This window comes from Aotus nancymaae, unplaced genomic scaffold (genome assembly GCF_030222135.1).
Source record: "Aotus nancymaae isolate 86718 unplaced genomic scaffold, 86718_ANA_hifiasm-v0.15.2.pri h1tg000348l, whole genome shotgun sequence".
Classification (NCBI taxonomy): Eukaryota; Metazoa; Chordata; class Mammalia; order Primates; family Aotidae; genus Aotus; species Aotus nancymaae.
In genome coordinates this window covers 135,537-196,484 of record NW_026988763.1, presented here as the reverse complement: position 1 = coordinate 196,484, position 60,948 = coordinate 135,537, and the positions used below count along the sequence as shown (strand labels likewise).

At 49.9% G+C, this 60,948-nt stretch overlaps 1 pseudogene; it reads right to left on the bottom strand.

Moving 5' to 3' along the window:
* Positions 1 to 741: 741 nt before the first annotated feature.
* LOC135273193 (germinal-center associated nuclear protein-like) lies at positions 742 to 54,869 on the bottom strand (annotated as a pseudogene).
* Positions 54,870 to 60,948: the final 6,079 nt, after the last annotated feature.

Below are 60,948 nucleotides of genomic sequence, written 5' to 3'. Positions count from 1 at the left end.
GGTCATATTCAACGTCACCAAGTCTATTAATACTTCTTTCTGTATGTGGCTCAGATTTAACCCCTCTTCACACCAATTGCTAGCGAGCTCAGGCTTATTCCCTTTGAATTTCACCTGGATGGCTGCAGCACCCACCTCTCAAGATTGCTGCCCCAAATGCCATTTTTCTCTGCCTAACATTCAACAACTGGTTCTCACAGCTCTTAGAACAAGGCAACAACAATCTCCAATCTCACCCTGTTGGCCTGTTCCCCCTCACTTGGCCACACAACCAAACTGGTACCTCCAAGCTTTCATCATGTCCTCTTCTTAAGTACACTGTCCCCAGCCACACCCCTGCACGCCTCTCTAGGAATCCTGCTTTCTCTTCTACCCAACCAGACCCTGTTCCATCCTGTTTTCTCCCTGCTACCAGTTCAGGCCCATGCCTTGTGTACATTCTCTGAGAGTTATGTACAGATACACCTGCTCACTCTCCTGGACGTAATCTGGGTGAGCCTGGCAGGCAGGGGCCCTGTGCCTTAATTCATCTCTGCATCACTGATGTCTGACACATCAAGGACTGCAAGTTTGCTGAGAGAATGAATCGCCCGTTACACATGGAAATGTAAGCTCCAAACTGCCTCAGAGCATATGCTGGTGGGTGACAGTCTGCCGAGGTCATGAAAATAGAATACTGAAGATGTCCCACAAGGTCAACAACTTTTCATTATGAAAAACTGGGAGACTTTGACATTTAAATGGTTTATTTGCATGATTAACATTATTTTGAGTAAAAACAAACTCTTCTGGAGAGACCCCCCTTCCCCACAGGTCAGGCTGCTCAAATGTCCACCATATCTAGCAATGCAGAGAGATGGAGCTCAGAGGCGACTTCCTCTTCCCTTGAACTCTGGATCAGCCTTTCCAGGTGCGTTAGCCGTTCGGTCAGACATGTTCCTGTCACCTCTGACAGCTGCAGTTGCTCCCTTGTCGTGTCATTCTATTTGAATAAAAAAGAAACTAAAGAGTTCTGGGATGTCAATAAACCACGACCTATTCTCTGTGAAGTGGGTAGATCTGGATCATGTTAGAAACCTCATCTGAGTAGTCATTTATTTTTCAGAGGGAAAAATTACCAATTGCACATCCTTCCAGCCTCATTTAGCTTGTACAATCAGCTGGTATCTGCACATAGACCGTCTGCCTTTGTATTCTATCATGAACGATTTCCAGTGTCAGTCATCTTTCACCCAGGCTGGAATGCAGTGGTGTAATCATAGCTCACTGCAGCCTCAAACTCCTGGGTTCAAGTGATCGTCGCAGCTCAGCCTCCTGAGTAGCTGGGACAACAGGCATGCCCTGGCTAATTACTTATTGTAGAGATGAGATCTCTTTTATGTTGCCCAGGCTGGACTCAAACTCCTGGGCTCAAGTGATCCTCCCTTCTCAGCCTCCCAAAGTGCTGGGATTACAGGCATGAGCCACCGCACCCAGCCAGTCATTTTTAGAAAATATCATTGTCAAGGGCTGTGAAGTATTCTATCGCATGAATGTATTATAATTGTTTAATCAGACTCCCATCTTCAGATATTTAGTCTTTTTCTACTTTTGTACAGTATAACTAATACTATAGTAAACATTTTTATACATTAGTTTTAGTGAATATCTGCTAATTTCTTTAGGTCAGAATTGGTAATTCAAAGGGTATGAATATTTTAAAAATATCTGCCAAACTGATAAATGGAAACAGTATGTCATTTTAATTTGCTTTTCCCCCCTACTGAAGAGCTTCCTAAAGCCAGTCCAGGAGCACAGTTTTTACCTGTCCGGTGGCACATATCTGTGATTAAAACTCTGTTTTTGCATCTTTAACTACTGAAGGAAGAATGGTAAGTAAGTAAAAAGACCTTAGGGTTTGGAGCCAGTTGGATCTGGCTCTGAGTAAGCAACCCTAACCACTCACTACTGGAATACCCTTGAGTGAGGCATTGACTTCCGGGAGCTTACCTTCCTCATTCATTAATTTTCCTCAAGAAAAACTAATCCCAGATTGGCTGGGCACCGTGGCTCATGCCTGTAATCCCAGCACTTTGGGAGGCCAAGGTGGGCGGATCACCTGAGGTTGGGAGTTCGAGACCAGCCTGACCAACACGGAGAAACCCTGCGTCTACTGAAAATACAAAATAAGCCAGGCGTGGTGGCACATGCCTGTAATCCCAGCTACTCAGGAGGCTAAGGCAGGAGAATCACTTAAACCCGGGAGACGGAGGTTGCACGAGCAGAGATCGCACCATTGCGTTCCAGCCTGGGCAATAAGAGCAAAACTCCATCTCAAAAAAATATATAAAAAGAAATGAAAATAGAAAAATTAATCTCAGAAGAGAGCTCTGGGTAATCCCAAAGCTCAGACAAAATTTGCTCTGACAGAAGCTGCTGTCATCACCTTAATGCCCTTAACTACACATCAGCAGCTACAGGTCTTATTCAGTTCTTAAGAATATTTCAATTCTATTATTTATTTCATAGGCAGAAACTCAAAATCACTTGGGTCTCTATAACAATGATATGATAAAAGTTAAAAAAAAGGTCTAATTTTAGCTAATAATTTGTTGGTCATCACAACATCATAGGATAAATTTTCCCCAGCCATTCTCTCAATCTTTAATTCTTATGTAAATGACAAACATACTTTCTTCTCACCTGTGGGCTAGTAGTTATAGGTATTTTCATCACAGATTCAATATTGTGAAAAATGGACACTAGAGTCTGAGGAAGATAGAGGGGAAGGGAAGTTAAATCCGTGAATGCTCCTGAGTCTTCAGACAACCATTGCTGAAGTTGATCTTCAAACCTGAAACAATTTATGATCATAAAAATATTTGAGCATCAGGAAGTTAACAATTGTTCATTAATCTTCTATATATACTTGAGAACTTTTTGAGCCTCTTCTTTTTAATTTTATTAATTAATTTATTTTTTCCGACGGAGTCTCACTCTGTTGCCCAGGCTGGAGTGCAGTGGGGTGATCTCGGGTCCATGCAACCTCTGCCTCCCAGGTTCAAGTGATTCTCCTGCCTTAGCCTCCTGAGTAACTGGGATTACAGGCACATGCTGCCACGCCCAGCTAATTTTTTGTACTTTTAGTAGAGATAGGATTTTACCATATTGCACAAGCTGGTCTTGAACTCCTGACCTCAGGTGATCTGTCCACCTCAGCCTTCCAAAGTGCTGGGATTACAGGCGTGAGCCACTGTGCCCAGCCAATTTTATTATTATTATTTTTGAAAAGGTCTTGCTCTGTTGTCCAGGCTGGAATGCAGTGTCACGATCTTGGCTTACTGCAACCTTGACCTCCCAAGCTCAAATGATCCTCCCACCTCAGCCCCCCAAGTAGTTGGGACTACAGGTGCACACCACCACACCCAGCTAATTTTTGTGGAGACCGGGTTTTGCTGTGTTGCCAGGCTGGTCTCCAACTCCTGTGGTCAAGTGATCTGCCCACCTAGACCTCCCAAAGTGCTAGAATCATAAGCATGAGCCACCTGCCCACCTCAGCCTCCCAAAGTGCTGGGATTATAGGCATAAGCCACCACACCCAGCCTTAAGCCTTTGCTTTTTACTAAGAATGTAAGAGATGACATCAACTGAGAAGTAGAAATGTACTTATTGAAAATTTCATAACTTCCTATGATAAAGCTTAATTTAAAAAAAGAACTAGGCTGGGCGCGATGGCTCACGCCTGTAATCTCAGCACATTGGGAAGCCAAGGCAGGCAGATCACCTGAGGTCAGAAGTTTGAAACCAACCTGACCAACACGGTGAAGCCCCATCTATACTAAAAATATAAAAATTAGCCAAGTGTGATGGCAGGTCCCTGTAATCCCAGCTACTCAGGAGGCTGAGGCAGGAGAATTGCTTGAACCTGGGAGCCGGAGGTTGCAGTGAGCCAAGACTGTACCATTGCACTCCAGCCAGGGCATGAGAGCAAAACTCCATCTCAAAAAAACAAACAAAAAACTTCCCTTTAATTTACAAATCCAATTTATATTTAATGAAAAAGGTGGCATTAATCCGAAAACAACTGCTTCTGTGTGTTACTTAACATTACTTGTAATTGTCTTGTTTGGCTTATCTTCTTTTTATTTACTTTGGTTTTATGCATCTATAATTATTCTGACATTTTCCAAATGTGTGGATTGCTGCTTATAACTTACAATTAACTCAAAATAATATCCCACTGCCACCTAACATACTCCAGAGCTGTCTACTTTCATATACCGGTCTTTTCAAGAAAAACAATCTTGGCCAGGTACAGTGGCTCATGCCTGTAATCCCAGCACTTTAGGAAGCTGAGGCGTGTGGATCAGGAGTTCAAGACCAGCCTGGCCAACACGGTGAAACCCCATCTCTACTAAAAATACAAAAATTAGCCACGCATGGTAGCAGGAACGTGTAGTCCCAGCTACTTGGGAGGCTAAGGCAGGAGAATCACTTGAACCTGGGAGGCGGAGGTTGTAGTAAGCCAAGATTATGCCATTGCACTCTAGCCTGGGCAACAGAGCAAGACTCTTAATTAAAAAAAAAAAAAAAAGAAAGAAAGGAGAAAAGATCTCATCTAAAACCACTTATAGACACTGATTCTAGAAATTGGACACATTCATTCATTCTTCCAACACATATTTATCAAGCCTCCTCCAAACGCTAGGCATCATCCTAGGTACAAGGAATATTGCACTGAAACAAAACAGGCCCTGCCCTAAGCAATTTATCCTTTAGTGAGGGGAGACAGACAAGGAACACATAACAAGAGAAACGGTCTGAGGAAGAGAAAGACAAAGCCGGGCCATGGAAACAGGAAGGTCGGGGATGGGCAAGGAGGGCCTAACAGAAGCAGACATTTGAGCAGAGATCTGAAGTGCGTATGACATCAGCCATGGGGATGCTGGGGAGAATGGAGGGGCTGGATAATCACAGACAAAAGGAACAGCAAACTCAAAGGCCCAACTGTGAGCTGCTCGCCATGTTCAAGGATGGAGCAGAGGTCAGAGAGGAAATGTGGGACAGATCACTCCGGGCCTGGCCACCCTTGTAAAATCTGCCTTTCATTCCAGTAAAAGAAGGAAACCACCGAGAGGCTGTGAGCAAGCAAGTGACCCAACCTCCCATCTTAACTCACCTGAAAGGCACCCACCAGGTCTACCAAGACTAAACGACAGCCTACTATAATAATCCAGAAGGAAGATGACAGCGGCTTGAGCCAAGTGGTAGCCATGGAAGCCGTAACAACTGGTCCAATTGTGAATACATTTTTAATAGAGCCAACAGGATATGTGAGTGGGATGATGTGAGAGGATGATTCCAAGCCACCTGATCTAGGCAGCTGGAAGGATGGAGCCGCCATCAACAGAGACGACCAGCAAAGGAAGGGGTTGGTTAGTAGAAAGTCAGGAACTGGATTTGGGATATGTTAACTTTGCAGTGGCTACCAGACATCCAGCAGATGCCTAATGAAGATTTCAAAGAAGCAGTAGGATGTTCCAAGTCTGGAGTTCACAGGTTTGAGATACAAATTTGGAGTTGTCAGACTATTGATGTTATTTAAAAATCCATGGACCTGGATGAAATCTCTGAGGAATAGGTACAGATGATGCAGAGGAGAAGCTGAGAGAATGAATCCAGGGGGCAGCTGCGGGATAAGGAGGAACCAGCAGGGTAGGAGGGGACATGCAGACATCCTAGGAGCAAGGAGGGGAGGAGCAAGTATGGGATGCTGCCAGGGACTGGAGTTCACGGTCATGTTCAGCCCTGAGCTGGCTGCAGGAGGCTGGGAAAGAAGGCTGAGGAAGTGAGTGTCACAAGCGTTTCTGAGTTTTACTATTATGAGGGCAGAAACATGGAGTGGTGGCTAAAGAGGGAAATGGGCCCAAGATAGGGAGAAATGCGGCATGTTTCATGCCTGTGTGTTGCTGATGGTACCATTAGGATGGGGAGGGGTGGTAACACAAGAGGGATCCCATGGAATGAATGTCCTTGGGAGAGCAGGAGATGAGATCCCAGCCCAGGGAAGGACTGACTTTGACTAAGAGCTGGATGGTTCCCTTCTAGCAACAAGAGGGGTTAGGAAGGGGGTACAGGGAGGGTGCTGGATGTGGCTGGGAGGGAAGGGAAGGCAGAGGATAAGCTGTGGAAGGTCCCTCATTCCTGGTTCTACTTCTCAGTAAAATGGTAAACATGGCCATCGGATGAAAGCAAAGGTATGCATGGGAGGGAGGGATGTGGGCAATGCAGAGAAGGGGCAGCCCAGCTGCTGCCTAGTCACAGCATGGGACGAGCCACCCAAGGGCAGGGTGCCTGTGGCCAGCCATACTGTTCAGCACTCACCATCTTCTGAGTAGACTCAGCCACATGAATTTCCCACAAAAACTTAACACTGACTTTCAATAATAAATAATAAATGAAATTCACTTCAATATAAAACAGTTAAAAACATACTACCTATTGTACTGCTTCTGTCTTCAAAGAGCTTTTAAACAGTCACACCACTACAACTGCTGCTAATAACCCACCGGCCCTTCTCCATCCTGGTTGTCTTGTATCATCAATCAAGCAATAGCCAGTCTCCCCTCCCAGCATCAAGTGGACTAAACAAGACACATGAATTCGAAGGAAGTGGACTTCACCTCTTGTTCTCCTCTTTCTCCAGCAGCAGACTGCTCGACAAACACTGCGTCAGGCGCTCCTCAGCAGAAGCTCCTCGCATCAGATCCTCTGTGCTGGGAATCCTCCCCTCTCGACCACACTCTGTGCTCCTCTTCCAGTTACCGTCCGTGTGAAGCAATGGTATGGGAAAATTGTTTGCAGAAGCATGAAAAGTCTTTATTCCCAAACTGTAAGTACATGATTTGAAACGCTTATGGTCAAGAGAAAATATCTCTACAGCATCACGTAAAGCATATAGATAAACTGCACATGTGCGTTAACATGTAAGAACAGGTGCCTTAGACACGTGCCCTCCTGGGACAGCTCATGCTGGCCTGGCCTGCTTCCAAGCTTCCCCCAAGTCAGGGAGTAGGGCAAAGAGGGAAGGCAGCCCCTGCACCGTGGTGACCCTCATGCACAGAGGCATCGAGACTGCCTGTTCCTCTTGGAAGCTTCTGCTCTCACGAGGCAGCTTTTGGAGCTTCTCTGCTTCATGTTTTCCTTCCCACCCCAGGGTTCCAGATTCTGTTTTTCCCTAATATTGGCAAGGTCCTTATTTTTTATATTTAGCTTTGGAAGTAATGTTTACAAATGATGAGAGAAGGCATCTAACATTGTTCTCTAAACATATGCCAGTGTTTGTCCTTTCCGCACTAATTTCACTTTTGTCACATATGGTTCTGTTTCTTGACTCCTTATTCTGATCCATTCATCTATTCTGGCTTCCCCACGTGGTTTTAAGTACTGGAGCTTTTTCTATCTTTTGATACCAGGCTGAGCAAACCTTGTTAGGCTTATTTAAAACTTTCTTAGTAATTGTTGAGTATTTTCTTACCCTGAGGAATTTTAGAACTTATCAACACCAGAACTGACACCTTCACAGCATCGTATCCTCCTGTAAACAACCTAATCTGAACCTCAATGGCTCAGGTTTCCTTTGCACATGCAGGCCCTGAGAAACTCGTATGTTGTGAATGAGGCTTTTTTTTTCTTTTTTTTACATGTTGTGGGTCTGTCTATCTGATCAACTTGCTGAATTCAGAATGGTTCTATGGGCTTGACTGCCGATTATCTTGGACTGACAACCGTAGTGTCTGGAAATGACAGTTTCTCCTTCCTTTCGGTGTTTGTGCTTGTAGCCCACATCCCTGTGCTGGTCAGAATTTCCAAGACAATAGTGAATAGCAGCCAGGACAACAGGCTGGTTCTGACTCCAGTGTTCCTAATGGTCTACCAAGAAGCATGATCCCACCCACCCCCCACCTTTTGGTAGTTTTATGTTAGGTAGCCTTATCAGGTTAGGACCTTTTTTTTTTTTTTACTCAAGCTAAAGAAATGACCCAAAATAAAGCAATTTTATTGGGAATGGGTATAAGTTTTAAGAAATGTATTTCAACACCTGCTACAATGGCCACTTATTTTTGTATTCTGGCAACAGATTACATTAATAGATTTTCACTGTTACTGTTTTTCCTGAGAGAAAGCATACTTGTGAACTTTTTAGGTACTGTGCTTTAGAACCAGATTTGGAAGTGAGATGAAATGTCAGCTGTATTCTCCTGGTTAGGTTGATTTCAGGGTCAGGTTTGCCTGATAAATGAAGTGAAATGCGTCTAACTTTGCTCTAGAAGAGTTTCTACTGCATGGGAATGACCTGTTCCTTGAGGGTTTGTCACAATCTGCTCACAATGGACTGGATTTGGCATGTAGGATGTTAATTTCTGTGTACTTTGGAAGAAAAATACAGTTTAGCAAGCAACAGAAACATACTGAACATGAATCTCACCGTCCGTCTCCCAGCTGTAGCTCCTTCTGTGTCTGCAATCTGGCTTGTTCCCATGACAAAGGAACATCATATTTTTTCAAATGGTTTTTAAAAAAATATACACATATCTGACCATCTTCACTCAGCGCCTCTGAGAAAACAATACAAAAACAGATAAAGAGATAAGTCTGGGCAACACAGCAAGCCCCTGTCTCAAAAAACAAAAAGGAAACCAGGTAAAAATAATATATAAAGAGCAGCAGGTGGCCATTTGGCATGTGCTTAAATTCACTGATTTAAGGGCAAGTCCTTCAATTAATTATTATGTGACTTCCATACTTTAATTAAATAGGCTCCCAGTGTCCATGCGTCACCCAAAGTCCAGACAGGCTGATATCCAGACTGGCAGGGCCGGTAAGAACTACTCAAAAGCCACAGAATCCTCTCTAAGAGCCAGCCTAGGAAGCCTGTTTCAGGGAGGTGAGTTCAGGCTCTACTGGAACCTTCTTAGCTTGTTTTCAATGTTTCTAAGTCACTGACTTGAAGGAGGAAGGCCTAAGGAAAAGAAGGGTAGGGACTCGAGAGAAAAGAAATATCAAGTAAACATCGTCCTTTGCAGAGACTGTACCAGAAAGTCTTGTGAGGCGCTGATCGCACTGCACCGAGGTCTAACTACCTGATGTAACAGGAAGCCGGGGGGGTGTCCAGTCTCTCAGCTTGTGGTTGATACACAAGGCGATGAGATCATCCCATGGGATGTCCATGACGGAAGGGCCTGCCCCATGGACTGCGGAGGGGCTCGTGCTCTTCCACCTATGGTAGGTTCTGCAGAGCAGGTTCTCCACCTGGGACTGGAGGACAGGCTGCGTCTGGCACGAGCTGGGGATCTGAGAGGCGTACTGCACAACCATGGAGCACACGGGGAGCCAGGGGGCTGGGGAGAAAGTGCCTCATTAGTTACAGGTTTGGCCAAAGTACAGGTGAAAATGTGTATGAAAATATTTTTAACTCTATTTTCTTAGGAGAAGGCAACTGTAAAGTTGAGAAGTCTGCTTTCTAAACACAGCGGAACCACAGTTGTTGAGGGCAAGAGCAGCTTGCTCCCAGGGTTTAGGTGAGGGATGCAGACAGTCCCCCTAAACAGTGTTGATAGCAAAGGCACACCATACCCAGAAACTCTGCTTGTGCCTAGGAATCTGTATTGTAACAGGCACCCAGGTAAGTCTGGTATACGTTGTCTTGGCTTATTTTGGTGAACCCCAACCTAGTCAGAACACTAAGGGCTTGTGGTGAGTGGTTCGCTTCCCTTTGGGTTCCTTCAGTGAGCATGGGTTAGAGGTACTACAGACCACACCCCACAGTTTAGAAGGGCACCTGAGGCCCAAATGGGAGGAGTGTCTATGCTAATGCCATGACTTCCACCACATAAGCAGCTCATTCCCTGCTGACAGTGTCTGCATGGGAAGGAGCAGCCCCATGCCACACTGGGCTTGAGCCAGCCAGATGGCCTATAGGATCTGTGTCAAAGCAGCTCAGAGACCTCAGCCAGGAACAGGGGCACAGCCAGAGCCACAGAACAAGACTTCTTTGACAAAGAAGTAACATTAAATCGGCACTGAGTGCCATGGCTGTGGCTTGGGGATAGGGCTACATGGTCCCCATGCTCTTTGCCCCTGACTCGTCTGTTTTGAAAACAGGGACCATGTGAGGCAGGCAGGACAGGATCAGGGTTGGTGTTCCTCCCAGTACCACCTGCCACTTTCCTCCTGAGGAGAGTGAACTCCCATGGACTGCTGTGTCGGTCAGGAAAGGCCAACAGCCCCCACTTCACAAAACCCAGCTTGTTCTGACCTGTGAACCCAAAGGAAGGTGCAGGCAAGCACACCGTGGGGACACCCCATGTGCCCAGTGAAGGTGGATGCGCACCCTCACACTGGTGCCCAACACCTGCCGGGTGGTCACTACGGTGAGAAGGAAGCCTGAGGCTCGGCTGCAGCCACTCACCGCTCCTCCCAGCACAAGCACTTACCCTCCAGGGGCGGAAGGTCCATCTGCGGAAGCTGGAACCCGAGCACAGCCTGCTTCAGCCAGGCCAGGTGCTCTGGGGCATTCCAGTGCAGGTGAGGAAGCAGCCGACTGCCCCCCGCCTCGGCAAACTCAGTGACAGGCCAGGACAGGTCACACAGCTGTTCAGAGGACACCACGGAAGCCAGGAACTGCAGCACACTGTTAAACAGCTCAATGATGGCACCAGGCTCCTGCGAAGGAAGGCCACCCAGACGCCTCTCTCTTCTGTCATGGAAAAAGCGGCCACTAAACTCACGGCCAACCCCATCTTCGACGTACTGAATGAGAGTCTGGCAGCAAAGGTCAAGGGAATGGGGGCAGTGGGAAACCAGCCACTGCACCGCTTGCAAAACCTGAGAGCAAAGACATTCAGAAAAGACTTGGTTGAACAATTCACACTGTTTTTCAAAAACAGCTTTCTGAAACAGCTTGATCCCCTAAGGCTGCCCACAGCAGGTAACACCAGAGTACCGGGCTCCCAACTGTGGTAAGAAGGGGAACAGAAGTGTCCTCTGCAGTTGAGTTTAGCCTTCTAGGGCTCTGGAGACATGTCCAGCAGAGGAACTAATGAGGGGCCCCCAGATCCCATTTGGCCTGAGGAGGAATGTGACCTGCATGCTCACCCCCCTGGAAGGGTCCAGGCCCTCAGGAAACCAGCCCTGAACAACCCCTTCACCATGCACGGAAATGGAAGCCACGTCTTCTGACTTTTGGAAGGACTAACAGCTTCACTATGTGCCAAGATGCCGTCACACCATATATTTATCTTACTTCCTGTAGTTATTTTAATTCTTGGCACTTCTTTCTCTAAATTGTTAGCAAAGCCTCCCGCTGCCTTTCTTTTTTTCTTTTGAGAAGGGGGTCTCCCTGTGTTGCCCAAGCTAGTCTCCAGCTCTTGGGCTCAAGCAGTCCTCTTGCTTCAACCTCCCAAGCAGCTGAGATTACAGGTTTGAGGAGACACCATGCCCAGCTTCAGACTTCCTTTTCAAAGGAAACATCAAATAACATTATTTCTTAATATATTGAGAGGACAATCACCCTAGAAAAATAATTTCTATATCTGACCTTCAAATATAAGATATGTTCATATTTTAAATTCATAGAAATAAAAACACTAAAAAATTTTACATGAACAATTTAATTTGCAGATAGCAGGACTGGGCAAATTTCATCTTTTGATTTCTGCTTATGTTTTTGGAAAGTTCTATAAACCACACACCTGCTGCCAGGTGCAGTAGCATACCACAGTAGTCCCATATACTTGGGAGGCTGAAGTGGGACGACTGCGTGAGCCCAGTAGTTTGAAGCTGCAGGGAGCTATCATGCCACACTGGGTGACAGAATAAAACTCTGTCTTAGCTGGGCACGGTGGCTCACGCCTATAATCCCAGCACTTTGGGAGGCCGAGGCGGGTGGATCATGAGGTCAAGAGATCGAGACCATCCTGGTCAACATGGTGAAACCCCGTCTCTACTAAAAAGTACAAAAATTAGCCGGGCATGGTGGCGCGTGCCTGTAATCCCAGCTACTCGGGAGGCTGAGGCAAGAGAATTGCCTGAACCCAGGAGGCGGAGGTTGCGGTGAGCCGAGATCGCGCCATTGCACTCCAGTCTGGGTAACAAGAGCGAAACTCCGTCTCAAAAAAAAAAAAAAAAAAAAAACTTAAAACTCTGTCTTAAGAAAAACACAAATGCTAATATACGCTCAATTCCAGATACAGCAAAAGGGAAAAAAATCAAAATACCTTGACAGACCGTTAAAAATGGTGAAGGCTTACCTTAGTTGAACCCTGTAGGTCATTAGTGGACTCAGGGATCTCCGTAACAGTGTAATCTGAAATCAGCTTGGCTGAAACCAAGTCCTGCAGCATCAGACCTTTAAGAGAAAGAGATGAAGGTCACACACATTCTGCTCTCAGCACACCTGCTGACACAACTCACTGTGCTGACCACCCCAGTCCTGCAGTGGACAGTCCTATAAGGGTTGCTGTCTCAGTGATTCCTGATCCCACACTACTGGACCATCCTCAGACCAAGCATCCACCCCTTTATTAAACAATGCTGGTTCATAAACAAGACTTCCTTCACAAACCTTCCTCTACTTCCTTCTCAATGGCATCCCCTCCTGAGCTGGGCACAAGAACCACCAGCGGAAGTGCAGGCTGGAAGGGCTTGGCCTGCAGGAGCTGCCTGAGCTGCAGCAAGGCCGACAGCCAGTACACGTCCTCCTCTGCCACGTCCTCACTCCTCACTTTGGGGGGAAGCAGCAGCATGAGCCCACTGGCTCCCAGGAGGTCCTTCTGCGTCTCCACGGCATCAATGGCGCCATCACTCAGGGCGCCATGGGTCACCTGCAAGCGCATCAAGATCATCAGGATAGACGCACCACAGGACACATCAGCAGTGACGCATCTGCCCCAGAGCAAGTGCAGCCAAAGCTCTCCATGCGCTAAATACTGACTGCACTCCAGACAGGCTTCCAAGGGCACAGCTGGGCATACCCTACAGTTGTCTTACTTCCTGCAGTTATTTTCATTCCTGGCACCTCTTTCCCTAAATCTAATTGTTAGCAAAGACCCCTCCAACATTTTTTTTTTTTTTTTTTTTTTGGAGAAGGGGGTCTTTTTATGTTGCCCAGGCTGGTCCTGAACTCCTAGGCTCAAGCAGTCCTCCTGCTTCAGCCTCCTGAGTAGCTGAGATTACAGGTTTGAGGGGCCACCAAGCCCAGCTTCAGACTTCCTTTTTAAAAGAAGTATCAAATAACATTCTTTCTTCATATATCCAGAGGACAATCGCCCTAGAAAAATAATTTCTATATCTGACCTTCAGATAGAAAACGTATTCATATTTTTTTCTTTTTTTTTTGAGACGGAGTCTCACTCTGTCGCCTAGGCTGGATTACAGTGGCACAATCTCAGCTCACTGAAACCTCTGCCTCCTGGGTTCAAGCAATTCTGCCTCAGACTCCCGAGTAGCTGGGACTACAGGCGCCCACAGCCATGCCCAACTAATTTTTGTATTTTTAATGGAGATGGGGTTTCACCATGTTGGCCAGGCTGGTCTTGAACACCTGACCTCAAGTGATCAGCCCTCCTTGGCCTACCAAAGTGCTGGGATTACAGGCGTGAGCCACTGCACCTGCCCATGTTCATATTTTAAATTCGTAGAAACAAAAACAACGGAATTAACGCAACAGAATTAGTGTAAGAAATGGCCAGTTCAACAGGTAATTTAGTCTCCAGCTAGAATTGTGTTTTGACTATATTACTAGAATTTTAATTAACCTTAAACAGGTATGAAAACAGTTAAAACTAGACACAGTGGCTCATGCCTGTCATCCCAGCACATAAGGAGGCTGAGGCAGAACTGTGTGAGGCCAGGAGTTCAAGACCAGCCTGGGCAACATAGCAAGACCCCATCTCTACAAAAATAAACAAAACTTTAAGCCCATAATAACATAAAGAGGGAAGGCAAGCCAGCAGCAGATGAGGGATTCTGATACATTTCTAGAAAGCAGCAAGCAGATGGGTCCAATCTCTGGGTCAGGGAAGCAGAGGAAGCCACACCTAAAGGCTGCAGCTGTGGGTGTGGAGGGAGCCAGGTTGACTGAGCCTGCAAAAGCCCTGTATATCCAGGCCCTGCAGACACCAGGAGCCAAAGGTGAAGTTCAGAGCCTGGCCCTATAGGCACCCACCACTGCAGGCAACCTTATGCACAACCAGTCCCCCGGGCCCCTGAACAGGAGTCCTGAGAGGATCCAGACACAGGGGCGTGATCAGGCACAGTGGAAGGGACTCGGTGTCAAACCACTCCCGACCCTACCCTGAGAATACCAGCAGCTCTCCAGGAAGCAGAAGGCACAAGTTCTTTCCAGAAAGCCTGAACAGTCTAGGGACCAGACACGCAGATCCAGACATCTGGGAGTCCCTCCGAAAAGGCTGGCTTTCCATTTAACTACCTCCCACCCCACCCCAAACACAGAACTTCCTCGCCAGCCTTGTAGGGCCTCACTCAGTTATAGACAGACAGCCTTGGGTAAGGCATCTGAGGAGAGCCTCCAACATAAAAGAGATAAACTAGAATAACAGAAGAGGGCGGGGAAAAAAAAAGGAACCAGATAATGCATGAACTGAAGAAAACTTAGACCCCCAAAACCCTAAAAAGATAAGATGATGCATCCAAAAAATAAGATGCTATGAAAAAGTCAACGTAAGAAGAGGAAATAATATATATGGAAGAAAAAAATCAGTAGAACTACTGGAAAATGAAGTCAAGGAAATCTTCCAGAACATAGTAGGAAGAGGTAAGATTGAAAATAGGATAGAAAGGATAAGAAACTCAAAGGATCAAATGATGAGGTCTAACATCTATCTAACAGAGGCTCAAGAGAGAAAAGAAAACAGAGATTGGGCATGATGGCTCACACCTGTAATCCCAGCACTCTGGGAGGCCGAGGCAGGCGGATCACGAGGTCAGGAGATCAAGACCACCCTGGGCAACATGGTGAAACCCTGTCTCTACTAAAAATACAAAAATTAGCCGGGCATGGTAGCGTGAATCTGTAGTCCCAGTTATTCGGGAAGCTGAGGCAGGAGAATCGCTTGAACTCAGCAGGCAGAGGTTGCAGTGATCCAAAATTGCGCCATTGCACTCCAGCCTAGGCAACAAGAGCGAGACTCCATCTCAAAAAAATAAATAAACTGTGAGTGTCATAAAAACATGACTGCTAAGCCCTGCACAGAGAAGGAAGTCCAGTGCCAGGCATGACAAAGTGAAGTTCTAGGATGCCATGAACAGAGAAAAAAGGCTTCTGGAGAGAAACAATACCAGGGCACACAGAAAGGAACAGGAACAGTCTCAGACTCCACCTCAACAGCAACAGTGGACGCTAGGTGACAGTGGAGCAAAACTGAAAGGAAATAATTTTCTTCTTTTTTTGAGACAGGGTCTCCCTCTGTAATCAAGGCTGCAGTGCAGCGGTGCGATCACGGCTCACTGTAGCCTCGAACTCCCGGGTTCAAGCAGTCTTCCCACCTCAGCTTCCCAAGCTCCAAGAACTACAGGAACAGATAATTTTGGGGTTTTTTGTTGTTTTTTGTTTTTTGAGACAGAGTCTTGCTTCTGTTGCCCAGGCTGGAGTGCAATGGCCCGATCTCAGCTCACCGCAACCTCCGCCTCCCGAGTTCAAGCAATTCTCCTGCCTCAGCCTCCTGAGTAGCTGGGATTACAAGCACGCACCACTACGCCCAGCTAATTTTTGTATTTTTAGTAGACGGGGTTTCACCATGTTGGTCAGGCTGGTCTCAAACTCCTGACCTCGTGTGATCCGCCCACCTCAGCCTCCCAGAGTGCTGTGATTACTGGCGTGGGCCACCGTGCCAGGCGAATTTTTGTATTTTTTATACAGGGTTTCACCACATTGCCCAAGATGGTCTCAAACTCCTGTACTCAAAACAATCCGCTTACCTTGGCTTCCCAGAGTGCTGGGATTACAGGTGTAACCCACTATGTACGGCCAGGGAAGTAATTTCCTACCTATAATTTTACAAACGTAGCTAAACTACGAAGCAAATACAAGAATAAAATAAATCTTTTTTTCTTTCCCCCAGCCTAAGTTATTTTGTCAATAAAATCATTTTTGCTGGGTGCAGTGGCTCACGCCTGTAACCCCAGCACTTCGGGAGGCCAAGGTGGACGGATCACGAGGTCAGGAGATCGAGACCATTCTGGCTAACACGATGAAACCCCATCTCTACTAAAAATACAAAAAATTAGCCGGGCGTGGTGGCACACACCTATAGTCCCAGCTACTCAGAAGGCTGAAGCAGGAGAATCGCTTGAATCCAGAAGGCAGAAGTTGCAGCAAGCCAAGATCGCACCACTGCACTCCAGCCTAGGCGACAGAGCAAGACTCTGTCTCGAAAAAAAATAAGTAATAATAAATCATTTTTATAAGGGAAAGGACTCAGAAAATTCCCCTCCCATGACATGTACCATCCAACAAGGGGCTGAACCAAGAAAAAATACCACAGCTGCTGCTAATGGCAACACTGAGCAAGCACTTGGCCTGTGCCAGGCATTGTCCTATGCAGTCTGCGTGTGCAGACTCACTCCGTCCTCAAGAGCCAGATGAGCATCTCCAGCACACAGCACCTGCGCAGGCTTGGGCAATTTCTTTTGGCTTTGCTGAGTAAAACAGGACAGTAAGTAACTATCCATACATAGGTGGCAGAGACGTTAGGGAACTTGCCCAAGGTCACAGAGCTTCCAGGTGGAGGAGCAGGGACATGTGCTTGCAATGATGGCATGACGGCACATGCTGCCTGGATGGAGACCAGCCCACAGATGAGGGTTCCAGGACACAGGGAATATGGATGGATCGGAATATGGAAGTGACAGAACATTTGGAAAACTACCGAGATATACACAGCAACCCCCCCCACCCCGCCCTGTAAAAATCAAAGCGATAAAGAGAACTATGTTAAGTGAGACAATAAGGCAACTCCAGTTCTTGCAGGAAAAAAATAATTGTGGTCATAGAAAGAACACTACTGGTTCTGAGGCGAATAGAGTCACAGAGCCCATTCGCTGGAGTGGGCTCACAAAGTGACAGTGTAGCCATCCTGGGAAGACGTGGAAGGCTGACTGGGATGACGGCACAGGAGGCCACTCTGCACCTAGTGTGGTATGCAGCAGCCACGAGGTCCCCGACTCCACCTGGTGTCCGTGCCCACGTGTGATCTCCTGCCCTGTGAGCTGGGCCTGGCCACTGCTAACGGACAGAAGCCAACAAAAGCAACAGGATGTCACTTCTAAGTGTAGGTTATAAAGGCACTCAGACTTCCAGCTTGGCTCACCTCTTGCTCACTCTGATGAAAGCCAGCTGCCATGCTGTCAGCTGGGGAGAGGCCCACGTGGCAGGAAGTGAGGAAGTCTCTGGCCACAGCCTGCAAGGAAGTGACGCCACCTGGATTCCTGACCCACAGAAATCTGATAACAGATGTCATTTTAAGCTGCTATGTTAGAGGTAATTTGTTATTTAGGAATAGGTAACTAATACATTTATATTAATGGGAAGTCAGCAGAGAACACTGAAATGGACAAACTGAGAAACAGCTGTTAAGTGTGTGATCTGGAAACATGAGAAAAATGAGGCCCTGAAGAAAGGAGTTGAGAGGAGAGAGGAGCTACTGTGTCTCATTTTAAATCACGTGGCGTTATTTGACTTGTTTTTAAGTACATGGAAGCGTTACTTTCATTAAAAATGAAAATGAAGGTAACAGGAACAGTAAACTAATTTCCAGGAGATGAAATATGACTTTGTAATCACAGGAAAGGGAAGAATGTGCACCAAGAAGTTACTGTCACCTCAGAACAGCAAAAGCATGGATGGCTCTTATCATCTTTACATTTCTTTTACATTTCCTCATTTTTTTTAAAGTTTTGTATACGGATTACATTTAGGAAACTCAATATATAGTATTAAAATAGAAAAATTAAAAAAGCAGGCTGGGTGCAGTGCCCACTGCTAAATTTGGCTGGCTTAAAAAAATAATTTTTAAAAAACACTAGAAATGACAGACATAATACTTGCTTCTGAGCCTCCCATAGTCTTTCAAAACCACGTTAGGGAATAAATAGTATTTGCATGATTCTAGTGATATCCTGGAGTAAGTAAAAGTAATGAAAACATAGAAGTAAACACAAAGCAATTATAATTCACCTTTATACACACGTTTACAGAAATCATCTGATCCCCTTTGCCGCTAAGCGAGTTGAAAAGCGAAAGCGTCCGAATCCCACCAGCATCGCTGCACGTGTCATCCACTGAGCCATCATCTCCCATGAACTTGACTTTCAACCAATTTGCCAGAATTCTATAGATTAAAAAAAAAAAAGAAAAACACTTAAGAATCCAATTCTAAATGTGAATTATAAAGACTTCCAGGAAAAGAAAAAAGAGAAGTATCACACAGATGTAGGTCCAAAGTTACCAAATCTTACTATGAAGTTGACCTGCACAAAAGAGGCTGTCATTTAAAAATGGAGCAATCATCTTTACCTGTTCATAGGGTCTTACCGTCACCCAGGGTAGAGTGCGGTGGTACAAACTCGGCTCACTGTAGCAAGCAAACCTCCTGCCTCAGCCTCCTCAGTAGCCTGGACTACAGGCACGGGCCACCATCCTCTGCTAAGTTTTGTTAGTACAACACAGATGTTGCTCACGCTGGCTTCAAACTCCTAGGCTCGAGCAATCCCTCCACAGCCTGCCCAGTTGCTGAGATTACAGCTGTGAGCCACTGCACCTGGCTTCTACTTGTTCTTAATTGAGCAGGAGGGAGCACTCATAGAACCGGCTCATTCTAATATGACTTAAGATTCTGAGGCATTAAGAGTTTTAGCAACAGAAAACATCCCTAGAGTTTGAAATACATATTTTTTATGGGTCAAATTTCTCACATCTGAGACCTTAAGAATTCCTAAGTGATATATGAACTTAGCAAATCACAAGACAGCTATTTTAAGAAATGAATCCTCAGCTGGGCATGGTGGCTCACACCTGTAATCCCAGCACTTTGGAAGGCCAAGGCAGGTGGATTGCTTGAGCCAGGAGTTCAAGACCAGCCTGGGCAACATGGCAAAACCGTCTTTACAAAAAAAAAAAAAAAAAGTTACAAAACCTAGCCTGGCATGGTGGTGCGTGCCTATAGTCTGTTCCTCAGGAAGACCACTTGAGCCCAGGAGGTCAGGTTGCAGGGAGCCAAGATCGAATCACTGCACTCCAGCCTAGGGGATAGAGTGGGATCCTGTCTCAAAATTAAAAAAAAAAGGAAAAATGAATTGCCATTTAAATAATTTGAAAATGCCACAACACTCTTCTTTGTTCAGCTGTACTATGAGATGAACATCATGACTTTCTCTTTCTTTTTCCTTACTGCATGTGTTCCAAGCTTGCCTGGGATTTCTTTTTAAGTGAAAAAGTATTTTGGAATTAGATAATGGTGTTTAAAAAGAAATGTGTTCAGAGAACTTTGAACCCTCATACATCGCTGGTAGGAATGTTAAAGATGCAGCCACCATGGAAAGGTCTGGCAATTCCTCAAAGACTTAAACATATAGTTACCATACAATTAGCAATCCTTCTCCTAGCTATATAACCAAGAGAATTATAAATCACATGTCCACACAAATACTTACACCTGAGTATTCATAGCAGTCTTTTCACAGTAGCCAAAAAGTAGAAACCACCCAAATGCCTATCAACCGATAAATGGATAAATAAGGTATACTCACATAATGGAGTATTATTCAGCCACAGAAAAGAATGAAGCACTAACATATGCTTCAACGTGGAAAAGTCTAGAAAACATCCCATAGGGGAAAGGTACGATTCACAAAAGGCTACATATTATATGATTCAATTTATACAAGACGTCTAGAATAGGCAAAAATTTATGGAAACAAAGCAGATCAGTGGTTTCAGGCTGGGTATGGTGGCTCACATCTGTAATCCCAGCACTTTGGGAGGCCGAGGCAGGCAGATCACCTCAGGTGAGGAGTTCAAGACCAGCCTGGCCAATACGGTAAAACCCCATCTCTACTAAAAATACAAAAATTAGGCTGGGTGGTGTGCACCTGTAATCCCAGCTACTCGTGAGGCTGAGTCAAGAAAATTGCTTAAATCCGAGAAATAGAGGTTACAGTGAGCCGAGATCACACCACTGTACTCCAGCCTGGGCAACAGGGCAAGACTCCATCTCAAAAAAAAAAAAAAAAGAATACGGGCTTCCTTTTTGAGTGAAATTTAACAGTGATGGTGGCAAAACCCTGTGGATATATCTAAAAATCACTGAAATGTACACTTCAAATGGGTGAAGTTTATGGTATGTGAATAACATTTCAATAAAGCTATCTTAAAAAGAAACTGTAAGCCGGTCGTCATGGTTCACGCCTGTAATCCCAAAACCTTGGGAAACCAAAGCACGTGGATTGCTTGAGCCCAGGAATTCAAGACCAGCCTGGGCAACATGGTGAAAACCCCATCTTTCAAAAAAGAAAAACCATTAGCCAGGCATGGTGGCACACGCCTGTAGTTTCAGCTACTCAGGAGGCTAAAGTGAGAAGGTCATTTGAGCCCAGGAGGTCGAGGCTTCAGTGAGTCATTATCACACCAGTGCCCTCCAGCCTAGGTGACAACAGAGCAAGACCCTGTCTCAGAAGAAAGAAACTGTAGTTGCTTCAAAACTATGACTTCTTGGCCAGGAGTAACGGATCACACCTGTAAGCTCAGCACTTTGGGAGGCTGAGGCGGGTGGATCACGAGGTCAGGATTTCGAGACCAACCTGACCAACATGGTAAAACCCCGTCTCTACTAAAAATACGAAAAAATTAGCCAGGCATGGTGGTGTGCGCCTGTAATCCCAGCTACTCAAGAGACTAATGCAGGAGAATCGCTTGAACTCAGGAGGCGGAGGCTTCAGTGAGCCGAGCCACTGCACTCCAGCCTGGGTGACAAAGTGAGACTCCAGCTCAAAAATCAGGAAAAAAAAAAAAAGACTTCTGGCCAGGTGCAGTGGCTCACTCCTCCTTTGGGAGGCCCAGGCGAGTGGACTACAAGGTCAGGAGATTGAGACCAGCCTGGCCAGCACGGTGAAACCCCATCTCTACCAAAATACCAAAAAAAAAAAAAAAATTAGCTGGGTGTGGTGACATGTACCTGTAATCCCAGCTGCTTGGGAGGCTGAGGCAGGAAAATCACTTGAACCCAGGAAGCAGAGGTTGCAACGAGCCAAGATTGTGCCATTGCACTCCAGCCTGGCGACAGAGCGAGATTCTGTCTCAAAAAGACTTCTGTATTTTAGTTACAGGAAGTAAGACCGTGTCAATTTTTTTTATTTAAATGCCAAAAGTTTCTTCTGAATGGGAAAAAAATGAAACTATAGTAAACAAACTATAAACTATCTTACCGAAGAGTCTAAAGTAAAGCAGGTCTATCAATACCTTAACACAGCTTTAAATACTGTTGCCAAGTGACGTGGTTCAGATTTGTGTGCCCACCCAAAATCTCATGTTGGACTGTCATCCCCAGTGTTGAAGGAGGGGCCTGGTGGGAGGTGCTGTATCGGGGGTGGATCTCCCCCTTCCTGTTCTCATGACAGTGAGTTCTCATGAGATCCAGTGGTTTAAAAGTGCGCAGCACCTCCCACTGTGCTCTCTCTTCCTCTTGCTCCGGCTATGTAGGCCATGCCCGCTTCCCCTTCGCCTTCCACCATGATTGTGGGTTTCCTGAGGCCTCCCCGGCCATGCTTCTTGTACAGCCTGTGGAACCATGAACCAATTAAACCTCTTTATAAATTACCAAGTCTCAGATAATTCTTTAAAGCAGTGTGAAAACGGACTAATACACCAAGTTTATGGAATAAAAATGGAAATAATCAAATCTAAAGTTTCAACTTAAAATCCTGAGCAAAACAGACTGTAAATCCAAGCATTAAAACATTAAACCTATGCTTCAGAGTTCCCATCAGACATAAAAGGAACACCCGGCCCTGGCCCACAGCTCTGCCCCCGTCCACTCCACCTCTTGGAAATCCCACAGGGGAAAACCTGACCTGCCAGGACTCCCTGGGGACTGCTCTTCTCCATCCGGCAACACCAGCACCAGCTTCCAAAACACACGCTCCTGCCTCCCAGGGAGGTGCTCGGCCACAAGGGACGGCAGGTCCAGAGACGCCCATGCCACATCACTGGAAGGAAAAGACCACCGTGGGTTAGCCAGTATGTGAGACCCTAGCAGGAGCAGCACACACATCCTATGAGCAGGAAGGGGCAGGGTGGGGAAAAATCAGGGTCAGAGGTTGAACTGCAAACTAGAAACCATGTCTGAAACTCAGCAAAGAGACCTCAGAGGCATGAATGGCTGTCAGTGTGATAGACTGGGAGACAGGGGGCGGCGGGGGGGAGGGTACCGGCGACACAGAAGGGTGGGGCATGACAGACCTCAGCAGCTGCTGGTAGAAGTGCTGAACCTTCATCTGGTGAGCCGTTTTATTTCTGAGCCGCCTTAACCTGCAAAGGAAGGCAGAATGACAGTGTCCCCACAGGAGCTTAGTGAAAAGTACTGACTGGCTAGTGAGTGTCCCCTGGGGAGTACCCAGGAGATTGAAAAAAACTTTCTGCTAAAGAAATGGGTTACAGGCCAGGCATGGTGGCTCACGCCTGTAATCCCAGGACTTTGAGAGGCCAAGGTGGGCAGATCCCGAGGTCAGGAGATTGAGACCATCCTGGCTAACACGGTGAAACCCGGTCTCTACTACAAATACTAAAAATTAACTGGGTGTGGTGGCGCACACCTATAGTCCCAGCTACTCGGGAGGCTGAGGCAGAAGAATCGCTTGAACCCGGGAGGCGGAGGTTGCAGTGAGCCAGTATCGCGGCCACTGCACTCCAGCCTGGGCGACAGAGCAAGACCCCATTTCAAAAAAAAAATAAGAAAAAGAAACGGGTTAAGAGGATTCCTTCATTCCACAAATATCAATTAAGTATCTGCTGTGTGCTGGCTGTGGGAGATTCAGCAATAAATCCTGCCCTTCAAGCATCTCTAAATGCCGGCCTGGCACGTGGGAGGTGTCGGCACTGTGGGCAAATGCCGCCAGGTGGGGCTGAGGTGGGGTGTATGCTGCAGTCTCCCCAGGGTGGTCAGGTGACAGGTGAGCAACGACCTAAAGGAAACAGGGGCGGCAGCAGGACAGCCAGCGGCAGAGCACACGCCTGTGCTGGGCCACAGCTGGACCCAGCATGTTTGCGGAGAGCAGTGAGACAGCTGGGGAGGGGGCCGGGTCCACCGCTGGGTTCGCCGCCAAGACAGGCGACGCCACCTGGCTGAGCTGTCGGAGGACCCTCCGGCTGATGCTCACCTGGTGCAGGAGATGCCCAATTTCCCTGCGTGGCCCAGGTCCAGGAGACCCCTGGCCAGGTTCTCCTCAGCAATGGGGCACTCTGCGCTGGGCGCCAGCGCCCTCAGCCGGTCGCTCACGTCCACGCAGCAGGGCGCGGCAGGGAAAGCCTGCATCTGGCGCCTCAGTTTCTTCCGGGCTGCGACAGCTTCCCTCCACCTGGGGGACACAAGAACACATCGTCACTGAGTGTTTTCAAGGTCTTCAAACCAATAAACAAACTGGAGTTAAAACGCAGGCATGTTGCTGACTTGGCCAACAAGAAATAAATAAATAAATAAACAAACACAACTCGGGCATGGGGAAGGAATGACATCAAATGAGCGTGGTGAGCGACGAAACTACTGGATGTAAGAACTAACGCCGAATGCGCTTTGGAGGCCGACGTGGCAGAGAAAGCTGCCCAGGTGCCATGGCAAGAAACTGAAGGCACATCTGTCCCAGCATCATAAATGATTACTTAGACATAGCAGTGATATCAAACATAATTAACTATATAGTCAATCTTATTACATTATTATTCTCTATTATTAACTTTCCCTTTAGTATTACAGTGTAGGACCGTTTTTAGCCTTATACTATAGAAATAACAGGGTAGAACATAACTAGGAACTGAAGGGACATTGTGAGAAGTGATCAGGAGGCGAGAGTAAAAGCCTTGCGGTAGCGCCAGTGCCTGGGGAGGCGCCCGTTACTTAGCAGGCCGTGAGGGGCACTTTCCCTCTCACTGAGGAGTTCAGAGAAAACTCTGCTCTGCCGGCTCTTAAGGAAGGTCTGACACTAACCAGCCTGCCCACGGACATCAGGGGCTTAAACCCTCTCCGTGGTGCTGTGCTCCGACGGTCACTGTCCTTGTCCACTTTCATGGTCCACTTTCCCACCCGATGCTCTCTTGTAAATTCTTAGAATAGAGGACTCCTAAAAGCCTTTGATCCCTCTGATAAGTGCATCGAAAGATACTGACCTATGTGCCTCCCCTCCTTGCAGCAGCTACCTGAGGGAGGGCCCTCTGTGCTGTACCCACGTGACTCGCTGAACTGCGCCCATGTGGCCCCCCATATTTTAAGAAAGTGATTTGCTTGACCCCTAGCAATCATGTCAGATAATTCCCTCTCCGGCCCTGTCCCCCTGCCTTGTATACAATAAATGTCAGTGAGTCCAGGCATTCGGGGCCACTGCTGGACTCCACCCCCTGGTAGCAGTGGTCCCCTGGGCCCAGCTGAATTCTTATCTCTGTGTCCTTGTGTCTTTCTCTTCTACGATCTATCGTCACTGCACACAAGAGAATACCCACAAGACCCTGTGGGGCTGCACCCTGCAGATAGAGATCTAAGATACATGCGCCTGGCCGGGCTCGGTGGCTCACGCCTGTAATCCTAGCACTTTGGGAGGCCAAGGTGGGCAGAATGCCTGAGCTCAAGAGTCTGAGACCACCTGGGCAACACAGTGAAACACATCTCTACTAAAATACAAAAAATTAGACGGTTATGGTGGCAGGTGCCTGTGGTCCCAGCTACTCAGGAGGCTAAGGCAGGAGAATCACTTAAACCCGAGAGGTGGAGGTTGAAGTGAGCCGAGATCACGCCACACCACTGCACTCCAGCCTGGGCGACAGAAGGAGACTCTTGTCCAAAAAAAAAAGATATACATACATCCCTTGACCCACAGCCGCCACTGACAGGAATTTATCTCTAGATACACATGCCTGTGTGCAAGCGGGTGAAATGTCTGTACAAGGAGAGTCACTGTGACACTCTTTGCCAGAGCTAAAAGGAGAGCCACATCAAAGTCCAGCAACCAAGGACGAGGAAGGTCATTACTGGTACATTCTCGCACTGACCTCAACACCACTGGCAATGCTGAGAGCTCAACATGCTGCTACAGCCAGTCCTCCACCTCTTATCAGATGCAGCACAGAAAGGCTCAGAGCAAAGCAGGGGTCAGGAGGCCACCTGTGCCGACAGCCACAGGAAAGGACAGAAAGTCTCTGGATAGATTCACAAGCAGCTGCTGTCTCGAACAATGGACAGAGGTCTGTTGTGGAAGGGAGACTCACTTCTCCCCATACTCCCTTCTATACTGTTAGAACTGTCGAGGACACTATTACTTATTTTAAATTTTACTGTGAAATAAATCATACAACACACGGAACACAGATATGCCCCGTTTAAAGATTAATAAATAATCAAGCACCTATGCACTTTCATCCAGTTGAGACGTTGTAACCGTGAGAGGCAGCCCTCCCATTCCCAAAAGTAACCACTATGCTGAGATTATGATCATTATTTTCCTCCTTTTCTTTAGGGTTATACCACTATATAAAAATCCAAACTAAGCGATCTGGTATGAATATACAGTATTTGTATATTCCCTATTAATTGCTTTTTTCCCACCACTCCTGTTTTGAGAATTCACATTTGCTGGTGCACAGAGCCATCATCTGATCTGGCCTGTTCACAGCCATCTCCCAGCATCCAGTGCCGTGGGCAAATGGCAGGCACCCTGTAAGTATCTGCTGAAATACAGAGCAGCCACCACACCCCAATCTAATTCCTGACTTTTCACCTTAGTTTATACTGTGTGTGTGTGTGTGTGTGTGTGTGTGTGTGTGTGTGTGTGTGTGTGTGTGTGTGTGTTTCGCACATAATCAAGTATTTCTGAAACCCAATATAATCCAATTAGAGTCCATTTTAGGTATTCATTGCTGTAACATTTTCCCTGATCCTTTCACCACTGAATAAAGGAATTGATGGCTCATACATTTTGAATCTGGTAAAAGACTCTTCCCTGTGTGTGGATTTTGCCTGTAGGGACACAGGACTCACCGCTGCAGATACTTGCAGAAGCACTGAAGCTCCTGGAGTGTCTCCTTTGCAGTCTGGAAGATTTCCTCCACGAGAAACAAGTCCATGAGATGGGCACAGACATCCTCACAGCAACGGGCCATGCGGACCCTCTGGTCTGTCTCTACTGCTTTCCTGAGAAACAGGGCGATCAGCATGGAAGACTGCACTCAGGGCCCACAGACACTGAAGGCTTGCTTTAAAAGTTCAAGAGCTGGCCAGGCACGGTGCTCACGCCTGTAATCCCAGCAGTTTGGGAGGCCTAGGCGGGCGGATGACCTGAGGTCGAGAGTTCCAGATCAGCCTGGCCAACATGGAGAAACCCCAGCTCTACTAAAAATACAAAATTAGCCAGGCGTGGTGGCATGGGCCTGTGGTCCCAGCTATTTGGGAGGCTGAGGCAGGAGAATCGCTTGAACCCGTGAGGCAGAGGTTGCAGTGAGCTGAGATCACACCACTGCACTCCAGCCTTGTGACAGAGTGAGGACTCTGTCTCAAGAAAAAAAAAAAAGAAAGAAAGAAACCTTTATCTTAATAAAAGAGTCAGAACTTTTAATTAATTATTTTAGAGACAGAGTCTCACTACGCTGCCCAGGCTGCAGCACGGTGGCCATCTGCAGGTGAAATCACTGCACACTACCTGGACCTTCCGAGCTTAAGTGATCTTCACACCTCAGTCTCAGGAGCTGGGACTACAGATGCCTGGCTTAGAATTTGTGAATGACCATGTAGACAACCAACCAGAAAATCTTCTCATCAGCAATATCTGACACCTGCAACTGGAAGTGTGTCAAATATCTGATAAATGCCAGTGGCTACTAAGGATGGCTGACGCTGGTCATGTGGTGGTAACCCTTGTATAAAAGAGAATTTTTTGTAATAAAATTCTCTTTGTCGAATGTCTATCAAATACATTTGGTCACAAAATCAAAGCTTAAACAAGAAAGCACATTTCCAATAGCCCATCCTCAGTGGCTCGAGACACAGCCTCAGTCTCCTGGCACAGCAAGGCACCAGTGTCTCACTTACTTCAACTCATGAGAGCACGTTTCCCTCACAAACTCCATCATCACCCGTTCCATCAGCTCTGCAGCCAGGCCCTGGCTCAGCTCAGTTAACGCCAGCTCTCTCTCCCGTTTCAACCTACAAGGAAGAGAATACACAAGGGTAATGTTTCAGAATAAAAATAAGCGCTGCTTGGTCTACTCCCCAGCCGTGCAGACAGGGACGGAGCTGTGCTGCCTGAGCCAGGAGGCCACCCCGACTCCAGCTCCCGACACCACCTCCCTGCCCCTGCCTTTCCTGGCTGGGGAAGGCCACTGCTCACAGGTAGGTATGGCCTGGGGACCTCCACCCACTCCCTGGGCTCCAGTGTATGAGGGCACTGAGAGGGTCAGCAGGGGCTGAATGGCAGCACAGTGCACAAGAGCAAGGGCTTCCCGGCCAGGGTCCATTCTCTCCTGGTCCACACACATCTCCTGTCCTGCTGCATGGACACGACACACCGACCTTTCCTCTTCGGCCCGCTGCCTCTCCTGCTCTCTTCGCTCCCTTTCCTTAGTCACTTCTTCAGCTGCAATGTGCCTCAAAATGCCTGTGGTTGCAGCTATTAACAAATCCTCCACAGCAGCATTAGAAACACTACACAGAGCAAAGGGGGTAGCATTCAAAGTCAGAGTAAAAAAGCCACGTCAGTAAGTGTCTAATATTGACAAGGAAAAAAACACACAGCTTGAGTATCCCTAATCCAAAAATCTGAAATCCAAAATGCTCCAAAATCTGAAACTTTTTGAGCACAGCATGACATGCTTTTCAAAGGAAATGCTCATTGAATCATTTTAGAATTCAGATTTTTAGGTAGGAGATACTCAACCAGTAGATATAATACAAATATTCCAAAATCCAAAAGTATCTGTCATCTAAAACACTGTCGTCCCAGCGTTTTGGATACGGGATAGCAGCCTGTGCGTGTCTGGCTGTCAGCATACAAACTAAGCCCACTGTTAGAAACACACCATCTACCAAAACAGACTCGTGAAGAAACAGAAAAACCTCAGCAGTCCTGTAACTAGTAAGGAGATTTCCAAACAAAGCAAAGTGTAAGACCAGAAGGTTTCACTGGTAAATTCTATCGAACACTTAGGAAAAACTAACACCAATCTTTCTCAAACCCTTTCAAAAACTGAGGGGGAGGGAACATTTACTAACTCATTTTATGAGGCCAGCATTGCCCTAATACCAAAGACAGACCAGAGACACTAGAGGAAAGCTAGACACTGGCCAGGCACGTGGCTCACGCCTATAATCCCAGCATTTTGGGAGGCTGAGGTGGGAGGACTGCTTGAACCCAGGAGTTTAAGACTAACCTGGGCAACACAGGGAGACCTCATCTCTACAAAAAAATAAAAACTTAGCCAGGTTATAGTGGCACGCGCCTGTGGTCCTAGTCACTTGGGAGGCTGAGGTGGGAGGATGGCTTCGCCTAGAAGATCAAGGCTGCAGCTAGCTGTGATTGTGCTTCCGCACTCTGGCCTTGGCGACAAAGTAAGACCCTGGCTCAAAAAAAAAAAGGAATAAAGAGGAAAACTACAGACCAATATTCCTCACGAATATGGATATAAAAATCCTCAACAAGGCCGAGCATGGTGGCTCACACCTGTAATCCCAGCACTTTGGGAGGCCAAGGTGGGTGGATCACCTGAGGTCAGGAGTTCGAGACCAGCCTGGCCAACATGGTGAAACCCTGTCTCTACTAAAAACACAAACATTAGCCTGGCGTTGGTGGCAAGCAGCTGTAATCCCAGATACTTGGGAGGCTGAGGCAGGAGAATCACTTGAACCTGAGAGATGAAGGCTACAGTAAGCCAAGATTGTGCCACTGCACTCCAGCCTGGGCGACAGAGCAAGACTCCATCTCAAAGAAAAAAACAAATCTTCAACAAATGTTGGGTGCAGTGGCTCACACCTGTAATCTCAACACTTTGAGAGGCTGAGGTCAGGAGTTCAAAGCCAGTCTGTGCAACAAACTGAGACCCAGCCTCTAAAAAATTTAAAACTTGGCCGGGCACAGTGGCTCATGCCTGTAATCCCAGCACTTTGGGAGGCCAAGGCAGTGGATCACCTGAAGTCAGGAGTTCCAGACCAGCCTGGCCAAGCGAGACTCTATCTCAAAAATAAACTAATTAATTAATTAATTTAACCAAGGAAGCAAAAACTTTGTATGGTGAAAACTATAAAACAGTCCTGAAAGAAATTAAGGATGACCTAAATAAATGGAAAGGCATCTGATATTCTCAAATTAGAAGATTTAATATTGTTAAAACAATATTGGCCAGGTGTGGTGGCTCACGCCTGTAATCCCAGTACTTTAAGAGGCTGAAGCAGGCAGATCGCTTGAGGCCAGGAGTTCGAGACCACCCTGGACAACATGGCAAAAGGCATCTCTACAAAATATTAAAAAATTAGCCAGGCATGGTGGTACACATCTGTAATCCTAGCTACTCAGGAAGCTGAGGCAGGAGACTCGATAGAACCCAGGAGGCGGAGGTTGCAGTGAGCTGAGATCGAGCCACTGCATTCCAGCCTGAGCAACAAGGAGAGACTCCATCTCAAAAAAGAAAAAAAAAAGATGACAATACTACCCAAAACAATCTACAGACTCAATGCAATCTCTATCAAAATCCCAACAGCACTTTTTGCAGAAAAAGAAAAACTCATCCTAAAATTCAGATATCTCAGGAGACCCCAAATAACAAAACCATCTTGAACGAGAAGAATAGATGGAGGGGAAATTTTTTTTTTTTTTTGAGACAAAGTCTCGCTCTGTTGCCCAAGCTTGAGTGCAATGGTGCGATCTCGGCTCATGGCAACTTTCGCCTCCTGGGTTCAAGCGATTCTCCTGCTTCAGCCTCCCAAGAAGCTGGGATTACAGGGACCTGCCATCACACCCGGCTACTTTTTTTATTTTTAGTAGAGACAGGGTTTCACCAGGTTGGTCGGGCTGGCTCAAACTCCTGACCTTGTGATCCTCCCACCTTGGCCTCCCTAAGTACTGGGATTACAGGTGAGAGTCACCACACCCGGCTTTTTTTTTTTTTGAGACAGAGTCGTGCTCTGTCACCCAGACTGGAGTGCAGTGACACTATCTTGGCTCACTGCAACCCTCCGCCTCCTGAGTTCAAGCGATTCTCCTGCCTCAGCCTCCCAAGTAGCTGGGAGTATAGGTGCCCACCACCACGCCTGGCTAATTTTCATATTTTTAGTACAGATGGGGGTTTCACCATGTTGGCCAGGCTGGTCTTGAACTCCTGACCTCAGGTGATCCACCTGCCTCGGCCTCCCAAAGCACTAGGAATACAGGCATGAGCCACCGGAAAATCTCCATGACACTGTATTTGGCAATGACTTATTGCATCGTGACTCCAAAACACAGGCAACTTTAGTAGAGGAAACTTCTAGAGGACTGGGCGCAGCTCCCCACCGCGAGTAGCAGGAGGGGAGCACCAGATGCCACTCACCCCAGAGCAGCAGCCGCGTAGGCAGCGCCTGCAGAGCCGACTTCCTCACAGTCCCCCTGCAGAGCCTCCCCTGGATGAGCTCATCCAGCACCTGCTCCAGGTCCTGTGGAGAGACCAGCATGGGGTTGAAGGGAACGTCCCACCCAGGGCAGAAATCCTGGGTAACATGTTGTCACTGACAGTCTGCAGGTATCTGGTGACAAAAGCACATGACCCCTGACACAGGGTCAGCTAGGCTGCTGCAGGAAAAGTGTCCCCTGGCAAACGGAAAGCGGATGGCCACAGAGCACCCTGGCCCAGACATCTCCAATCTACATCGAGCAGCCTCCGCTTCTGTGGCCACTCTTATGCTCCCACTCAGGACTCCCCGATCCCAAGAGGGGCTGGCGCCCAGTGCCTGCCCCTAAGCAGCCAGAGTGGCACAAGCCAGTTCCACAACCATAGAGTTAACAGGCTCTACTCCACAGTAAGGCACTGGTCAGGGGCCAAACCCACCCTGCAGCCACACACATCAAGGGGCACACTCACCCCAGGCCAGGCCCATCAGGGTGCACAGTCACACAGGCCACACACACCAACAAAAACACATCCACCCCAAGGCCACGCCTATCAGACGACACAGCCACCCCAAGCCATGCCCACAGGGGACACACCCACCCAGGCCACACCCATCAGTAGGGACACCCACTCCCAAGTAACACCCAAAGGGGACAAGATCACACCCAACAGTGGGGACACACAACCCCCAGACATGACCACCAGGAAGACACACCCACTCTCAGGCCAGGCATACCGGGGCAGCACCTACCAGGAAGATACATCCACTCCAGGCCACACCCATCGGGGGGGACACCCACCCTCAGCCATGTCCATGAGGGACACACCCACCCCCGCCGGGGGCACACCCACACCTAGGTCATGCCCATGAAGGCGTACAATGCTGCCCATGATCCTGTCAGGAATAGACAGGTGCTGAGTTCAGACACACAGGGGCTCAGGCCAGTGCTGAGAGGAAGCTCCCAAGATGAAGATGGGACTCCAGGCTGGGCCTGGATGGCGGGCCCCAGACCTGCCACCCGAGGCTGGCTGACTCTAGCAAGACCCCTCCCTGGACTCTCTGGAGACCAGGCACCACAGCCCACCCCCCGGAGTGGAGACCAAGGACACTAGTGCACAATGACCTAGAAGAGTCCCTACCTCATCAGAGTACACGGGCATGGGCTCTGGAGGCGGCAGCTCAGGCTGCACAGGGGGCTGGAAGAGGCCTGGCGCCGCGGACATGTTCAGTGCCAGGATGGGAGGCAGAGGCACTGGCGAGGGCGCAGGGGCAGGGAGAGGCTGCGGGAGACCGGGCAGGGGCGCATCTGGCTCTGCGCCACACTCCTCTCCTCTCCCTCCACCTGGAAGGAAACACACAGGAGGAAACGGCGCTGCAGACACAGGGCGCCTGGCACCACGGAGACCAAGGTCTGTGCAGGGACAGCCCCAGGCCACCCACAGTGACCCTGAGAACTGGCCTGCCCTCCTGAAGAGCAGCCACATGGGACACACACCACAGGGGACACGTCCACCTTCAGGTGAAAGACAAGCCCCAGGAGGTGAGGGAGCCAGGAGCCAGGCTTCACGGCCCCTCGGTGCACTCCCAGTGAGCTCTGAGCATGAGGGAGCACCACAGCCCTGGGCCCAAGACAAGACAGACGCTCAGGCTCCTGGGAGGCGTCCTGGCAGGAAAAAGCAGCTAGTCCCCTCACTACGACTGCGGCTTCACTCACCTGCTGTGTCCGAGCCGGGTCTCTGGGTGCCGACGGGCAGCTCTGTGGCCAGGCTCTCCCCAACGTACTTGTTCTGGGAGTTGAAGCTGCACACAGGGGTGTGACGAGGGACGGGGGGCAATGGCCCTCCATTGACAATTTCCCCAATGGACACCGTCAGCTTCCTGCTAATAAACACCGACTTCCTGGTCTTGGATAATTCCTCTGGTTCCAGGAAAGCAGACCGGTTCAGCTCCACACAGCTACCCAGACCACAAGAAGACACCAGAGGGCCGTCACCAGGGAAGAAGGCAGCTTTGCCCTCAGTGCCCCGCCGAGTGCTGCAAGCTGTCAGGCGTCCCACAGCCATGTGTAAAGGACAGAAAGCAGAGGCCCAGGTCCCATGGCCACCCGTCCTGGAGCCTCTGTGGTCCCCGGAACCACTGGGCCCAGCGAGTTAACAGACACACGCTGACTCACTCCTGCCTCCTGGCTGGCTCACCCAAAGCCGCCTGTTTTGTGAGGGCAGACCGGGAAGGAGGAGGCAGGCCGGGGGCAGGTGAGGAGGTGCAGGAGGCAGGGTGGGGACCCAGCAGTGGGTGTGGAGGGTAAGCTGCCGGTGTCTGACAGTGGGTCTCTGAGTCTCATCCTGGTCTTAAAAGACACTCTGCTCAGTAGCAGAGAAGACTCTGGCCTGGCCTGCAGTGCCTCCATCCCAGCTGTCAGAGGTTGCCTGCCGCCAGCTGGCAAAGGCACTCAAGGCAAACAAGAAGCCCTAACTTTTATCTTTAGGTTCGCTGACAACTCATGAAAAGGACTGATTTTCGAGTCAACAAAGAACTTGGTCTGAGCCCTCAATGGGCTGACAGCCAGGGTGTTGGGAACACCCCCAGCTATTCTGAGCCTCGTGTGTTCACCTGTACGGGAGAGGAACACACCTTCTCCAAGCGGGGCAGGCAGGCAGCCCCCCACGGCCCTGTATCAGAATTCGAAAGGAAACAGGAGAGAGGGGCCCGCAGTTCCACGCTCAGCTCTCACCCGTCAGAAATGGTGAGGCCGTGGCAGGTGAGGAAGTCAGTCGCCTCTTCGCAGCCTTGGAACAGCAGCATGCGCACCACGCCATCCAGGGGAAAGATGGCAGATCGCTGTGTGCTCACCGTGTACGCGAAGTTGAGCGCCCGGATGGCATCCTTGCGGATCTGAAAGAAGCAGCCAATCACTGCGGTCTCAGAGAAAGGCCCAATCAGACAAATGCAGTCAGCCTGTGACCACAGGAACGGCCAGCGTGGGGACACGGGCTCCTCCTGGGGCTCAGCCCAACAGAAGGCGCTCTGGCAACATAGAATGACCCAAGCTTAGAGATCGCAGGTGGGCTGCTCAGTGGCGATGCTCAGGAATGCATGCCAAGTAAACACTCTCACAGAGAAGGATAGGCTGGGAAGTTTTTATTTATAAGAAAAATCAGGAAACAAACTGTCCACCAACAAGGCCAGGTGAATTCAGCTATGCAGCATCCACCGACATGAAGGTGCTGCAGAGGACCCCGGAGACTATGGAATGCCAGGAAGAAATGAATCATGGCATTATAACAAAAGCCTTAAAAAAAAAAGAGGCCAGGTGTGGTGGCTCACGCCTATAATCCCAGCACTTTGGGAGGCCAAGGTAGGAGGATCGCTTGAGCCCAGGACTTCAAGACCAGCCTGGGCAACATAGCTACATCCTATTCTCCACAAAAAATAATTTTTTTTAATTAGTGGGGTATGGTGGCATGCACCTGTGGTCCCAGTAACTAAGGAGGCTGACATGGGAGGATGGCTTGAGTCCAAGAGGTTGAGGCTGCAGTAAGCCCTGATCACACCACTGCACTCCAGCCTAAGTGACAGAGTGAGAACTAGTCTCCAAAAAAGACAACGGGGCTGCGTGCCGAGGCTCACACCTGTAATCCCAGCACTTTGGGAGACCAGACGTACCACATGAGGTCAGGAGCTCAACACAAGCCTGGCCAACATGGTGAAACCTGGTCTCTACTCCAACAACAGAAAAATCAGCTGGGTGTGGTGGTGGGAGCCTATATTCCCAGCTACTGGGGAGGCTGAGGCAGGAGAACCACTTCAACCCAGGAGGTGGAGGCTGCAGTGAGCCGAGATGGCGCCACTGCACTACAGCCTGGGTGACAGAGTGAGACTCCATCTCAAAAAAATAAATAAAAATTTAAAACGACAAAGGAAAAACATAAAAATGCTAACAAAAATTACGCTTGGGTGCTGGGGCTTTGGTGACTAAGCTGTTAGTCCTCTTCCAATGTTCTTTAATTCAAGCAATACAGCGTTTGGCCTGTGCCTGGTACTGTCCTTAATGCTGAGAATACAACGGTGAACAATACAAAATCCCTGTCCCCACGTAGCGGACACGCTAGGGAAGAGAACAATGCCACGGAAAACGAGCACAGACAATACACAAAACGGCAATTCAGCGCGGCAAACGGACGGGGAGAAGAGGGAGCGCTGGCAGAGGCCGACTGAGGGCAGCAGCCAGGCCCCGTCTTGCCTCGGGGAGGTGCTGAGTTCAGACACACAGGGGCTCAGGCTGGAGCTGACAGCACCATGCGACTTTGTGAGCGGGAACAGCAGTGGGAACAGCAAGCACAAAGCCTCTGAGCAGGGATGCACGGGGCTGTGGGGACAGGCGGGTGCCTCTGTACACCACTGCTGGTGAAAACGGTTTTTCCAAAGAAAAACACTTGAATCATCTCTTTTGTTTAAAGTTATTAAAAATGGCCAGGCACAGTGGTTCACACATGCAATCCCAGCACTCTGGGAGGCCAAGGCGGGCAGATTACTGAGGTCAGGAGTTCAAGATCAGCCTGGCCAACATGGCAAAACCCCGTCTCTATTAAAAATACAAAAATTAGCTTGGCATGGTGGCACACGCCTGTAATCCCAGCTACTTGGGAGACAGGCTGAGGCAGGAGAATCGCTTGAACCTAGGAGGCAGAGGTTGCAGCGAGCCAAGACTGTGCCAGTGCACTGCAGCCTGGGCAACAGAGTGAGACTCTGTCTCAAAATAAATAAATAAATAAAGTTATTAAAATTGGTCAACATTCTACTAACCATCATCATATATACAGTATTAACTTTAAGTTTCATTTTATCGTTTTTTTTGAGAGAGGGTCTCTGTTGCCCAGTAGATCTTGGCTCACCGCAGCCTCAACCTCCCAGGCTCAAGCAATCTTCCCACCTCGGCCTCCTGAGTAACTGGGAATACAGGAGTGTACCACCACACCTGCCCAGCTGTTTTTTTTATTTTTAGTAGAGACGGGGTCTCCCTATGTTGGTCCAGAATCCCTGAGCTCGAGCAATTCTCCCACCTCAGTCTCCCAAGGTGCTGGGATGACAGGTGTGAGCCAAAGCACCCAGCCAGTATTAACTACAAGTGGCAAGTTAAGGAAAAGCTTTTCATTTGCTCCAGAACTTCGGTTGTCTGGCAACCTGCAGACCTGACAACAAGGAGCAAACCTGCAAAAGACTCTCTGACTGCGACATGACTCTGTGTTTAGTCAATTTACAGGAGGCCCTGATGTGTGACCAAAGAAATTATCTGGAGCCAGAGACGGATGGACCTAGGCAGGTCCTGAGGTCTCCCAGGCATCACCGTCCCCACACAGTGGCCACTGCAGGCTTGTGGAAGGGATCTAGGCCACCTTCTTGAACCCACTGCCAGAGTGGGCAGCACAGTGTGCGCGAGGTGAGGCAGTGGGTTCAAGGTGACCCTCTGTAAGGCAGGCGGCGGTCCTGGTCATGTCTACCTGAACTGATACATGGAGGGCCCAGAACGGCAGGTGCCACAAGGGCTGCTCTGTCCTCATCCCCAAGTCCCATGGAACTGAAACGAAAGGACCAAGTGGAAACCCCGAAGACACTGAGTTTCCTCTGTGCAAACCTCAGGAGAGGGACCAGCCTTCCCACTGCTCTGCAGCCCCAGCACACGGCAAAGCACAGACACTGAGGCACCAACTAAAATAAACTTAGCACCATCGGCCTTACTCCAGAAACTTAGATTTAAAACATGAAGAACTTCAAAGTCAGGGATTTTGTGCGTAGATATGACGTTTCTGCTTTTTAGTTAGTTTTCATGGATGATGATAGTGCTGAATTCAAATTGTGTTCTAAAGAGACTTTTTTTTTTTTTTTTTTAGACAGTCTGGCTCTGTCACCCAAGTTAGAATGCAGTGATGCGATCTTGGCTCAGTGCAACCTCCGCCTCCCGGGTTCAAGCGATTCTCCTGCCTCAGCCTCCCGAGTAGCTGGGACTATGGGCACCTGCCACCACACTCAGCTGATTTTTGTATTTTTAGTAGAGACAGGGTTTCACCATATTGGCCAGGATGGTCTTGAATTCCTGACCTTGTGATCTGCCTGCCTTGACCTCCCGAAGTGCTGGGATTATACAGGCATGAGCCACCAAGCCAGGCTGTAAAGAGATTTTTCTTATCTGAACCATAAAACAGTATTTTCCATTGCACAGCCTTTCCGGATGGTGTCCAATGGTGCTAACGCTATTAAACAGGGCAACACTAGAAACTCCTCCGTGGGGCTGCCCCAAGGACGACACAGCCTCAGCCTGAGACCTGCTTGGAAAAGCTTGGAAGAGAAAAGTGTTCGAATAGCACAGGAACAACCTGCTTTCTACCAACTCAGCAAGCACAGCTCATTTACTCACCTGATTAAAGTAACAGTGTAAAAGACAAGCATTCAGGTAAGAAGCTGACTGGACCAGTTTGAAAAATCTCACAAAATTATTACTGTTCAACGCAGCAAAAGCCTGAACAGCAAATTTCACCTCGGAGGAGTTTCTAACAGCAGGATGGAACTGTTGTACTTCTCTGTCAATTAAAGGAGAGAAAAGGGGTTGGAATGTTGTTTTTCATAAGACAAAATTTTCATAAAGATAGCTATAATAAATAACAGATTTCATTGGCCAGATGCTGTGGCTCATGCCTGTAATCCCAAAACACTGGGAGGCCAAGATGGGAGGATCGTTTGAGCCCAGGAGGTTGAGGCTGCAGTGAGCTAAGATCACATCACTATACTCCATCCTGGGTGACAGAGCAAGATCCTGTCTCAAATAATAACGATATTAGATTTCAACCACACTGAGAAGGAGGGTCTTGCTGGTGAAACATGCCACTAAATTCATAGTTTACTAACTTCAAAGCTACCATGCTTGAGCTGGTTTGATAGACAAAGGTCCCTTTCAAAAATATAATGAACAGAATAAACAAATTCAAGAAGCAGTTTAGCCATCAGTTACCAAAAAGTAATGCCGACTGCCAGCTGTGCTGGACGGTAAAGTCTAAGAAAACAGAAAACTTAACTCTTTGTTCAGAAATGAATTGATTTTGACTGAATTATTCATGATGGGAAACAAATGCTTATCACAAATAAAAAGACAATACAGCCATTCTCCATAACCAGTTTATCTACATGGCTTAATTTTACTTTTCGTTTTTTTTTTTGGAAACAGAGTCTTGCTCTATCACCCAGGCTGCAGTGCAGTGGCACAATCACGGCTCACTACAGCCTCAACCTCCTGGCCTTAAGCGATCCTCTGATCTCAGCCTCCCAAAGTACTATGAGGCCATGGGCCACCACACCTGGTCTTTTTTTTTTTTTTTTAAGAGATAGGGTCTTGCTTTGTCACCCACACTGGAGTGCAGTGGCATGATCACAGCTCATTGTAGCCTTGACCTCCTGGGTTCAAGGGGTCCTCTCACCTCAGCCTCTCCAGTAGCTGGAACTACAGGGGTTTTGTAGAGTAGGGTCTCACTATGTTGCCCAGGCTATACCAGGCTTAATTTTAACATTTAAAATTGGCAGGGCGCGGTGGCACATGCCTGTAATCCTTACACTTTGGGAGGCTGAGGTGGATGGATCACCTGAGGTCAGGAGTTCCAGACCATCCTGGCCAACATGGCAAAACCCCATCTCTACTAAAAATACCAAAAAGTTAGCCAGGCATGGTGGTGTGCACCTGTAATCCCAGCTACTCAGAAGGCTGAGGCAGGAGAATCACTTGAACCTGGGAGGCAGAGGTTGCAGTGAGCCGAAATCCAGCCTGGGTAACAGCGCAGGACTCGGTGTCAAAAATAAAATAAAAATTTAAAATCATTCACACATCTAGATATTCTTCCACACAGTTCTTGAAGAAAATACAAAGCTAAAAAAATGAGTTTCAGCATCAATAGGGGAATTTTAGAACTGAAGGGGACACTGCCCACCATGAAGTCCAGCTCAACAACACCACTGCTGGACACGGTGGCTCATGGCTGTCATCCTAGCACTTTGGGAGACTGAGCGGGCAGATCACAAGATCAGGAGTTCAAGACCAGCCTGGCCAACATGGTGAAACCCCGTCTCTACTACAAAATACAAAAATTAGCTGGGCATGGTGACTCGTGCCTGTAATCCCAGCTACTCGGAAGGCTGAGGCAGGAGAATTGCTTGAACCGGGACCCGGGAGGTGGAGGTTGCAGTGAGCCAAGATCGCACCACTGCACTCTAGCCTGGGCTACAGAACGAGACTCCATCTCAAAAAAAATAAAAATAAATAAAACCACCACCACAAGCAGGGGCCAGAGAGCTTGCCAGACCTCTCAATGTCAGATCAGACCAGGGTTTTAAATTCATTCATTCTTACTACCCCATTCTTAGCATTTTTGTTTCACACAATTTTTTTCCTCTCATTTGGATCTTTGACAAAACTATCTGGAAAAAGGGAGCTGCTAACAACCCTGCAGGGCAGCTAGAACTCCCTCTCCTGGTTCACTCACCTGTCTCACTAGGATTCCTTCCTCATGTCTCTCACTGCTGAGGAGAAACAGTTCTCGGAAGCGAGTGTGTGGGGCCTACATCAGATGTGCTGGTCAGGTGCACAACCCCATCACTCTTCCCCCAGCTCAGCTCCGCAGACTGCACAGCGAGACCGAGACTCCTATCCTCCCAACACCTGCTACCAGAGAGAACGCAGCACTATCGCTACTGCCAATCCTGAAAGCTCTCCTCCTGCTTAACGCCTGCCTTTGCAGACAAATTCGGATGTGGAAATTCACCTTAGAATGTCTCCCTTGTTGAGACTGAGCAGAACATTGTAGCCCTGGAACTCCGCTTCGCTGGCACAGAAGACACCCTTGTTTCTCAGGTCCTGGTACATTTCCTTCAGGCTCTGCAGGCACTTGGTCAGGTTCTCATTATTGATCTTGGCATCAAAGGAAGACATGGGCTCCTCACACATGAAGTGGGCACAGTGGATGTGAAATCGGGTGCACTTCTCAATCAGGGACACCGTCAGCGGGTCGCAGAGGTGCTGCTGCGTGATATCCTGGCCACAGGTGAGGGGGAGGATCATACACACATTCCCATGCAGAGAGTCAGCTATGAGAAAGATCATGCTATGACCTCAATTTCTCACATTTCAATGTGTAACAAAGCCCATGATGCACGTTTTAATAGGACTTTGGAGTGATTTAAACAAAAGTACTTGTTTTTTTATTTTTTTGAGACAGGGTCTCGCTCTGTCACCCAGGCTGGAGTGCAGTGGTGCGGTCTTGGCTCACACAACCTCCGCCTCCCGGATTCAAGCAATTCTCCTGGCTCAGCCTCTTGAGTAGAGGACTTTATAGGTGTGTGTCACCATGCCCAGCTAATTTATTTCTTTCTTTTTTTTTTTTTTGAGACAGAGTCTAGCTCTGTGATCCAGGCTGGAGTACAATGGCACGACCTCAGCTCACTGCAACCTCCACCTCCCAGGTTCAAGTGATTCTCCTGTCTCAGCCTCCTGAGCAGCTGGGATTGCAGGCACCTGCCACAATCCCAGCTGCTCATTTTTTTAGTAGCGATGGGTTTTCACTGTGTTGGCCAGGCTGGTCTCGAACTCCTGACCTCGTGAGCTGCCCACCACGGCCTTCCAAAGTGCTGGGATTACAGGCATGAGCCGCCATACCTAGCCACACCCAGCTAATTTTTGTATTTTCAGTAGAGACTGAGATTCACCATGTTGGCCAGGCCGGTCTCAAACTTCTGACCTCAGGTGATCCACCCACCTTGGCCTCCTAGAGTGCTGGGATTACAGGTGTGAGCCACTGCACCCTGTCCATAAAGGTATATTTTTGAAACAGATAAAATACGTAACTGAGTAAAATAAAAATAACTATCAGTTTGACTTTGGAATTTGCATGCATTTTTTAGCGTCCAGCTTGGAAGCAGCCAATACCTTCCGTATGCCACGTGTGCGGTTCCACACGAAGTCATACCAGTCCCGCAGGCTGCCCTCCTTCTGGTCCATGATCTGGGTCACCAGGTAATCCACAGTCCTGCTGAGCACTGCCAGGGGCCGCAGCTCGTGGGGCAGAGGCTCCTCCTGATCGGCCGAGGACCGGCTGTACTCTTTCACGGCTGCTGCGTGGTCCACCTAGGGACACGAAGCAGAGATGGGCTGCCCGTGAGAAACACCTTGGGCCAGGCACAGTTATGCCTGAAAATGAGGGAAAATCACATACACACCCACACAGATCAATAGTTGAGAACACATTTTTTTCAACATAAAATTTCTGTTAAAAAGAGACAAAATTCAAAGGCAAAATAAATTGAGAAATTTGATTTGGCAAATACCACAACGAGTTAAGACACGAGTGCGTCACGACAAACAGGAGGAATGTAGGTGAAGGCACATCTGCAAGCTCCAAAGCAGAGACGGGACAGGGAAGGGCCTCGAAGCATTTAACAGGTCTCAGCTCTGCTCACACACCAGCTGAAGTCTACACAGACCAGAAGTGAAACAGAGACAGGCAGTGAGGACTGCTGAGGGCACAGCAGCAGGGGCCAGCTGCCCACCTGGGGCCTGGAGCTGCATCTCCCGCCTCAAAAGGAGGCTGATGACGTGGCCAAGAGGAGACGCAGAGACATCCGCAGGACAAGGCCCTGAGCACGCGCTCTCTGCTGCAGCAGGGGCCCCACACCTGCTGCTGGTCTGGGGACACCGCACTGGGCGAAGGGTGTATAAAGCCACCAGCCACAAAGAGGAGGAGAAGTCCACAAGCAAAATTCACAAAGTGCAAAGGATCTAAATTGGTGCAGCTTCCTGGGGAAACAACTGGGGAAGCTACACGGATAATGTTTGGGAAAGGACAAACCCTCCAATGCAGGAATTAAATTCTCAGGATCTGAACAAAGTAATCTAAACACCAGAGAAACATGACACACAAGATGCCAAACCATATTATTAAAAGAGCTAAAAATTTAGAAACAGCCTATCTACTAATGGTAGAAGTGCAGAGTTTTGACAGAGCTACTAAGAAAATATGCTGTCATTTCTACATGCTCTAGTTCAGCATAACGAAGGAAAATGTTCATGACATAATTTTAAGTGGGAAAGAGACACATAAAATTATATCTAGAATATAATCCTGAATGTGCAAAACTTAAGCATAGAAAAGGATAAGAATGATTGTAAAAAGAAAAAAGCCAGATGTGGTGGCTCACGCCTGTAATTTCAGCACTTTGGGAGGCAGAGGCAGGTGGATCACTTGAGTTTAGGTGTTCAAGACCAGCCTGAGCAACACGGCTGAGACCCCTGAGACCCCATTGCTACAAAAAAATAAAACAATAACTGGGCATGGTGGACCATGCCTGTAATCCCAGCTACTCAGTAAGCCGAGTGGGAAGATCACCTGAGCCTGGGAAGTCGAGGCTACAGTGAGCCATGATTGCACCACTGCTCTCCAGCCTAGGTGAAAGAATAAAATCCTGTCTCCAAATAAATAAATAAATAAATAAATATTTTAAACAACTCTATTTAAAAAAATTTGCATCAGGTCAAGCACGGTGGCTCATGTCTGTAATCCCAGCACTTTGGGAGGCCAAGACGGGTGGATCACTTGAAGTCAGAAGTTCAAGACCAGCCTGACCAACATGGAGAAACCCCGTTTCTACTAAAAATACAAATATGAGCAGGCATAATCCCAGCTACTCAGGAGGCTGAGGCAGGAGAATCACCTGAACCTGGGAGGCAGAGGTTGTGGTGAGCTGAGATCACGTCATTGCACTCCTACCTGGGCAATAAGAGTGAAACTCCTTGTAAAAAAAAAATTTAAAAAAAAAAAAAAAAAGAAAAAAGAGTGAAACTCTGTCTCAAAAAAAAAAAACAACAAAAAACTTGCATCTATATCTTATCACGTATAGGTACCAATTACAGAGTGAACATCTCACGACGCAAGAGAGCTGAATATGATTGTTAAGGGCACAAATACCCAATACCCTCTAAAACAAGCAAACACCTAAATCCAGTATGTACAGAATTACAAAAGAAGCCTCCTCCCCTGCACAGCCTGCCCCCACTCCACGGGGAGACGCAGGGCTCTGACCTGGTCAGTCCCGGGGATCACTTCAAACACGCTCAGCTGGCTTCGGGTCTCCCGCATGTACCGCTCCTTCTCGGGACACATATCCAGGCAGGTCCCAACCAAAGTCCTCGCTTTGTCCAGATCGGTTCTTTTCACCCGAGCTAAATGACGTCAAGTGAAAGGTAAGAACATACCACACGGTTAGCATGAACCTACAGAAGTATGCTCTCATAATGATAAAAAGAAATTAAAACTTAAAACACACCCACATTACAAAGGAAAACAAAAATATCTGTCAGACTCTGAGCCTCAGAGAAAGAGGACTTAGGGTCTATTCTGCCAGGGAGTAGGACATCAAAGCTCCCAAAGACCCCTGGGTCTGCCGCTCTCCAACAGTCACAGACCCTCACTGCAGACTAAAAGTGGGGACGCAGCCTCACTTTCAGCCAGAGTTTTTAACTCCTGTCATAACCTCAATGACAAACTCTCATGGTGCAGGATGTTTACTAGAAGGATTCACTCATTACAACTGCAAATATTCCAAATATTGGCCGGGCATGGTGGCTCACGCCTATAATCCCAGTACTTTGGGAGGCCGAGGCAGGGGGATCACGAGGTCAGGAGATGGAGACCATCCTGGCCAACATGGTGGTGAAACCCCGTCTCAAAAAAAAAAAAAAAAAAAGCCAGGTGCGGTGGCTCATGCCTGTAATCCCAGCACTTTGGGAGGCTGAGGTGGGTAGATCACCTGAGGTCAGGAGTTTAAGACCACCCTGGTCAACATGAGGAAACCCCGTCTCTACTAAAAAAAAATAAAAAAATTAGCCAGGCATGGTGGTGGGTGCCTGTAATCCCAGTTACTCAGGAGGCTGAGACAGGAGAGTCACCTGAACACAGGAGGCAGAGTTTGCAGTGAGCTGAGATTGCATCATTGCACTCCAGCCTGGGCAACAAGAGTGAAACTCCATCTCAAAACAAACAAACAAAAAAAAACAACAAATATACCACTACTCTAAAACTCTGAAACAGTATTCATCATGACTTGAATGTAAAAATCATATAATAGAAGTTAACTGGGTTCTTACCTGAATAAGTAAACTGCTACGATTACACTTAGAATTAAAAGTTATAAATGTATCTTGCAAGTAAAAAGAAATGCAACAACTTCACAACTCAAAATATATACTTCTTGTTTTTATTTTGAAAAGTTCTATAACCTAGGCTTGGTGCAGTAGTGGCTCACGCCTATAATCCCAGCACTTTAGGAGGCCGAAGTGGACGGATCACCTGAGGTTGGGAGTTCAAGACCAGCCTGACCAACATGGAGAAACTCTGTCTCTACTAAAATTACAAATTAGGCCCGGTGCAGTGGCATACACCTGTAATTCCAGCACTTTGGGAGGCTGAGGCAGGAGGATCACCAGAGGTCAGGAGTTTGAGACCAGCTTTGCCAACATGGTGAAACACCATCTCTATTAAATATACAAAAATCAGCCAGGCATGGTGGTGGGCGCCTGCAATCCCAGCTACTCAGGAGGTTGAGGCAGGAGAATTGCTTGAACCTGGGAGGGGAAGGTTGCAGTGAGGTGTGATCACGCCACTACACTTCAGCCTGAACAGCAAAGCAAGACTCCATGTTAAAAAAAAATATACAAAATTAGCCAGGCATGGTGACACATGCCTACAATCCCAGCTACTTAGCTACTTGGGAGGCTGAGGCAAGAGAATCACTTGAACCAGAGAGGTGAAGGTGAGCCAAGATCACGCCATTACGCTCCAGCCTGGGCAACAGGACTGAAACTCCATCCCAAAAAAAAAAAGAAAAACAGAAAAATTCTAATACCTGGTGTATCACAACTGTAATCCCAGCACTTTGGGAGGCCGAGGAGGGCAGATCGCGAGGTTAAGAGTTCGAGACCAGCCTGGCCTACATGGTGAAACCCCATCTCTACTAAGAATACAAAAATGAGCTGGGTACGGAGATATGCACCTGTAGTCCCAACTACTTGGGAGGCTAAGGCAGGAGAATTCGTTGAACCCAGGCGACGGAGATTGCAGTGAGCCAAGATGCACCACTGCACTCCAGCCAGGGCAACAGAGCAAGACTTCATCTCAGGAGGAAAAAAAGAAAAAGAAAAATTCTAATACCTAATGATTTTATTTGGAATACAAAAATCACTATATCAGTGACACAATGTATGATGGCAGCTTTTATTACCAAATAGTAAGAAAACACTGTGATTATTCTAATTATCCACAGCTTTTAAAAAATGGGATAGCTGAATTTTTTTTTTTTGAGACAGAGTCTCACCCTGTAACCCAGACTGGAGTGCAGTGGCGCAATCTCATTTCACTGTAACCTCTGCCTCGAGGGTTCAAGCAATTCTCCTGCCTCAGCCTCCTAAGGAGCTGGGACTACAGGTGCACACCACCGTACCCAGTTAATTTCTGTTTTTGTTTTTTTTTTGTAGAGACAGGTTTTCGCCATGTTGACCAAGCTGGTCTTGAACTCCTGACCTCAGGTGGTCCACATGCCTCAGCCTCCCAAAGTGCTGGGATTACAGGTGTGAGCCACCGCGCCCGACCCAGCTGAAATTTAAGACAAAAAAATTGGCAAAGAGGAGTATCTGTGTTTTTCCTTTTATTTTTGATCCCTGCATATATTTTCAGTGTTAATGGAATACTTTCTTTTTAGTAGGTAATACATTCACACAGTTCAACATTCCAATAGGGTAAGGATGTCCTGTCCGAGATGGAACACTCCACCATAACCTCTGCCCGTCAGAAACCCACTCCCTCGGCCAGGCGTGGTGGTTCACACTTATAATCCCAGCACTTTGGGAGGTGGGTGGATCACCTGAGGTCGAGAGTTCCAGACCAGCCTGGACAACATGGTAAAACCCTGTCTCTACTAAATATACAAAAAATTTGCTGGGCATGGTGGCACATGCCTGTAATCCCAGCTACTCGGGAGGCCAAGGCAGAAGAATTGCTTGAACCCAGGAAGGGAGGTTGCGGTGAGCTGAGATCTCGCCATCGCACTCCAGCCTGGGCAACAAGAGCGAGACTCATCTCAAAAAAAAGAAAAAAAACAGAAACCTGCTCCCTCTACAGACATGAGCCCATCCTTTTGCCTGCTCCCACTACTATCTTGTACACACATAAGCAAACATATTTGAACGTATATGTACACACACACAGAGCACTCACTCCAAGGAAGACTGGCCGACCATGAAGCTCAGACACAGCACATCAGAGGCCCTGAGACTCAACAGCAACAGAGCCCACTGGAAAGAAGCAGCTCCCGCTCTGATGGCGCCCAAGAGGACGACCGCACCAGGCCCCAGAACCTCTGCCGCCTTGCCCCATACCTTGCCGCATGATCCTGTCTCTCTGGTCAAGCAGGCGGTACTTCTCCTTGGACGTCTCAGCCACGGTGCCTATCAGGGCGCTGAGGGGCGGCACACATGGCCCGAGGCCCTCGGAGCCTGAGTCCAAAGAGTCTCCCTCAAATTGGTGGGCCTTGAGGAGACTTGGCTTCTTCACTGGAGAGCTATAAAGTAAACACCACATTGAGGGCCCTTGTACCGGAAAGGCCTTTAGAGGGTTTTCATTTCTGAACACGTCCCCTCATCTTTCAAGACTTTCTGGTCCTCTGAAGTTGAGAAACTACAACCACTAAAATGAGGAGCCCTGATAAAGATGGGGATACGCACAAAAGCGTTATCCACATGATTCACTGACCTTAATAGGATTCTGAAATATTTCATACTTTTGAAAAACAAAGATAGCCTGGGCAACATAGTGAGACCTCATCTCTACAAAAAATTTAAACATTAGGCATCTGGCATGTGCCTATAGTTCCAGCTACTCAGGAGGCTGGGGTGAGAGGCTTGCTTCAGTCTGGCAGGCGGAGACTGCAGTGAGCTGGAATTGCACTGCTGCACTCCAGCCTGGGCAACAGAGCAAGACTCCATCCTTACCACCCCTCCAAAAAAAACAAGATAGACGCATTTAAACAGCTGAAAGGAACACTTACAAATTTCTATCTCAAAAAAATGAAACTTGCATGAAAAACACCTTTAATATAAGTATTATGCCTACATGTTTTAAAACAGAAGTTTATTTTGGCAGAAGGACATACTGAAAGGAACTGAGCATCCTCTCTCAGCTTCCCCATTTTCTGGTTTTTATCATTTTCTAAACTTGAATGTCAAAGAAGATATGTCAAAGCAGCAACTAAACTGCTCATCACAAAATGGAAAGTAAGAAAAATACATTGACGAAAAGGTAAGAAGACAGATTAAGCTGGAGACCTGTCAAAGTAGGCCTGGTGTGAAAAGGAAAAGCCTTTCAGAACAGAGTTCCCCCGACAGACGAGGCAGCCAGGGAAGCGCACATCACCCGCCAGCTCACACAACTAACACAGCCAACAGCATCTGCTTCGCCGTGATAACCTGCACCTGCAAAAAGTTATGCTGTCCTTCCTAGAAGAGATAGATTTTAGCGGGGGAAAAAAGTCATGCTGGAAACTGCTAGAAGTGATTATTAAAAATGCATGGTGTGGCCAGGTGGGTGGCTCACACCTGTAGTCGGGAGTTCAAGACCAGCCTGGCCAACACAGTCAAACCGTCTCTACTAAAAATACAAAAATATTAGCCAGCATGGTGGAGTACCTGTAATGCCAGCTACTAGAGAGGCTGAGGCAGGAGAACTTCTTGAACCTGGGAGGCAGAGGTTGCAGTGAGCCAAGATCACACCACCAAACTCCAGCGTGGGCAACAAAGACTCCATCTCAAAAAAAAAAGAGGCCGGGCACAGTGACTCATGCCTGTAATCCCAGCACTTTGGAATGCCAAGGCAGGTGGATCACCTGAGGTCAGCAGTTCGAGAACAGCCTGGCCAACATGGAGAGACCCCGTCTCTATTTAACAAAATAAAAAAGAAGACAGCACTTTGGGAGGCCGAGGCGGGTGGATCACGAGGTCAAGAGATTGAGACCATCCTGGTCAACGTGGTGAAACCCTGTCTCTACTAAAGGTACAAAAAATTAGCTGGGCACGGTGGCACATGCCTGTAATCCCAGCTACTCAGGAGGCTGAGGCAGGAGAATTGCCTGAACCCAGGAGGCGGAGGTTGCAGTGAGCCGAGATCGCACCATTGCACTCCAGCCTGGGTAACAAGAGCGAAACTCCATCTCCAAAAAAAAAAAAGAATGCATGGTTTATTACAGCCAGTTAGATGTCTTGAGGAAAAAATTCATTGCTTATACGTTTACATGCCAAGTGGAACTGCACTCAACTGCAGTGGAATTCAGGACAAGATGAGCGAGATTTGCTACTATACCCTGTGAGGCAGGCAGCCACAGGGTGCCAGGCTGCATGTGTCTGTTCCGCAGAGCAGGCACTGTGTGTCCTCAGTGAGCAGCCTCCCCCCGTCTCCTGTAACAGCTGCTGTAGCTGAAAGGCCTTCACCAGCTACAGCAACTGTGTGACGAGATTCTCCCATAGAAAATGCCAAGATAGAAACAAACAAAAAGGCCAGCCCCGAAGGAAGGCTTTCTCAGCAGCCTTGACCCAGCCGGCCCCGAAGGAAGGCTTTCTCAGCAACCCTGACCCAGGCCGGCCCCGAAGGAAGGCTTTCTCAGCAACCTTGACCCAGGCTGGCCCTGAAGGAAGGATTTCTCAGCAGCCTTGACCCAGTCGGCCCCGAAGGAAGGCTTTCCCAGCAACCTTGACCCAGGCCGGCCCCGAAGGAAGGCTTTCTCAGCAACCTTGACCCAGCCGGCCCCGAAGGAAGGCTTTCTCAGCAACCTTGACCCAGCCGGCCCCGAAGGAAGGCTTTCTCAGCAACCTTGACCCAGCCGGCCCCTGGAAGGAAGGCTTTCTCAGCAACCTTGACCCAGCCGGCCCCGAAGGAAGGCTTTCTCAGCAACCTTGACCCTAGGGCATGTGAGAACAAGACAGGACAGTACCACTGCTCTCCACCTTCTCTGCAGCTGGCAGGTACCAGTGTCAGAAAATTCTCTCTCCTGGCTGAGAGCACCAGCCCCACACAGACCCACCTCCACACGGCCCATGCTGGCCGGAGGGGCAGGCTCAGGAACCCCTGCCCCTCGACCCTCAAGCATCCCTGACAACTGGCTCTTGTTTCCTCACCACCACCCCCCGACCCCACAGCCCCGACTCAGGTGTCACTGTAGGGCAGTATTTCCTGGTACTTCCCAAATAAGGTCATTAGGAGGGGCCATCACACCTTTTATTCAGCAGGCTGCTAGCACCAGCCCTCCCTGTGGCCTTGCCAAGAGGAGAGTGCTGAAAAGATGTGTCTTCCGGGCTCGGGCTGACCACAACATCACCAGGCTTCTTCTCCTTCAGGGAAAAGGGTTTCTTATTGGGGCCTGAGGACATAGGAGGCAGAAAAGAGTTTATGCAGTCACAGATCACCTGGTACTAGACTTTGTCACTTTGTTTTTGAGAAAGTAATATTCTTTTCATTGTCACAGGAGGTTAGAGAAGAGCCCAAGGGAATAACTGAGATGCAAATCCACGCAGAGCCAGCCTCCCCCACTGGCTGGGGAAAGGGCCCACACTCAAAGGGTTTGTACAGAGCAAGAGAAACCGAAGAGAGGGCCAGGCCACACACAGTGGCTCATGCCTGTAATCCCAGATCAGCCTGGGCAACGTAGTGAGATCTCGTCTCTAATAAATAAATAAACAAAAATAACTTTTTGAAAACTGAGAATTGAAAACTCACTTATTTTCTTCCTGTGCCAAAAGATCGCCATGTCTTTATGCAAACTTTTCCCCTTCTTTCTAGCCAGGGCTGCAGATGCCTAGAAAACAACCACCAAGTGTGAGTACATCAGGAGACTAAAGGAAATGAGACTGAAAACTCAAACGCAGTAAGCAAAACATCCACCCAAAGGCACCAGGAGCCCCTGTCCTCCGTACACTAGTGATACCCCCATCCCCCACCTGCTGCCTGCAGAGCCTTCGGCTGTGGCCGCAGTCGTCTCCCTTATCTGTCTCACAAGCATCTATTTGCTCCGCTCTTTTTTCCGAATTAACAACTTTGCCTCACAGAACTCACAAACTTGGCCTCTGGCATTTAGTGAGATGATTTTCACCAGCTAATTACATACACAGAAACCAAGTTTTCCAAGTCACAATGAAGCGTAAAAGGGAGCTGCAGAATAACACACAAGATGCCATTTATCACAGAAAACACACAAAACCAACCACCTCTTAGTCTCCTTGTAGATACTCATAAAAACGTCTAGAAAAACACACACCACACTAGGTAACTGGACTGCTCTTGGGTAACAGGAGAGATGAGGGTGTTCAGCTTTGTCCGTACCAATGAATTGCTTATAAAGGCAGTGTATTTACATATTAGGTCATCAACTATTTAATGTTCAGCTGGGAAAATGAGCACATTGCAACAGGCAAAAAATGACTTTAAAAACAAATGAGGGGCTAGACACGGTGACTCACGCCTGTAACCTCAGCACTTTGGGAGGTTGAGGTGAGTGGATCTCAAGGTCAGGTGTTCAAGACTAGCCTAATCAATATAGTGAAACACTGTCTCTACTACAAATAAATTAGCCAGGCATGGTGGCAGGTGCCTGTAATCCCAGCTACTCAGGAGGCTGAGAAAGGCAAATCACTTGAACCTGGGAGGTGGAGGGTGCAGTGAGCCAAGATCTTGCCACTGCACTCCAGCCTGGGCAACAGTGCAAGACCCCATGTCAAAAAAAGAATAAGGTATTTGAGGCTGGGTGTGGTGGCTCACACCCGTAATCCCAGCACTTTGGGAGGCCAAGGTGGGCAGATCACCTAAGGTCAGAGTCTGAGACTAGCCTGACCAACACGGAGAAACCCCATTTCTACTAAAAAAAAAATACAAAACTAGCAGGACATGGTGGTGCATGCCTGTAATCACAGCTGCTCGGGAGGCTGAGGCAGGAGAATTTCTTGAACCCGGGAGGCAGTGGTTTCAGTGAGCCAAGATTGTACCATTACACTCCAGCCTAGGCAATAGCGAAACTCCGTCTCAAAAAAAAAAAAAAAAATAAGATATTTGAGTAATTTCCCTATATTAAACAAATAACTGATAGACCACGATGGCCCCCCAAAAAGAAAAACAAGTTTTACAGTGACGTGGCTCAAATCTAGGGTAACAAATGGCGATACAGAAATACTCACATGATCAAAGAAATGCACCACTGCGAGCTTTTTGCTGCGCCTGGTAAAGATGCGCTGCACTTTAGCAATTTTGCCAAAATGGTTCTCCAGGACGGTCCTGTCGTTCAGGTAGTCAGGGACGTTCTTGCACTGGATCGCTGTGACTTCAGAGGGAGCCAAGCCCCCAAGACTATCTGTGCTCTCGCTTCTTTTACTCTGACGCACAGGAGTTCCTCTTAAAGAATCTAGGGGTTCAGAGAACAGACACTTAAACCATCAGATATAACACTTTCTAACAACAGGAGGCACCACCTGTGTAAAAGCAAAGATGTTCACAGGTGTAAGACCTGCTCCATATGACATGTAGAATCCCTAATGTGTTTTTTTGTTTTGTTTTTTTTGAGACAAAGTCTCGCCCTGTTGACCAAGCTGGAGTGCAGTGGTGCGATCTTGGCTCACTGCAACCTTTGCCTCCTGGGTTCAAGTGATTCTCCCTGCCTCAGCCTCCAGAGTAGCTGGGATTACAGGGGCCCGCCACCACATCCGGCTAATTTTGGTATTTTTAGTAGAAGAGGGGTTTCACCATGTTGGCCGGGCTGGTCTCGAACTCTTGACCTTGTGATCCACCCACCTCAGCCTCCCAAGGTGCTGAGATTATAAGCATAAGCCACCGCGCCCAGCCTAGAATCCCTAATGTTTATAGGAGATTTATCTGAAAAATCAAGCTAACACCCAGAGAAACTTACTGGGAAACTGCCAGCAGGATTTACACTATGTTCCACATTTTCAGAACTCACCTCCTTTTTTTTCTCTACTTTCAGTTTCTTCCTCTTTATTCAAACCTGCAATCCGGGAAGGTGCCAGTAGAGACTGGCTCCCTCCTTGGGTAGCCACGTGGTCACTTTCTGCAGACTCAACAAAGCCAATTTCCTTTTTGGACTCCTTGTTGCCCAGGCGACCTACTTCTTTATTGCTTTTGAAAACATCCTGTATTGTCCGACCAAACAAAGTACCTCCCCGGGGTCTATTCAGGCGGACAGGTCGTTTATCTGGAGGATGATCCCCCCTGGACAGAGGATCAGAATCTTCTGCTGTCTCATGGCCATGTCTCCTTGGGGAGCGATCCTGGTCCTTCTTCCTTTTCAGGCCTTTCATTAGGCTGGGAGGTGGTTCCACCTGGGAAACAGCTTCTTCACGCCCCTGCCTGACACCTGCTTTGCTGACCTGGAAGGGTTCACCCAAAACTGCAGATGACGACACAGGGAAGCTACTGAAGCTATTATTAGAACTTCCAAACACTGACTTAGGTCCTCTCTTCTCTTCCTCTACATTTTGGTTTGACAAAGCAGGGGTAAAAGCAGATAATGAATTATTGCTACTAACTGGTTTTGAAAAGGTAAAATTTGAATTGGTAGCTGAACTACTTGTTACTTGAGGAAAAGAGAAAGGGGTCAGGCCTCCAGGGGCACTAATTGGGTGGGAAAATGTGAAAAACCCGGAAGCAATTTGGCTCTGGGTTTTCTCTGGCTCAGCAGCAGCCCCCAGTATTGGTTTGAACATTGCGTTTTCCAGAGGTTTAAAACCGAATTCCGTTTTCCCAAAACCAGAACTCACTATTTCTCCAGTTTCTTGTCCAAAAGTAGAAGTGCTTGGGAAAGCCCCAACACCGGTGGGTGATTTAAAACTAAATCCTGGGTTTCCCAGCACAGATGAACTTGAAGGCCCAGAGGTAGCTACAAAGGTGGATGTGTGGTCAAGTCCAGAAAAGAGTCCAACAGTTGAGGTTTGGGTGAACCCTAATGTTTGCGCTGAAGAGGAGTGACTCACTCCAGAAGATGCTGGAAAGCTGGATACCTGGGAAAATCCTGAGCTCTTCCCACATAAGGTACTGTTTTGTCCAAAAAGAGGCTGACCAAATCGAAACGGCGCCTTGGATGGGAATGTTGTTACGCAACTACCAGAAGACGCCGAAAAAGCACTAGGCTGCTGCCCACTGAAAGGATTAGTTGGGTTCATCTTCTGATCCAATTATTAGAAGGTAATAAGTATTACGTGTACAAAACTAATTGGCGTTCTGAAACAGCCTCCCCTTCGTCTTCATAACAAGCTGAAAGACAAAAATTCAGATCATCACAGCTACGTTCTGCTACAAAATTAAGAAAGGAATTTTTGAACACAGTCATATAAGGATAACTATTCCAAAGGCAGACAAAGGACTATTATTTTCTGAGAGCCAACGGGTTCTTTTGTTAGAGAATGGCGTAGAGACCGGTACAAATAATTACTTTGTTACAGAGGTTTAAAGCGTGATCCTAAAGAAGACATACATGAGGCCAACAAACATATGAAAAAATGCTCATCATCACTGGTCATCAGAGAAATGCAAATCAAAACTACATTGAGATACCATCTCACGCCAGTTAGAATGGCGATCATTAAAAAATCTGGAGAAAACAGATGCTGGAGAGGATGTGGAGAAATAGGAACACTTTTACACTGTTGGTGGGAGTGTAAATTAGTTCAACCACTGTGGAAAACAGTGTGGCGATTCCTCAAGGACCTAGAAATAGAAATTCCATTTGACCCAGCAATCGCATTACTGGGCATATATCCAAAGGATTATAAATCGTTCTACTATAAGGACACATGCACACGAATGTTCATTGCAGCACAGTTTACAATAGCAAAGACCTGGAACCAGCCCAAATGCCCATCGATGATAGACTGGACAGGAAAAATGTGGCACATATACACCATGGAATATTATGCAGCCATTAAAAAGGAGGAGTTCACATCCTTCGTAGGGACATGGATGAACCTGGAAACCATCATTCTCAGCAAACTGACACAAGAACACAAAATCAAACACCACATGTTCTCACTCATAGGCGGGTGTTGAACAAGGAGAACACATGGACACAGGGAGGGGAGCACTATACACGGGGGTCTGTTGGAGGGGAGGGGGGATAGTGGGGGGTGGGGAGTTGGGGAGGGATAGCATGGGGAGAAATGCCAGATATAGGTGAAGGGGAGGGAGGCAGCAAATCATACTGCCACGTGTGCACCTGTGCAACAACCTTGCATGTTATTCACATGTACCCCAAAACCTAAAATGCAATAAAAAATAAAATAAAATAAAATAAAGCGTGATCCTTTAAGATTAAAAAAAAAAAAAAAAAAAATGGCCGAATGACTGAGTTGGTAAATTCATGAAAAACCTCCACTGGCAGTAAGAAAATGAACGCTGTTCCTCCTTACGACTTAAGAGATGGATTTCTCCCGACCGCCTGCACTCTCTACAGCCGGAGAACCGGACCGTAACGCAGACAGAACGTTAGCGTTTCGGGGCCTCCTCCCAACCGGCTTCCCTCGGGGCGGCTGCGCGCCAAGCGCGTCCTCGCGCACTCCATTACAGCCCCGGCGACCCCGCAGCCGGCCGAAGGGTGACGCGCCGCCACGGAGCTGCGGACCCCGGCGGGGACGGCGTGCCCGGAAGCCTAAGGTTCCGCCCAGCGCAGCCCGAAAGGCGGAGGCCGCGGTCCCGCCCCGGGCTCGCCGGGGCCGCCGACGACGCAGCGCTCCCTTAGAGATGACGGGGAGGGCGCGACGCCGGCCCAAGCCCCTCGCTCACCGTCTCGCCGCTGGACCCCGAGGCCCGCGCAGCTCCCGGACCCCCCGAAAGGACGAGAGGCGCAAGCCCAGCCGGCTGCCGCGACACTGCCACTGCGCACCGCGGACGGAAAACGCGGAGGACAGAAAACGCGGAGGACCGATTTCCGGCTCGCGCAGTACTACCGGGTTCCGCCGCGATCGGGTTCCGCCGTCGGCACCCTGCCAGGTGGCGGAGCTTCCGGTGGGGCGGGTCCGCCTCGCCTCGCGCCCTTTGCCGGGTCTCGAGCCCGGTACGTGCGGGCGGGTTCCTAGTCTCCCAAACGGACCCAGGCCCCCCGGCACCTACCCCTGTCCAGAGACCCAGGCTCCGGGCAACTACCCCTGTCCAGAGATTCAGGACCCCCGGCACCTACACCTGTCCAGAGACCCAGGCCCGCCGGCATCTACCCCTGTCCAGAGACCCAGGCCCTCCGGCACCTACCTCTGTCTAGAGACATAGGCGCCCCCGCATCTGCCCGTGTGAAAAGACCCATGCCCGCGGCACCTGAAAATGTCCAGATGCACTGGACCCTGGCCAGGGTACCCCTGTCCGGATACCCAGGCCCCCCGGCCCCTGTACCTGTCAAGAGACCCGGGCCGCCCGGCACCTATCCCTGTGCAGAGACCCGGGCCCCCCCGGCACATACCCCTGTGCAGAGACCCAGGCCCCCCGGAACCTACCCCTGTCCAGAGACCCAGGCCCCCCGGCACCTACCACTATCCAGACACCCAGCCCCTCCGACACCTACCACTGTCCAGACACACAGCGCCCCCGGCACCTTCCCCTGTCCACAGACCCAGGCCCCCAGCACCTGCCCCTGTACAGAGACCTAAACCCCGGCACCTGCCCCTGTTCAGAGGCCCTGGACTCCGGCACCTACCAAGGCCTAGGCCCCTCGGCATCTGCCCCTGTCGAAAGACCCCAACCCCCGGCAGCTGCCTCTGTCCAGAAGCCCAGGACCCCGCACCTACCCCTATCCAGAGACCAAGGTCCCCCAACACCTACCCCTGTACAGAGGCCGAGGTCCCCCAACACCAACCCCCGTCCAGCACCCCGCACCTACCCATGTCCAGAGACCCAGGCCCCCAGGCACCTACGCCTGTCCAGAGACCCAGGCCCCCGGCACCTACCCCTGTTCAGAGACCCAGGCCCCACGGCACGTGCCCCTGTCGAGAGGCCCTGGACCCCGGCACCTGCCCCTGTCCAGAGGCCCAGGACCCCACACCTACCCTTGTCTAAAGACCCAGGTCCCCGAATACCTACCCCTGTCCAGAGGCACAGGACCGCAACACCTACCCCTGTTCAGGACCCCGCACCTACCCCTGTTCAGCGACCCAGGACCCCGACACCTAACCCTTTCCAGAAAACCAGGCCCCCAGCCCCTACCCTGTCCGGAGACCCAGGCCCCCGTCACCTACTTCTGTCCAGAGGCCCTGGATCCCGGCACCTATCGCCGTTCAGAGACCCAGGCCCCCGGCTCTAGCCCCTGTCCAGAGACCCAGTCCCCCCAGCACCTTTCCCTGTCCAGAGGCCCTGGAACCCGGCACCTACCGAGGCCCAGGCCCCCTGGCACCTGCCCCCGTCCAGAGACCAAGGACCCCTGGCACCTACCCGTCCAGAGACCCAGGCCCCCTGGCACCAACCACCGTTCAGAGACCTAGGCCCCCGGCACCTGCCCCTTCCAGAGACCCAGGCCCCCCAGCACCTACCCCTATACAGAGACCAAGGTACCTGCCCCTTCCAGAGACCCAGGCCCCGCAGCACCTACCCCTATCCAAAGACCAAGGCGTCCCGGCACCTACACCTGTCCAGAGACCCAGGCCTCCGGCACTTAGCCCTGTCCAGAGACTCAGGCCTCCGGCACTTACCTCTGTCCAGAGACGCAGGACCCCGACACCTACCCGTGTCCAGAGACCCAGGGCCATGGTACTTACCACGTCCAGAGACCGAGGACCCCTGGCACCTACCCCTGTCCAGAGACCCAGGCCCCCCGGCACCTACCCCTGTCCAGACACTTAGGCACCCCGGCACCTAGCCCTGTGCAGAGGCCCTAGACCCCGGCATGTACCCCTGTCCAGAGACCCGGGCCCCCCGGGAACCTACCCCTGTCCCCAGACCCAGGCCAGCCAGCACTTATCCCTGTCCAGAGACCCAGGCGCCCCTGCATTTGCCCCTGTCAAGAGACCCAGGCCCCCCGGAACCTGCCCGTATCCAGAGGCCCTGGATCCCGGGACCTACCCATGTCGAGTCCCAGGCCCCCAGGCACCTGTCCCTGTCCAGAGGCCCAGGCCGCAGGCACCTACCCCCGTTGAGAGACCCAGGCCCCCGGCACCAGCCCCTGTCCAGAGACCCAGGCCCCCGGCACCTACCCCTGTTCAGACACCCAGGCCCCACGGCACGTGCCCCTGTCGAGAGGCCCTGGAACCCGGCACCTGCCCCTGTCCAGAGGCCCAGGACCCCACACCTACCCTTGTCTAAAGACCCAGGTCCCCCAATACCTACCCCTGTCCAGAGGCACAGGACCGCAACACCTACCCCTGTTCAGGACCCCGCACCTACCCCTGATCAGCGACCCAGGACCCCGACACCTAACCCTTTCCAGAGAACCAGGCCCCCAGCCCCTACCCTGTCCGGAGACCCAGGACCCCGTCACCTACCTCTGTCCAGAGGCCCTGGATCCCGGCACCTATCCCCGTTCAGAGACGCAGGCCCCCGGCTCCAGTCCCTGTCCAGAGACCCAGTCCCCCCAGCACCTTTCCCTGTCCAGAGGCCCTGGAACCCGGCACCTACCGAGGCCCCGGCCCCCTGGCACCTGCCCCCGTCCAGAGACCAAGGACCCCTGGCACCTAACCGTCCAGAGACCCAGGCCCCCTGGCACCAACCACCGTTCAGAGACCTAGGCCCCCGGCACCTGCCCCTTCCAGAGACCCAGGCTCCCCAGCACCAACCCCTATACAGAGACCAAGGCACCTGCCCCTTCCAGAGACCCAGGCCCCGCAGCACCTACCCCTATCCAAAGACCAAGGCGTCCCGGCACCTACACCTCTCCAGAGACCCAGGCCTCCGGCACTTAACCCTGTCCAGAGACTCAGGACCCCGGCACCTACCCCTCTCCTGAGACCCGGGCCCCTGGCAAGTCCCCTGTCCAGAGACTCAGGACCCCTGGCACCTACACCTGCCCAGAGACACGCGCCCCCAGCAGCTACCCTTGTCCAGAGACCCAGGTCCCCCGGCACCTACCCCTGTCCAGAGACCCCGGCCCCGCGGCACCTACCCCTGTCCAGAGACCAAAGACCCCCGGCACGTTCCCGTGACAAGAGACTCAGGCCCCCCGGCACCTGCCTCTGTCCAGAGACACAGGTCCCCCGGAACCTACTCCTGTCCACAGACCAGGCCCCCGGCACCAGCCCCTGTCCAGAGACCCAGTCCCCCCAGCACCTTTCCCTGTCCAGAGGCCCTGGAACCCGGCACCTACCGAGGCCCAGGCCCCCTGGCACCTGCCCCCGTCCAGAGACCAAGGAACCCTGGCACCTACCCGTCCAGAGACCCAGGCCCCCTGGCACCAACCACCGTTCAGAGACCTAGGCCCCCGGCACCTGCCCCTTCCAGAGACCCAGGCCCCCCAGCACCTACCGCTATACAGAGACCAAGGAACCTGCCCTTTCCAGAGACCCAGGCGCCGCAGCACCTACCCCTATCCAAAGACCAAGGTGTCCTGGCACCTACACCTGTCCAGAGACCCAGGCCTCCGGCACTTACCCCTGTCCAGAGACTCAGGACCCCGACACCTACCCCTGTCCAGAGACCCAGGCCCATGGCACTTACCACGTCCAGAGACCGAGGACCCCTGGCACCTACCCCTGTCCAGAGACCCAGGCCCCCCGGCACCTACCCCTGTCCAGAGACTCAGGCATCCCGGCACCTAGCCCTGTGCAGAGGCCCTATACCCCGGCACGTACCCCTGTCCAGAGACCCGGGCCCCCCGGGAACCTACCCCTGTACCCAGACCCAGGCCAGCCAGCACTTATCCCTGTCCAGAGACCCAGGCGCCCCTGCATTTGCCCCTGTCAAGAGACCCAGGCCCCCCAGAACCTGCGCGTATCCAGAGGCCCTGGATCCCGGGACCTACCCATGTCGAGTCCCAGGCCCCCAGGCACCTGTCCCTGTCCAGAGACCTAGTACCCAGGCACCTACCCCCGTTGAGAGACCCAGGCCCCCGGCACCAGCCCCTGTCCAGAGACCCAGGCCCCCGGCACCTACCCCTGTTCAGAGACCCAGGCCCCACGGCACGTGCCCCTGTCGAGAGGCCCTGGACCCCGGCACCTGCCCCTGTCCAGAGGCCCAGGACCCCACACCTACCCTTGTCTAAAGACCCAGGTCCCCCAATACCTACCCCTGTCCAGAGGCACAGGACCGCAACACCTACCCCTGTTCAGGACCCCGCACTTACCCCTGTTCAGCGACCCAGGACCCCGACACCTAACCCTTTCCAGAGAACCAGGCCCCCAGCCCCTACCCTGTCCGGAGACCCAGGCCCCCGTCACCTACCTCTGTCCAGAGGCCCTGGATCCCGGCACCTATCCCCGTTCAGAGACCCAGGCCCCCGGCTCCAGCCCCTGTCCAGAGACCCAGTCCCCCCAGCACCTTTCCCTGTCCAGAGGCCCTGGAACCCGGCACCTACCGAGGCCCAGGCCCCCTGGCACCTGCCCCCGTCCAGAGACCAAGGACCCCTGGCACCTACCCGTCCAGAGACCCAGGCCCCCTGGCACCAACCACCGTTCAGAGACCTAGGCCCCCGGCACCTGCCCCTTCCAGAGACCCAGGCCCCCCAGCACCTACCCCTATACAGAGACCAAGGCACCTGCCCCTTCCAGAGACCCAGGCCCCGCAGCACCTACCCCTATCCAAAGACCAAGGCGTCCCGGCACCTACACCTGTCCAGAGACCCAGGCCTCCGGCACTTAGCCCTGTCCAGAGACTCAGGCCTCCGGCACTTACCTCTGTCCAGAGACGCAGGACCCCGACACCTACCCGTGTCCAGAGACCCAGGGCCATGGCACAAATCACGTCCAGAGACCGAGGACCCCTGGCACCTACCCCTGTCCAGAGACCCAGGCCCCTGGCACCTGCCCATCTCCAGAGACCTAAACCCCTGGCACCTGCCCCTGTTCAGAGGCCCTGGACCCCGGCACCTACCCAGGATAAGGCCCCTCGGCACCTGACCCTGTCCAGAGACCAAGGCCCCTCGGCACCTACAGCTGTCCAGAGACTCAGGACCCCAGCACCTGAACATGTCCAGATGCCCTGAACCCCGGCACCTGCCCCTGTCCAGATACCCAGGCCCCCCGTTCCCTGCACCTGTCCAGAGACCCAAGCACCTAGGCACCTAGCCCTGTGTAGTGACCCAGGCCCGCCAGCACCTACCCCTGTCCGGAGACCCAGGCACCTGGCACCTCCCCCTCTCCAGAGACCTAAACCCCCGGCACCTGCCCCTGTTCAGAGGCCTGGACCCCGGCACCTACCCAGGCCAAGGCCCCTCGGCACCTGACCCTGTCCAGAGACCCAAACACCCGGCACCTGCCTCTTTCGAGAGACCCAGGACCCCGCACCTTCCCCTGTCCAGAGACCAAAATCCCCAAACACCTATCCCTGTCCAGAGACCCAACCCCCAGCACCTACCCTTTCCAGAGACCCAAGATACCGGCGCCTACCCCTGTCCAGAGACCCTGGAACCCGGCACCAACACCTGTCCAGAGACCCAGGCTCCCCGGCACCTACCCCTGTCCAGAGACCCAGGGCCCCCGGCACCCAGCTCTGTGCAGAGTCCCTGGATCCCGGCACCTACCCCCGTCCTGAGACCCAGGCCCCGGCACCTACCCCCGTCCAGAGACCCAGGCCCCCGGCACCTACCCCTGTCTAGAGACACAGGCCCCCCGGCAACTGCCTCGGTCCAGAGGCCCTAGAGCCCAGCACCTACTAAGTCCCAGGCCCCTCGGCACCTACCCGGGTTCAGAGACCCAGGGCCTCCGGCACCTAGCCCTGACCTGAGGCCCTGGACCTCGGCACCTACCCCTGTCCAGAGACCCAGGCTCCTCGGCACCAGCCCCTGTCCATAGACCCAGGCCCCTGGCACC